The following is a 72,089-nucleotide window of genomic DNA, read 5'->3' as shown; positions in this document are numbered from 1 at the left end:
GGGCATCCTTATTCACTGGATGTAAGGTCCTTGCAGACTGAATACATGGGTCCCAAGAAACTCATAAGGAAGCAGAAACTGAGACTGCATCCTCTATTTTCCAATACATTCCCTACTCAAATGGCCAGCAATTACAGGGAGCAGAAGTGGTGTGTTTCCTCAAAGTATGTCTTTACCAAAAGCCTCTTTAATGTGCTCTGCCCTTGGCAGTGCCGTGGCTTTGTCTGGCCTCTCTTAACTGTACCAAAGAAGTTACTGCTACTTCTGAAGTCAGTTTCTTTCTAAGTCTTCTTGATGTATCCATCTTAGATGTGAGATAGGACCACATGTTGAAGGGAAAGCTGAGGTCTGCTTTCCTCCATTAATCTCACAAAATAAATAAATAACTAAAAGTAATAGGGGCAGTTATATGGCTTTTATCAGTAGCTATTTTTCCTGTACTTCCATGACAAAAGTAGCAGAGAATATGGATGTATACAAGTGAAAAAAGAAACTACTGGTGAATGCTGGAAGCTCTACTGAAAATCCGACAGCACATCAAAGAGTTTAAAATGCAGTGCCTTCTACATTTTTTACACTTGTCCTTAAATTCTACCTAATTTGTACTTTATTTTGTCTCTCAATGAGGAAAAGAAAGACTATTAAGTAAGTTAAGTTCAGCATCTTTTCACATCTGAATTGATTGAAGTTAATTAATGTGAATAGAGAACATACAGTATTTTCTACTGACAGCATACCCTGTAATATATAAAATCAGAAATAAGGGGTGTTTTGTTGGGAGACACTCTAGTGGCTGTTTATTTCAAATTCTTGAGTAAAATGTTAAAAGTATAGACACTTTAACAGAACCTTGATGATTTGTATGTAACAAGAGGTACTGAAATTAAAGAGGTGCTAAAAAAGCAAAATAAAAGTTACTTTTAAACAATTGTATAGCAACTCTATTTCATTGTGACACCTCTTTTTCTTGACTCTTGTGCAGTCGTGGTTTCTTTATGGAGAAAAGGATCTCTCCATTCTGAATTCCTAATTTTAGATAAGATGGAAATTAAAAATGAAGCAGCCTTAATGCATAGCTTTTCTCCAGACCTGGAGAGCATCTCAAATATAGGTAAAGGATGATGCAGAACAGCAGAAGAATATTTCCTGTAACTTAAATCCAGCGTCCCTTTTTACATTCAACAGTTCTCAAATGTGAAACTTCAGGTTTTTCCAAAACATTACATAGTTCACACAGCTTTGCTTTTGGTGATAATGTCAAAACAACAACATGTTTACTTATGTCATGTTGAGTAAAGGAAATGTTCTGAATCAAGTTTCTGTATGCTCGATGACTACTAAGCTATCAATGAATCAATTAGAAAGATATTTTCATACCATATGTGACAAATTACTACAGATACTACAAGGAAAACAGGCTTGGGAGGGGGCTCCCGTTTTGTGATTCATCCTATTTCCAGCTTCCCTTCTGTTTTGTGTGCATCCTACTGCAAGTAGCTGCTATCGTGTTGTTACTGATGCATTTTTCATACAGGCTGTAATCCTAGTCTTTACTTGAAGCAGTGAACACTGTATTTCCATATTTTCTGCATTGTTTCAGAGATTGGGAAACTTTGCAGATCTACATGCCTTGTTCTGTTACACCAAGCACGCGTACTCACTAGGAAAATAAAAGTCTATAAAAAAAGAAGAAACCATCTTGTAACTCCCATGCAGATAAAAGGAGCTGAATTCTTCTATGTTAATTACACCAGTATTCAAGGATCAGAAGTCTCCATGGCAACCTTATTGTCATATGGCACACATAAAGCTCTATCCTATGAAGCTACTATTTACCCTTTTAAAATTCTGAAGGACAAGGAAAAAAAAAACAAAAACTTAAGGTGTGCTTCAATAGACATCAATATAAAGCTATATCAATAAATAACAAGACAAATTTGAAGCCTTTAAATCAGTTTTTAAATGCGAAAAATTCATGAGAGTACTGTATAAGATCTGCATGAAGGCTCTGAGGTCACCCATGTCCTTACATGAGGAGCTTCTTCAGTCTTCTTAATTGCATCTCTCATTGTCTTAGTAAAGGGCTAATAGCTACAGTAGGACTCTTACCCTGTATAGAAACTGGGGATAGATATGCTGGAAGAGACCACACCAAGGATGAGGCAGAGCAGAAAAACAGAAACAAAACAAAACAAAAACAAGCAAACCAAACAAACAGAAAAGCACGGCCAGTTCTTTTCTCTAACTGCTTTTAGCAGCATCATTTCTGTTGTTTTCTCTTTGTATACTGACAAATGAAGACCTGTAGGCCTGTTGTCAGCATAGGGACAAGTGACAGAGGTTGTGCTAAAGAGTCAAATCCATAAACACACAGTCAGATACGACACTAGGGAAGATCTCATTATTTTTATGCAAAGAGAAGTCATGTCTCACAAATCCAAGAGTCCTCTGATGTGGATTGAGGAGACTGAACACACAGACAATCTCATGCCCATGGTCTACCTCCTCTTCAGAAGGATATCAGCAAGATTTCCTCCTCCTCCCCAAGCAGAAAGCTCCTCTACAGCCTCAGCTGCTGATGTGTAAAAGGAGATAGTCTTCTCATGGTTTTGTAACATATTAAAAGGCCTGAAACAATAGGTAGGAACAAATAGTATTTCTGCAGACAGAGAGAGGTTGGTGCTAGGACCTATGCCAAAAAACATAACCCTAAATGATCTAAAAAATGAGCAGGGATTACAGTGACTATTTGCAGATACCAATCTACTCATGACATGGGTCATAAGAAAAGAAAAAAACTGTGATAGCCTACAAAAGGGTCTTAGAAGAATGATGGGTGAATAAAACAGCATATGAATTTCACTTTTTGTGAGGTGATTCACAAGAAGAAAAACAACCCTCACTTTGCATACAAAATGAGGGGCTCTGAACTAGCAATTACTGTTCAGAAAAGAGATCTTGGAATTATAATAAATAGTTCTGTGAAAGCATCAGCTTAAAGCTTGACAGTGGTCCAAAAGGCAAATAGAAGAGAGAACAAAAGAACAAATGTCACCAGGCTGATTTATAGATCTAGATGGTAGCTGTATCCTCAGTGGGACGTGTAGCCCTTACTTTCCCTATCCGAAGAGAATACTGTACTAGTAGAAAAGGTTCATCAATGTGTAACAAAGCTGGTTAAGGTTTGGGGCTTCCATACATGAAGAGAGTATGTAGACTAGAACCTGTCAGCCTAGAAGATAAATGACCTTTGTGAGATTTATAAAGTTGTGATAATACAGACATTAATAAAGGTTGATTAATCACTCTTTCCAGTATAAAGACAAAGGGACAGTAAATGAATCATGACAGTAACAGGCTGAAGGCAAACAAGTTACCACCATATACCATGTGTTGCTCAGGAGTGAAATCCCATACCACTGAAGGCTGTGCGTGCCATAAGCATTCTCAGGGATTCAAAAAGAAATTGAGACAATTTCGGACAAAGAAAAAAGCCCTTCAAGCATTATCAAAGAAAATAAGCCTGAATCTCAGAATGACGGAGTATTAAAGTGTTTTTTTCTAGTCCTTAGGCTCAATCTGATGCATCTTTTGTTAGACACCATGGATGCCTTTAGCCATCTACTCTCAGTATTATATGTCATTCCATAGCAAACTCTTGGGGAAAAAAAGTCAAAAACCAGCCACATATAAATTCCTTTTATTGTTTAAATGTATATTAGACTTGGCACCATCTAGATTTGAACTAGTAAATGGATTAAAACCATCTTGGTGCTTGCATTCCTGATGATGATGGAGAGCCATTTTCATCTCCCTGAGCTTCTATGCAGGAAATCACTAGATCATTTAGAATTGTAGTTTTTCATCAGAGAAATTACATGTGTCCAAGGACATACAGTTACACAGAGAAATGTACAGAATGCACATGGAGAACTGTGATGATGGTGAAGGGCCTCAAGGGCAAGGCATACAAGGAGTGGATGAGCTTCCTTGGTTTGTTCAGCCCAGAGAAGAGGAGAAATTAATCTCTCTGTTGATAGCAACAGGACCTCATGGATCATGGAGCTGCGTCAGTGGAGAGTCATGTTGGATATTAGGATAAAGCTCTTCATCAGGGGGCGTGGAACAGGAGTTGGACTCAAAAATCTTCACTGGTCCCATCTAACTCAGAGTACTCTATGATTCTATAATTCTAAGATTTGAAGAGAAAGATCTGGAGGTGCTGGTAGCAGACAGGTTGACTATGAGCAGCAATGCAACCTTGCAGCAGTGTTTCATACTGGGACAAGTTAGTAAAAGTGTAACCAGAAGCTCAAAAGAAGCGATGCTTTCTCTACATGCAGCAATTCTGAGACCCCAGATGGAGGACTGACAAGAGAAATACCAAGACTGTCTGGAGATAGACCACTAGGACACAAAGGAGCTGGAGCACGTTGTACAGAGAGATGCCAAGGAAACTTGTTTTTCTCAGCCTGGAGAAGAGATGGTTTCCAGGGGACCAATTTTGCTTACCTCAGTTGACTCCATATTTTATAGAAGAGTCAGAGTCAGAATGGTTGGAGGTACCCAGCAAAAGAATAGAAGGCAATGTTCACAAGTCAGAAGAAGGACATAGCCACAAGCTAAGAAGGTCACAGTAAGGGTGTTCACGCTTTGGCACAGGTTGCCCTATGAGTTATCGTACCTTCATCATTGGAAATATTCAAAACTTGACTGTGCAATGCCTGATCGACTTGATCTGACTTTGAAATTAGCCCCTCTTGGAGCAGGCAGTTGAATTACACTCACAGTACCTAGCTGTCTGGAGATTCAGAGGTAGTTTACTCAAAGACAGTTTGGGTGTATCTCCTATATCTGGCACAGGTCAGTGTGGAACTGCTTATGGAGCTGCTCAGTTCATCTGAAAGGACTGTCTCCTCAAGGCACTTCTTGATGTTTACCCAAGACTTGGAGAAATAAGTATGTCCCAGCTGGCAAATCCATCTCTTCTCTGCAGTACAAATTGTCCTGTGAGGAAGGACATTATTTTCTGGCTTTTGCCATGGAAGGATAATTTCTTTCTCATCTGTGGATAGTTATAGCTGGAAGACTGTATCTGGGGAGAGCCCGGAAAAGTGTTGTCTTAATCCTTTATTGTCTGTGAAATCTTTTTATTATGTTTATTTTATGTAGCTATTTTAGCAGGTAAAAATATTTTATTTCATGCTCTTTTCTGTACTTTTTAAAATTTATTATTATTATTATTATTACTCTTTCATGTTTAAGTAGAAAGCAACCACTCTTATCCTTCATTCAAGAGACTAGCAATGCTCCATCTTGGATAAATACATATTTATTCATACCTAATAGAGCAAAATTATTCCCAGTGGAGCTATTAGTCTATCAGCTAAGTATGTAATTATGCTTTTTTAAAGCATATTATGTACTCATCAGACCAGAATGACAATACAGAAGTTACTCTAGCCTATCTGGTAAATAGGCAATTATACCTTTTATTCAAATTTTTATTTACCATTTTAAAAAGTCATTCAAGTCCATTAAGTTTCCTACAGATAGTATTCTTGTACATCTTTGTATGCAACAGGATACCTCATCTAATCAACTGAAGCATGCATTTTGTTAGTGAATTGTGCATGAATAAATATATGTTATCCAACATGTCATGGAAGTCTTAGTGATATACAGAGGCTGTGTCTACGGTGCATCAGTTCATTTCTTACTGTTGATGCCTTTCCTGAGGTTTCTCCAAGCTTCCCAAATCGCTTCTGAGAATATCTGTATTTTAAGAGTTAAAGAAAAAATGACACAAAAACAATCTGCCTTAATGTGAGAAAGAAGTATAAACCTAGGGTATACTTTTCCTGACTAATGATAGGATAAATATAAAATGCCTAACAGCTAATAGGAGCTGGACATGGATGCTGTACAGTACAGAGAAAGGAATATGCCAGATTTCCCTCTAAGTTTTTCCACTTGTTTTCAAGATCATTTGATAAAACTTTTTATGAATGTCTTCAACACATTATTTTTCCCTTGAAGTCAGCCAATATTCAACGTGAATTTACTTAATATAATTTATATAATAATTTCTTCTGTAATTAATTGACAAGACTGGTAGATGAAGGGAGGGCAGTGGATACTGTCTACCTGGACTTCATTAAGGCCTTATAAACAAGCTGTTAATTTAAAGGCCAAATGGTCAGATGGTGAAGTACGCTGAAATCTGTCTGAACAGCTGGGTCCAGAAAATGGCCACCATTAGAATGACAACCAGTTGGAGACCAGTAAGCAGCCATGTACCCTAAGGGTCATTACTGTATGTAGTTCTGTATAACATCTTAGTTAATGATCTAGATAATGTGACAAAGTGTACCCTCAGTAATTTTGCACATGAAACAGAACTGCAAGGAGTGGCTGATGCACCAGAGGATCATGCTGCCAACCAGTGAGATATTGACAAGGTGGTGAAACAGGCAGACAGGAACCTTATGAAGCTCAATAAATGTGAAGTTCTGCACCTACAGAGGAGCAACTCCAGGCACCAGTAACATCTAGAAAGCAGCTCTGTGACTTGCAGAAAAGGATCAGGAGGTCCTGGTGGATACTAAGATGAACATGAGCCAGCAACATGCCCTTGCAGAAAAGAAAGCTTATGTTAGCCCGAGCTCCATTTGTAGAAGTGTTGTCAGCAGGTCAAGACAAGTGATTCTTCCTCTTTACTCAGCAATCTTGAGGCCACACCCAGAGCACTTTGCCCAGTTCTAAGCTTTTCAGTGCAAGAGAGACATGGGCATACTGGATAGAGTCCAATGAAGGGCCACCAATAAAATGGTGATGGATTCATAGCACTTCTTGTATGAGGAAAGTCTCAAAGAGCTGGGAATCTTCAGACTAGAATAAGCACAGGAAGTATTTTAATGTCTATGAATATCTGAAGGAAGGGTGCAAAGAGGATGGAGCCAGGCTCTTTTCAGTGGTGAGCAGCACCAGGACAAAAAAACAGCGGGCACAAATAGAAGCTGCTGTGGCCCACAGCAGCATCTGTGGCCCACAGAAGCTATGGCCCAGTACAATTAATAAATGTACAGTCAGATGAATTGCGTGGTTAGGATGGTATTTTACAGGTTTATAGTTAGAAAAATTATTGTGGTGGAAAAAGACCACAGTGGGGGTCCAAACAGAACTCTGGCATTGCCACTGGCCCCACCCAAAGTCATCCTGAGTTATATGAACATCCAAGTCAGCTGGGAGGGTAGAATCAAATATACCCAATGTCTGGGCTTGTTTAACTTCCAGTTTTGCCTGTTGGAAAGCATCCTGTTCTGTTCTGACCCTGTCTCATAGCTTCCCCTTCTTCATGAATCTGTACAGTGGCCTCAGCAGTTGCACTGAATGAGATATGAAGGAGTGCCACTACTCCAATATACCTAAAAACTCCTGCAGCTGCTTGGGAGTTGCAGGGATTCAGAATGCCTAAACCTTATCTATTACAGCACTGGGTAGTACCTAAGTCTTTCCTTACCAAACTATATCCAGGAATTTTAAGGACAGGCCTGAGGCCCACAGAAGCTACTGTGGCCCACAGAAGCTACTATTTTGCTAACTAGGGAGGATGGTGGTGATGGTATTTGTTGTAGAGTTCGAAGAAGAAACTGAACAAGAATACTTGGGCTCAAAGTATCATGCTGTGTTGTGATTTTCTTTCTTTGCTTAACAGAAAGAATAGCAATAATCATACTAATAAAAAAAGCCTTTTCCAGAGAGAGATCTCTAAAATCAAAGCCTATTAAAATCTGTGAAATAACCTCTGTTCTGTTCTGGAAAATAATGATGACGCTGATTCTCTTTCTTCCTCCAAATAACAAATAGCTTTGGACATATCCAGCTGCATTCCAACCTTCAGGCACAGATGCTACCACAAGCATACATTCACTTGCACTTCTATTATCCAAGTATAATAATGCAATAAACAATAAGAGAATTCTTAGATGCCTTGTTTTTACATTCTCTATTGGCAGGTTATCAAGACATTTCTTCCCTGGATTTTGGTTATGATGTTTATTGTTACAGCTTAAGCTAATCTGCAAACTTGTTATGAAAAATCCTTCTTTCTCCTACTGTGATGCTGACAATGCTAAAAGCCTTATGCATTTAAATGTATTACTTATTGATTTAATATACCTGTAGAATTTCAGCCATTATATTTAACTTACTTTCTATTGTATATTCTATTGATGGTTTTCAATGTATCTTACAAAACAATAGAGAACTAAGCACTCTATGGGTAGCTACTACTGGACAATTTAATTTACTGCTTGATAAACAAGGAATACAAACATTGGGAAGCTCATGAAAGAAATCCTTCTCAGAAGAGCTCTCATTTTTTGCTGACTTTCATCCCTCTGTTTCTATTATCCTTTTAGTTCCTCATTGTGGCTTCCAAAAAGTAATTGAGATTTGACCTGTTGGTTCAATATCTTCTCAGGTTATGAGTTCACACTTATGTACTACTGCAGTTTGTGCCTTCTGCAGGCTTTGTGTATAAACATCATGAGCCAGATCATTTTTTGCTGTAGACGGGTGTAACTGCACAGACGTCAGTGGGTCTACAGCTGTTTACATCAGCAGAGGTTCTAGACGCAAATTCCAAACATGCGTGGCATATCTCAAGCATCTTTCAGGAATTCAAAGGAATTTTTATCTGAATGCTAAATAAGGATTTACCTAACCCTCAAGAACACTACTTTTTAGTGGATATTTTCAGTTTATTTATTCTGGGTTTGTTTATTTGTTTGTTTGTTTTTCTATTCCCACATGCCAAGACTATCTCTGTAAAGATATCTCTGTAAAACAGGAGTTAGAAGAATACCACTATTTCCTGAGGAGGTCACTCCTTGACTGCTTGGCCTAAGGAAACAGATATTGTTGACCAGGAAGCCAAAATGGTATTACTTTCAAGAGTTCTGGTTATGAACGCATATGCGCTACATGCGCCAGCTTCCTTCTTGCATGTTTTAATAAAACTGCATTTAGCCAGCTAGTAAAACACAGTGGTTATAATTAAGATGCCAACTGTTTTTTACAGGTAAAATATTTTCTGCTATGAATAAAGAAAACATCAAACATTGTGTTATAACTGTCTCCTAATTTTTATTGACAATCAGTATATTTTGACTAATGAGATGTCAACTTATACATAGGCTGTGAAACGTCTTTGAGATTATTTCTATTCATTGCTACTTTCTTTTTTTTTAATCCATGTTGCATTGCCAGCTGAATATACTATCGAAAGTAAGAGACCTTTGGAGGAGATTTTCAGAAGAAAAATTGATTAAAATGACCTTACATAGCTTCTGCTTTCTGTCTGATTTCTCTAAAGTGACCCTCACTGGTTATCAACCAGTTACAATAATTACCTCTGATCACCACAAAAAAAGTGAATAGAATTTCAAACTCTTGCTTCATCACAGGAATGTCTGACAGGAAAAGAAATAATGCATACAGTACAGAGCGCTGGTATCTTAGGCGCACAGAGACTCCAGATAGAGCAAAGGAAATGGCTCTGGATATGGTTGTTATATACGCTGTGCCTTGCATAGTCACCGGGCCTTATTTTGCTCTCAGAAGATCACCCAACCAGAAAAGTTAAAAAGATAATTTTAACAAAACGAAGCAATAGTTAACTCTGAGCTGTTTCCCCAGCTCTGTTCACTACACAATACAATCCATTTCCAAGTGAGAACAAAAGAAGTAAATACAAGGAGCAGAGTAGCAGCATGAGTGGATAAAGAAGTGGCTTCTTTTGGAGGCAATTACATTGTTAGGTATTGACAAGACTGAGCTCAGTTACAGAAGTCTGTGTTTACATAATTTTGTTGTTTTTCACTGGAATTGTCCTGAGCTGGTATGGAGTTTAGCCATCTCTCATGTAAGTGGATTACATAACTGCATTGGTGCAATCTCAGGGGAAAAAAACATACCTTCCAACATTTGGCACATGGATAAGATGCATGCCTAAACTAATACTTGCAGAGACACCATTTTCAACACAAGGATATAGTTTCACTTCATCCTGTGGCACTTACTTTCCTGGGACCCTTAGTGTGCTCAGACTGTTGCTTTCACAATATCATGAGGACAAAGTTCTGTACAGGTGTATTTTTCCTATGTTGATCTGTTCAGATATAGAAATAGGAGCTTCAGAAGGAACATCTCTAAGGGGTGAGGGCTGAAGTACTTCACATAATGTTTCCACTACAGTATCCAGCGCATGTGGATTGCAACATGAAGAGAAAGGTTGGTTTTGTACCTTTTAGAAAAATTAAAAATGAAAATTGTACACTGAGTAATCCATTGTGTGATCTATTATAACAAGATCACTCTGGATAGATATAATTATATATAAATGAGCACAAAGATGCCTTCTCTTCTGATTTAGTTAGTAATCTCTTGGCGTAACTCCGTATATCTATATTACTAAGTTTTTCATCACTTTGGAAAAATGATTTTTCAGTTTTAAAACAGAATGTATTTGGCTTGATTATAAGTGCCCCCCTTATGATTATACTCCTGTGTTGTTCCAACCCTTTGTTTTCTAGTTCAGAATCTTCCGTCATCACATGATGAACTCTGAAGCATACAATCAACAGCTGTTGTGCTGCTGGCAAGGAGCACATTGCATGCAAGCTGCCTTTCAATTCAAAAGGAAGACCCTAAAAAAAACCCCAAAACATTAAGAGATTGAATCCCTTCCCAAAGTTAAAATATAGCATGAAAAGTGGATCACTGCTTAAAAATGGACCACTTGATTTAATGGCAGGTGGCCATTAAGTCTCTAGGAAATGTTCTCCACCTCTAATTCTGTTCTTTAAACAAAAGTCTGCAAGGTTTGAATGCTACAGGAGAGAACTGGACCTTTGAAGATCAAGGTGTTTGGGAAGAATAAATAAAGTACATTTGTTTACCATTTGGTTTTTTAATTGTGCTAACAGTTCTTTGATACCAGCAAGTCATTATTGCAAGAAGTCACTATGAAAGGACTATGGGATGTTTCTTGGAAGGGTGAGCTTTAATCTTCCAGTACTTCCCATGGATGTAGCCATTTTGTCTCAGTAGAAGCACTGGGTCTCCACAACAAGCATCATGCTGTGCTCTTGTACCCAAAGACCATACAGCCAAAAAACAGCCCAACTAGTCCTAATTTTCCCTGATATCTGGTACGGAAGAGCTTATCCCAATTCACTCTTCCAGATTCTTGATATAAGACTTTGTGAGGCTTGCAAGTACAAGAGTAAGGACTGGGATTACCTACCATCTAGATAACAGAAAAATAACATAGAACCATAGAGTCTCTGAGTCAGAAGGGACCCTTAAAGTTCACCTAGTCCAATGCCTCTACAATGAACAGAGATACATGCAGCTAGATCAGGTTGTTCAGAACCCTGTCCAGCCTGACTTTGAATGTCTCATCCACCCCCTCTCTGGGCAACCTGTTCCAGAGCCTCACCACTCTTATTGTAAAAAACTTCTTCCTTAAATCCAATTGAAATCTCTCTCCTTTAGTTTGAAACCATTTTCCTTTTTTTTTTTTTGTTTTTTTTTTTGTTTTTGTCACAGCAGACCCTGAAAAAGAATCTGTCCCCTTTTTTCTTGTTGCCCCCTTTTTAGATACTGAAAGGTCACTCTTAGGTCTCCCTGGAGCCTTCTCCAGACCAAACGGCCCCAGCACTCTCAGCCTGTCCTCAAAGGAGAGGTGTTCCATCCCTTGGATCACTTCTGTGGCCCTCCTCTGGACATACTCCCACAGGTCCATGTCTCTTCTGTTCTGAGGACTCCACATCTGGATGCAGTACTCCAGATGAGGTCTCACCAGTGCAGAGTAGAGGGACAGGATTACCTCCCTTGACCTGGGTATGATCTTGTAGCCAGTTTCTCATTCATCAAACAGTCCACCCATCAAATCTGTATCATTCCAGTCTGGAGAGAAGGATGTTATGGGGAGCCATGTTAAAGGCCTTACTGAAGTCCAGGTAGATGATACCACTGGCTTTTTCCTTGTTCATTGGTAGTCCATTGACCATCATAAAAATCAACAAGGTAGGACCTGCTCTTGATGAAGCCATGATGTTTATCCCCTGTCATCTCCCTCTCTTCCATGTGCCTTAGCATAACACCCTGTAGGATCTGCTGCATGATCTACATATCATCAACCAAACAGCATTAGGCTGCCACTTCACATTCTTTCTGGAACATCAATCTGTCTTTCAGTTAATAAATGGGTGATATGCACTGAACTTTGGTTTCCTTCTTCCAGCTTCATTAAGCTTCCAAATTCTTGCGTAAGCTTGTTTATCAAAACACGGATTCATCACCTAGTGATACAGATGTATTTGTGTGTGTGTATTTGTATGAATGTAAAAATGTTTTCACGTATATATTCACATATATAGGTACATATGAAAGTATATGTGCATTTAGTGTACCAGAAAAAAAAAACCCAAAAACACCTATAGCTTTTATAAGGCATTAGAAATCCCTGCATTTGGAACCATAACAGAGTAATAGTTCTGGAAGTGCCTTTTTAATTTATTTGTGTAGCCAATGCATTGCCAGTTTTACCTTAAGTTTCTCACCAGAATCTGTTGATGAAGCTGGCATACTAGATATTCCGAATGCTCTTAGCAGGGTATCATTTATGATCGCTCCTGAAGAAGGGGCTCGGGATCATTTAGGTTCAAATCTTAATTCTGTTACTGGATACTCTGGTTGAGTTCCAAATGTTATGCAGCCTCTCTACCTTGGTTTCTTTCTGATCAGGGAGCAGAAACACCACTGCCAAAGTATGAACAGCATTTTTATTCTAATGTACTGCATGTTATGGAGATCAATATAAAGATGCTTTTATACAGCATGGAAAATTGAAGGTTATTCAGCTAAGCTTTTTTGGGACACTGAAAAACATCTAGCAATTTTGAGGATGTTTTCTTCCTGCAGCTTATTAATACCAAGCACTTGTTTCTATTTGCCAGTTCTAGTGAACTAGCAGGCTGCCAAGGTGCTAATGAGTGTGCAGTCTGAATAGTAATTCCAATGCTATTGGAGATGATGATTAGGAACACTCCTGAATATAGATGGTGCTGTCTTGACCCCTGTCTCTGCCCTCAATTTGAATCAATTCTACTCTACTCCAAAAGATTTTTCATCTCCTTTAACAGAAAAGTTAGAACGTTTTGTTTTGTTTTTCAATAAAGTGTGCTGTCACTTCTGAAAGCACCCTTATGTAAGAGAGAAATGGATTTGCTTCCATATCCTAAAGTTGCTCAACTAGATTAAACCAAGCACTGAAGCAAATGAAAGTAGCTGCTGTCAGACACAATCTGGAGCCCTTCCATAGTTCCAGAATTGTGATTATGGTAGTAGGGTTTCCTTCTCTTGCCCATCCCACCATCTTTCACTTCTGTTCTACTTAACAATTTATGTAAGAGTGTGAAGTGTAGTTGTACAGGATAAAATAATTTTGAAAGGCAAGGCACTGAGTCCAGCTAACAGGCACCAAGTTTTTCTTGTGAAAGAGCTTTAAAAAATGTTACTAGCTACTATTCTCCAGTAGAAGTAATCTCCATTTCACTTTGTGAAATACAATTCTGAAGGGAATGTCATAGGGTTCACGAGTACTGAACGTCTGCTGGGCTAAATGTATTCCTCTACAAGCAGCATATCAGAGCATTCTCCTTTCAGGCTGGCAATGTTAATAGTGCTCTAGGCTTCAAGCAGAACAGTTGAGCTTTCTCAAGTGTAATGGTTCCCATCAAGTTGAAGTAACATGGACAACAGCAAGAGAGCCATGCACATTTTGTTGTAACCATGAGGAACACAATGATGATATACAAAGGACAGCATGTTAAAAAATTAAAAATAGTTATCTTTGCCTAAGAAAATGTGTAAGAAAATAGCACTAGGGAATACAGTATGTTTCAGTCCTTATAGCTGTACGACAGGGCCTAAAGGATCAGCAGAATAACTACTTCCCCTTTCTGAATAAAACAAGTTACAATACCTACCCAGTGTTCTTCTCTTTATTTGCTGCTCATCTTTGCTGGTTTCTGCTATTTGTTTATTCAAGCAAATAAGTGTAGTAATTTATAATCCAGTTTACCTACAGGCTGAGATGTTTAAATCATAGTATGGCATTTGTTGGCCTTTGGTTTTTACAGAGTATGTTTCCCTTTGTAGTTATGTTTATCAAGAAAAGTAAATTTAGGGACACTTTTCACAAAGCCAAAGTTCTTTAAAGGTCACAACTACCAGCCAAGCATCAATAATTACAGTAGACACCGATACAAGAACTTAAAGCTACTCACCCTGAGTGCTGGATGATGCTAGAAAATATTACTTTTGGCTGCTTACACTGTACATTCCTTAGGAAAAATCATTTCAGTATGTTCGTTATATGAATAGGAGAAAAAAAAAGACACCTTCCTATCAAGCCTTCAATTCTGCTCTTATCATAGGCGCTAAATAAAGACAAACTGAGATAAAACAAGATATGTTTGGTAAATACCAGAGTGGACTTTGTAAGACAAAGTGTACAATAGCAGACAGAGCTCTTCCTTAGATACTAATTCATCTTTCACCAGTAACTGATGGTGAAGGACGAAACTGATGAAACTTCCATCTATCCATCCCCAGCACAAGCTTTTAAAATCTCACTCAGCACTGAAAGGTAGAAGCATCATACCTGTGCTCAAAATGGTTCTTAAAACTAAGAAAGCATTCTGTTTGGAGCAAAAAAAAAAATGAAGTTTACAGAGCTCATTATTTCTTTATACGGGATATTCATCATCTGCTGTTTGAAAATAGTTCTTTAATTTCAAACTTTGCCATGTCTTCAGGTTTTGCTTTGTTTGCAGTGAACATGGGAGAGGCCAGAACTTCCTATGATGGTTACAGCATAGAACTGTATGCTTGTAAACAGCCAACTTCATTAAAGAAGAAATAATATTTAGTATTTTCTAAATATTTTCTACAATGTTTCTACCCAAAATAAATAAATAAAATAAAATAAAATAAAATAAAATAAAATAAAATAAAATAAAATAAAATAAAATAAAATAAAATAAAATAAAGGGGGAAAAAAAGGATCATTTGAGCAGGAGGGCATTTGGAATTGAGAAAACATCAGCAGTAACACTTAAACTCAAGACTTCTGTGACTACAAGTTTTTCCCAGATGTTGTTGCTGTTTGCTAAGCTTTACCAAGCTCTACCAATTAGTTTATTAAATAAAAGTTTAATTAAGGAAAGAAATAAAGCACACAAATGCCTGTATTTCTAAATAGACACTGTTTCACTAGTTCAAGTCTGAATGAAAGCTAGCCTTGCAGCAGATGCATAAAGCACTTCCTGATGCTCAACCAGAAGGGTGAGACACACCTTGTTCCTGGTAGAAACAACGTCAAAGGTGTTCCATTAGTTCCCTTCCAGCAGGCAAAAGCTTGAACTGTCTTAAGAGATGACATGAACAGGGAAATGTCTAACTTGCAAATAGTTAAAAAACAAACAAAAAAAACCCCCACCTATTTCCTCTGCTGTCTTGAGCTTTTCAGTATCCAAAATGTAGGCAAAGATTTTTCTGTCTTTTATGCGTGATTTCAAGAATAAAGAATGCATTTCTACCTGTTGTATCATTCTATTCCATAGACTGTGACCACTAACAAGTGGAGTTTGCATCCACCTTCATATGGCAGATGTAACTGGGGTGGCTCTACGATACGTTACTTGCTGCACAGGATTATTTCCTGCAATGTGCTCTCTGAGTTTCACACAGCAACATGGAGGAGTGTTTGGCACATCCATCACATGACAGAGACTGGAAGTCTGTGGAGAAGAAAAATCAGTCCAGTAGCGTTCCAGGAGCGTTGTGATAAATTCTCCAATGTCAAAGCTAGTGGCAGAAATGTGAAACCCTGAAAGAGATAATAAAGCAGCTTATGTGGAGATAAGCAATGTAATCACAGACAACAACTCTGAAAAAGAATGCAAGCATGTACATTTGTGTTACAGTCATCAATAGTGTGAAACTAACTATATGCCAAAGCTGCAATAGAGTTAATGCATGCTAATGGAGTATTCAGGAAAATACATGGCACTTTGTCAGAGAAGGACAGAAAATGACATTGAAAATCAATTTCAAATAGCGTGTTTAGTATTTAGGCCATTCTCAGAAAAAAAAGATGGTTGGACTGGTCTTAAATGCCTTTTCTAGCCGTAATGATTTTAAGATTCTATGTCAGTATGGGATAACATGGGGCAGAGCTTAACAGAAGTATCTGTGGGCTCCCCTCCTTCCAGAATGAGGAGTTTGCCCAAATCAGCTGCTCCGCTGCTGCTACACAGTATGTTTAGGCTTCTGTGAAGGTGCTGAGATGCTCAGCTGGTTTCATGCTGTAAAACATCTACAGGACTTATTCTACCCACACATCCAGCCAGCAGCCTGAGTTCAACAAGAAATTCTTTAGCACGTGTAAAAATTATGCTGGTAATTGTTTTAAAGTGATTTCTCTAGAGGTAGCATAGAGGTAAAAGAAGTCTAAATGCTCGCCTTAAGCATATGCCTTTTTCTCTATTAAGTTTCCTCTAGTGCTCTTCGTGTGATAATTACTGTTTCTAAACTGCTAATTAAGCTTCTGAAGACAGAAATGCTTGATTGTAGTGAGTTTCAAAACACTGGTGCACTGGGAGACGGATTTTATCCTTGAACTCCACCTGAAGATCAGCACTTCAGAACTGTTACACAGCATCATCTCATCAATCCTACATGTTTTTCAAAATCATCTTTCAAAGCCCATTTCTGACCAGAAATTATTTTGTATCATGCGAGGCTGCAATTTGTAAGGAGAAATTGACACGGGTAGGGCCTTAGTTCTCATCTTTTCATAGAAAGGCTTGGGTTGGAAGGGACCTACCTCAAAGACCATCCAGTTCCAACCCCCTGCTGCTGTTGTTGGGATTTAGCCTCCAGATCTGAAACTCCTTTATAAAGGATAAATCTTTTACTACTGTCTGCTGCTGTCTGATGGCAAAAGCTGGTTTATTCTTTCAAGGAGTTACACACGAACAAACCACAGCCTGTGACCAGGCAGGATACAGGGAGCTGATGCCATCACTTTGACATGAAGCTGTGCACCTGGCCTGAGTTTCAGTTTCACAGCTAACACATAAATGATAAACCCTTTTATTCAGGTTGTTACATAAACTAAGGGATACACACTGCAGGGTAGTTAAAAACATAAAGAACTAGTTTTCTTTGCCGATGATTAGATTCAGGCATGTATTTCTGAGATGTTTGTGCATTGATAAACACAATTGGCTTCCAGCTCATCTGATGCAGTGCTTGGGGGGGTTGGGTTGTCAATAGAGTACAATAGCTGAACCTTTAGAAAAAAAACATGGTATTTTTATGTCAGCCTTCCCGTCCAAGCTGCCAACAGCAGGAAGCCCTTTATGAGCAGAAACACCTGTGGATTTTTCTCATTTTTGTGTGCATACCTCAGTGTCCCAAAGTGCATTCCTTGACTCGTGACTCCTTGCACAAGGTCAGCCTCGGTCCTATTGTTCTGCAAGACCACGGGGCAAACATTTGGCCTCCAGGCCCCGTCGATGGGAATTCTTGCATGGGGTTAATTACAGCAGCATTTTAAATGGTTATCAAAAATCAGTCTTGAAAAACACTTTGGCGATTACAGTTCAGGCCTTATCACAGAGCAACTTCAATAGTGAGCAGCAGGGTGGGGTTGGCCTGAGGCTTGCTGTACTCTCAGTTCAGGGCTCTGTTGTTGGGAGCAGGGCGGGCACAGGTCAGCCACACCTGGAGAGGTCCCATTTTGGTGTCACTACAGCAGACGATATCTCACATGCATGTCACATTCCGCGCATTGACGCTGCCTTTGTGGTTCCAAGCAAGGTGTAACTATCGATCCCAGCAGCGGAAAACAAAAGAAAAACTGGGGGCTAAGTGCTGGGAGCTTTCACTTACAACGTAGGAGAGCTCCACTAAGCTTGCCAGGTGCCCTGCGGGCGAGGGCGCCCAGCTTCCCACCGCTTCACCCCCCCGACGGCCACAGCGGAGCGGCCCTGCCCTGAGGCGGACAAAGGCGGGGAGGCGGGGAAGCGCCGGGGGCCGGGCCGCGACGGGGCGGCCCCGCCGCCACCACCCACGGCGCCGCGGGCCCAGCCCGGGGGCGGCCCTCGCTCGGCGGGGGGCAGCGGGCCCGGCCCGACGACGCCTCCTGCCCGCCGCCCCCGGCCCGCCTCCGCGCCGCTCCGCGACGGGGCGGGCGGCGGCTTCGTGCCCGCCGCCGGCATGGAGGCAGCGGGGTGGCGCGGACGGGAGCGGGGGGTTTCGCTGCCCACCCTCCTCCTTCTCCTTCTTCTCGCAGGTCAGCGGGACCGGGGCGGCGGGGCTGGGGGCGATGCGGGACCCCGCCAGAGGGCCGCCAGGTGCCCGTCCGAGCTTCGGGGGGGAGCTGCCGAGCCGGGAGGGGCTGGGGGCTCTCGTGGCTGGACTGGCTGCAGTGTGCGGTTTGGGAGGGTCGGCCCGTGTAAGCCGGTGAGCACGGGGGCTGCTGCGGCACCCCGAGTGCTGCCCAACTTCAGCACTTGGAGTAACTTCCCGGGAAGGAGGGCTCCTCCTTGCTGATAGGAGCGCGGGCTGTTTGAATTAGGAGAGGTGTTTCATCATCCCTCTCTCGTGCAGTGCTTAAAGCCCTCCTGGATCGCAGAGGCGTTAGGTCGTTGTCCTGTCGTGCCGCGTTGTGGTGTGTAGCCCTTCTCTGCCCTCACTTTGGTGTCTGTCCCCACAATTGCACAGGTGGTGGGAACTGACCTGTTGAAATCAATTGAGTGAAATTGGGATGATGAGTGTTGGGATGGATCAGCAGCACAGGCAGCTTGATGTGCAGCCACAAGCAGAGAAGCCTTGCTGCAAGGTGGGAGCTTGTAGGCAGGAGGTGGCCACAGTGGTTGCTATGATGAGGTTGGGTTGACCAGACCCCAGTGCACTGAAAACTGGGCCAAAATGGATGACAGGCAAGAACACATCTTGTAAGGAGTCACTGAGGGAGCTGAGGTTGTTCACACTGGAGGAGGCTCAGGGAGACCTCATCAATCTTTACAACCATCTGAAAGGAGGTTGTGCCAAGGTGGGGGGTCAGCCTCTTTTCCCAGGTGGCAGTGATGGGACAAAAGACCTTAAGTTGTGCCAGCAGGGGTTCAGGTTTGATATGAAGAACAATTTCTTCTCAGCAAGAGCCGTGAGGCAGTGGCACAGGCTGCCCACGGAGGTGGTGCAGTGTGGTGTTCAAGGTGTGGCACTGAGGTGGGCATAGTGGTTGAACAAGATGATCTTGATGGTCATTTCCAACTTTAATGATTTTGTGATTCAACAAATGGGATTGAGAGTGAAACCCATTGGGACAGTGGGATCCCTAGTTGTGATCTGCTGCCCAGGGAATAAGAGTTGCAGCCTGTTGGGAGTGTGACAGCAAAGCCTGATGACTTCACGTGTATGCTCTCCTGTGACAGCAACTGTGTGACCAAAGAGGTCCAGAAGAGTGACAGTGTGTGACTCCAAGGCTCTGCTTGGGGTCATCAGAGAGAGTGAGCTCCTGATGGTCAGGAAGGAGAGTGTGGGTTGAGACAGAGGAAATATGTCATTTACCTGGGGGAACTTGGCCTAGGGCTTTGCAACACCACAAAGTGGTTAGCAAACAGGAGGTTGAGTTTTAAAATAAAAGAATATGTCCTTCCACATCCTTTAATTATAAAGAACTTGCTTACTGCTATTTCACATTTGGAGCTGTTTATCAGAAGGCTTTTGGTGTGGTGGGCAGAGCTGGCTGCAGTGGGGTTGTGCTGGGCTGGCAGGGCCCCACTGAGATGGAGCTGGCACTCAAGCTGGTGTAGAGCTAGGACAGTGCTGGCCGTTGGCTGGGGAATCTCAAGCAGCCCTAAGTGTCACTCTGGACCCCTCCAGCAGGAGCATGGGGCAGAAGCCAGTCCACAGACAGCTTCATTCCCCTCTCCTCCAACCCAGCAGTGCAGTGAGGGAGACAGCTTGGCCTTAGGTACTTCTCTGGAGTCTTCATTGAAATACAGAAAGATAATCCGTGGTGTCTTGACATTTTGAAATGCTCTTTTTTTATTTAAATGATTTAGTATGAGAAGGGATTGATAGAGCCAGCTACGAAATATGCGTACACAAAGCATCTAAATGTGAACTTCGCACTGAAATTTGGAATGAGAGGGAATTGGCTGCCATTTGGATTATGGGGTCAGGCCAAGCCTCAAGTGAAGTCCTGTGATTGTATAAAACTGTTAGATTGCATTTTCTTTAGAGCTGTATTCTATGGCTTTTTGTTGTTGCTGCTGTTTGACTGCGTGAATGTTATTTTTATTCAGCAGAAGATTGTCTGGCTCAGTGTGATAATGACTGCAAGGCTTACTGCTGTGATGGGACCGCTCCCTACTGCTGTTCATATTATGCTTACATTGGGAATGTCCTTTCGTAAGTATATTTGCTCTTCAGAACAACTGATGCTCACTGTTCATGGACTTGATGTAAATTCAGTTTGCTGGAAACTATGTTTGGCAATAAACGCTGACAGGGCTTGGTTTGGGGATTTTAGTTGTTTCTTCCCTTGCTGCTAACAAACGTTGTTAATCCTTTAAGGTGTCACATTGCATGCATTTTTGAGGCATGCTTATAGCAAAAAGCTTGATGAAATTAAAGGTTATGTCCTTAACTTGTGTACACTACTGGAGCCTTTGGAAGCAAGCTGTTCAGGTGCCGAGAATGTTGCTTCAAGCTCTTCAAACAAAGAGGACTGCATGTAGAAAACTTGTTTTTGTTTGTGTTTTTTTGTTGAAATATTTTGTTACAATACCTGAATTGAGCTGCTATTCAAATATCTTTAGATTCTTTTTGCTTTGATTAGTATTTTTCTTTCTTTTTATTGACTTGTTTGTTTTCACTAAATAGTGCTTTGGCTTTTGACAGCGTTTATTGAATAGATTCAAAGTGAAGGTAATCTGATCCTTTAACACTGGTGTGAGTAGCATGTTTCACAGTGCTTAGAAGAACCAACACAGGTGAAATGGAGAGGGTATGAATATTTCCCAGCTAGAAGAATGTATAGGTGTAACTATTGATAAAAATCATAGTTTCCAGTGCAGGTTTTAGCTCTGCATTGATGAGGAAGAAGAGAAAAGCCTGTGTGCTAGTGGACCTGACTCCAGGCTCTGGGTTTAACTTAAAACCCGTAAGTATTCTATTTGTATGTGAGGGCAAACCTAAACAAAACATAAAATGTTCTTCAAGACAGGGCATTTAAACTTAGGTTTTGTTAACCTCATCAGTAGTTTCTTTGCCCTTTAGCATGCAGTCTGTGAAGAGGATAAATGTGGCACTGAGGGACGTGGTCAGTGGGCATGGTAGATAATAGATATCATGGTAGGTATCTGAGGTGTGGGGGGCAAAGTGGCAAGGCTCTTTTCAGCAGTGTGTGGAGACAGGACAAGGGGAAACGGCCAGAAACTGGAGCATAGGAAGTTCCGCACGAATGTGTGCAAGAACTTCTTTACGGTGAGGTGACAGAGCATTGGAACAGGCTGCCCAGGGGGGTTGTAGAGTCTACTTCTCTGGAGATACTCAAGATCCGCCTCGACGCTGAGCTGTGCAACCTGGTATAGGGAGCCTGCTTTGGCAAGGGGGTTGGACTCGATGATCTCTGGAGGTCCTTTCCAACCCCTGTGATTCTGTGATTCTGTGATGGTGATGATGGGTTGGCAATTGGACTGGGTGATCTTAGTGGTCTTTTCCAATCTTAGTGGTTCTATGACTGTGTATTTTTGGTTTGTATTCTTAGCCAAAACCAGAGGAGGAAGATGTGGTATGTCAGGTGGACTGCTCAGTGCTTGGGGAGGAGTGAATGCAAAAGAAGTAGTGTTTTCTAGAAGGATACCTCCGTTGCAGGCTTTGTACCTGGGGAATGTATCACTGTTGCCTTCAGCTTATTATGTAGCACTTTGAAGGAGTAGGCATAGTGATGGCATTTTAATGCAGAATTGATCCACAGCATTTAAAGTGGATCAGACAGTTTCTGGGCTAAAGTAAATAAAATGATGATGGAGCATCAGAATCCTTCATTCCCTTGGAAATAAGGAAGCGTGCATTGAAGATTGATTACTTTTGGAGAATAACAAGTGATTTTATTTTCCTCTCCTCTAGGGAATATCTCCTTTACTTTTTTTTTCCTTTTCTTTTCTCCATCCAAAATCGCTGTCCTGTTTAGATGCACGGAAAGATATGCTGCATTTGAATAACTCATTCCTGTTTGTACATGGTTAGGAATGATGGATACAGTAGGACAGTATATCGCATTGTAAGTAGAAAGGTTCCAATAGAGCAGTGGGTTTCCTCTCCCACTTGCCTGTGAACACCATTGGCATTTTCCTAGTCTGATGTCAGAGCTCTGCTGTGGAAAGGATTGACCAAATGATTATTTGGAGTGACTGATGAGATATTCAAACCATGCTTAACACCAGGTTCACACCTACTTTTCTGTGCACCTACTTAACCAACACAAATAGCTGTTGAATTAGAACTGAAATGCAAGTGACACTGGCATGTTAGAAAGGTTTGTGTGTATCTGTATGCATGCTTAAGTGGCTTTTAGAAATGCTGTTTGACAAAGTGTGACCTGAAGGAGGTATTTCATTCTTCTCATTTTTTTTATGGGTAAGTACTTCAATTCATAAACTGGAAGACAAGTCAGAAGTCATTATTACTCCTCTGACCTGACATTTTGAGTGATTGAGCCATAGCTTTTGTGGTTTTGTGGGTTGTTGGTTTTTTTATTGTTGTGTTTTTTTTCACTAAAAGCTGTATAGGATGTGCCTTCTGTAAACATGCATAATCTCATTTTGAAAACTACAGGCATTAATGAATTGACTGCCTGCCCTAGTAAATTCTTCTGTAGTTAATTTGCTAACTTTGCTGGGAAATTTTGCAGGGAAATGGAGGCTAAAATTCTTGATGTCAGCTCTTAACTTATATGAGTCTGAAATGTGACCCTAAATAGTCATTGTGACAGCTCTCAACCTTATCAATAAGCTGATTGAACTCTGTCAGCCTCACATATAAAATTTGCTTTGTTTTCCTTTGCCTTGCCCAGGGGTCAATTCTTCGGCCTGCCTTTGAGTTCACTCCATTATTTTCACTTCCTTCTGGAAATGTGGCAGTCCGAGCTGAGTGCGGGGTTTTGATAGAAGTCTTACTGGGATTTTTTTTTTCCTGTATTTGAGCATCGAGGTTTCAGTATCAGTTTTGAAGCTAATGATCATCATTGAAGACATAAGTGAACTTACTTGGTTCTTCCATGTCTAAGTTCTTAAGTCATTGTCCTCAAAACATGTCTGCTACATTAAGCCTGCTGATTGTTCTTTGCTAGAGTTGCCAGCTTTGCATCTAGTGGTATGGCAGAACAAACAACCTTAGTCTGTGACTTTGACTATGCTCCTTAACAATAACCGTCTGTTTTAGCACGTGTTTGTCTTTATTTTATGTGACACGTTTTCCTGAAGAAGTTTCATGTCATCTCACCCCTAAATGACAAACCTATGAATTAACATTGTAGGACACAATCCCTGGAATCTGGAAATTGCTGTTAGCGACCCATCTTTTGGTGCCTTATTGCAAACAACTGAGTGTAGAAATCTTTTGGAGTTTTAATCCAACAAGCTACGTGTCCTGACAGTTCCACATCATTATGTTCTTTCAATATCTTTGTTTTCCCGTATCATCATTTTTGATCTCGCTGCCTACACCAAAGAGTGGACTTTATCTGTATGGCTATTTTTAGAGTGCCTTTTTATTGACTAAAACACTGTTAGTAGTCCTTAGTGTTTTATTGGCCCATCTGCTTCTTCAGAGATTCTCAGTGCTTCTTCATTTGTTTATCACTAACATTTCTCCTCTGCATGTCTTTCTGAGGTTTCTGTTCTTTATTTTCTCCAGGATGTTTCTTCTTCATAAGAGCAGCTTTCCCTTGCAGTTTTGGAAGAGCCTTTCAACACGTAGTAGGTTCTTTTTTAAAACAATTCCATGTTTTATTTTATGCCTTTCACCTTTCTTTTTCTAGACTCGTGCCTATGCTTGTGCAAACAGAATAGAAACACCTGTCGATAACGTGTATCCTAATTTTAAAACAGTCACCGTGACTAGATCATGTTCACTGATACTTAGGCAGCTTTTAGGTGATTAATTCTCTCATTAAAATGAGATTCAACATTGAGATACTCCATGTAGGGTTCTGAAGTTTCCTATTTGAGGAAATCATCATCTTTTTAGGGCACTGGGGATTTTTTTTCTTTAGTCAGATGAGGTTTTCAGCAAACATCCTCCAGGCTGTGTGCATCTGTGATTAGCCTGTTTTTCTTTCTGCACATGAAGAACAGATGCAGAGTTATCAGCTCACTCCACTATTAGGATTCTAAGGACAGCAAAAAGTCCCATAACACCACCATTAACTGGACTATGGGTATAATCTGTAAGCTTTCAAGATCTGTGATCTGTAAATTCATGAGCATCTCTAATGTAAAATGACATTCACTTCCTCTTCCTTCTCCCCCTGCTTTTCATAATACCCTTTCAGAGCAAGTTGTTACAGCCTTAGTTTTCCAGCTATATTTCCCTTCCCATTAGTTTTCATTAGTTATAAACGGACATTATTTCATCTGATGTATACGCATTTCCTCCTGTTTATTCTCTAGCCATCTAGTGCTCAATAGTTAGTCCTCCTAAAAATGCTGTATTTCTTGGACAAATTACAGATATCTGTTTGGACATGGGCAATGTAATAGAATAGTAATCAATAAATGAAAAGATGTGCGGAGCACTTGGATGGTCAGACTGTTCCTCCTGCCTAGCTTTTCACTTCTCATCAAAAGGTAGCACTGGGATGCCCTTTCCAGCCTTTGGTATCATCCCAGCTCTTGAAAGTCAAGAAACACAAATTCCCCTCCTCCTCAGAAGCTAGTTTCAGTGCTTATTGAACCATGGGTGACTGACCTTTTATCAGTTTCCCCATGTTGCATCTGCTTCTGCAGCTTGCTGCCAGGCAAGGGACTGAGAGGACTGCAGTGTGTTTTTTCTCAAACCTGCTCCAGATTTGCCTCCAGCAAAAGTATCTTCATAACTAACCAACCAGCAGTGTTTCACCTTCTGTCACTCAGAGGAGTTGGAGACATCTGGTTACTGCCTTCAGCTCCAGCCACAAAACCCAGCACTCCTTTAAAGCTCTGAAATCCAGAGGCTGCACAGCGTAGCCAGGAAGGAAGGAAGGCAGACAGAAAGAATGGGAGGAAAGGAGGCAGAAAATGCACTTAGCGTAAAAATCACGTGTAGGCCTCAGCCTGCAAAGCTGAAGAAAAAACTGTGTATGGTTAGTGTATCTAGGTGTGGCATTTGATGTGAAGTACTTCACATCCAGTAGTACTGTCAGAAATGCGGATGAACTCAAGAGAATGACAGTTTTTTTCATGCAAGAAAGACTGTTCCTTAAGCTGATTCACCTGATGCGGCAGTATGGAATGGAGGGTGGGAATGGAGGAGGAGCACGCTGAAGGATGGAATCAACATTCTAAGAGTTAAGAATACAGCGGCATAGCCTCTAAACTTTATAGTGAATTTAAATAAATAAATAAATAAAATCAGGAAGCTTAGTATTCACTCTGTATTCCAAATAATTAAAATTAGATACTTTCAGGCATCCCACAATAAATATGTGAAGCAACATATGGGTCGGGGACGGTTCTGTGTCTGCACTTGAGTTGTCTGATATTCTGCTTAAAATAAAAATGGGTTCCTCTTCATCAGTGCAGTGTTCAAAATTTGCCATGATTGGAGTGCTTCTTGACAATATGGAAAACTGCACTTTGCCCAACAGTTGACATTTCACGCCTCTGACTCTGTAATTTCTGATACAGTGCCAGCAGGTAAGATAAAAGCCTGTTTCAGTAATTATTTGGCTTGTGTTGAGGATTCTGGTCAGGAGGGTCTCCTCGAAAAAGCATGCAGTGCAGGCTGAACTGGTAGGTGACAGAACCAGGGCCTGAGGATGGTTTTTTAGCACTATGCTGGCTGTAAACATGTCACTGGGGAGGGCAAGATGCCAATAACTGGACTAAAACAATTTCCCCTTCATTCTGGGTGAGAGAGGGATAGCAGCTGGGACTTTTAATCCTTGCTCTTTAACATGTGCCTTGCCTGTGGAAGTGTGCTATTCATGCTTCAGCCTGGGAAAAACTGCAAGAGGGGGCATCCTGCTTGCTCTGTGCAGGGGGTTGATTAACTAACTACAGCTTAAAGAAAGGCCTAGGATCAGGTTTACAGTGGTAAGATCTGCTGGAGAAAGAGCTGATAGTCAAAATGTGACCTTTGCAAAGCAATTGAACTTCCATTGTTTTTTGTTCCATGCCTATTGTTCCAGCCCATATCCTTCAGTAGAGAATGTGCAATCAGATTTACGACCAGAGCAGCGTCTGCTCTTATGACGGATGCAGAGGAAACCCTTGTCAGCACCAGATTTAAAACACAGGGCGTCTCTTCTTTAGCCCATTGTGCTTTTCATTCTGACTCCATGTTGTGACAAGCAGCTTAAAACGGAAAAAAAGCTTGTTTTGTTTGCCAAACATAAAGTATCAAAAGATAGCTCCCGTTTCACATTTTCCGCCTCTTCTTTTTTTTTGCACAGGGCATCTGAGTAACTCTTCTATAGATGTTTGGGACTAAAAAAAAATTGAGTTCTTTTGGCTGTTTTTAGAAGTTTAGTGTTGCTGGTTTTTTATTAAGTAGTCATCAGAACTAGAATATTATTTTAATGAAAACTGGAAGTTCTTGTAAACATGCGTGTTCTGTTATTAGTGAGAAAAAAGGCTAGTATGGCTCTGAGCTCTTGACACCTCTGTGGATCATCTGTTTTACAACGTTTGGAAGGCTGCTAGCGTTTGAACTGAAAATGGATGCATAAATGGTATATATCACTGAAATGCTTTCTGTGACTTATGGAATACTTGCTGGAGTGTGGGAAATAAACATTCTTACATTTGGTAAGAAACTGTTATTTTGTTCAGTCATATGTACATCCAAAGCTTTCAGGTAAGTTCTAATTGTCTGCTAGGCACCACTTCAACAAAGTAGTTAAATGTATGTATAACTTCAAGGCAGAGAGGGGATGCAATGGATCATTCATCTTGTTGAAGTCAATAGCTAATTAGTATGTATGTCACTGGGGATTCCATGCACTGCTTCTAACGGGGTATGTTGTAAACTCAGGTATCTTGTTGAATCCATCTGTAAGAAGGAAAAAAAAAAACAACAAAAACCCGACTTTTTTTCCCCTTCACCACAGTATCCTCAATGTTCTCTGCCACTCCATGCTCCCTTGTTCCCACTTCAGATGCCACTTACCAAGGTGCATCACTTGTGGTGGGGTCAGGAGGTACACAGGACAAATCCCACCTCAGCTGACTAATCCATTCCCTGCTCTAGCTCCCTGCATTTCTCAGATGCATACATGTCTTCTCTACCCTCAGCTGAACGATTTCTGTTTTATTAGCTAATTCTAAGATTTCACAGTGTCTGGAGGTTTCTCAGGGGATTAGTCTGTTCCATTTTGTACTGGTTTCCCTGTAGTAATATCAATCTGACTGAGAGCACGATACTTCTGGGTCAAAAACTGGGCAGGAGGGCCGTATGATGCAGTGCATAGTATAATTGCAACTAGTTCACAAGAAAGCTGTAGCACTCGTGCAGTGTTTGAACAATATTGTCCTAGAAAGATAAACTCTCATTCTGATTTTAAGTGTACTGCTTTAAGAGAAAGAAACAAACTTTGGAGTGTGTGAGCAATTAAAAATTAAAGGAAATGAGCTACTAATTCACAGGGCAGTCACAAGTTCCTTGGAGATTTATAACCACAACTAGATGGAAATTCCATAGTTAATATAATCTTCAGAAATTTGGTGGAGTTTTCTTAATGATTTTTCTCCATTAAGAAAAAAAAAAAAAGTCATGACATTTCCATTTGGTATAACTTACGCTGTCATAAAGCTCTTTTTTTCTTGTTTTAATGATTTTTTTTGTAAAACTCAAGATATTTCTGCATTCTTACTGTATGTGTGTTTAGTGTGGGATGGCACGGCATTAATATCACAGACAGCAGGCATGCTACATCATCTTACCTCCCTCTTTCGGCTCGTCCACACAGATAAAATGTTTTTACTACTATCATTAAATGAAATTATTCCTTTTGCACACAAGGGAGGCTTGTTTTAATGCTGAATGTTCTAAGTTCTCTCTTTATTGAGGACTGTGGTACAGTTTGTAACAAACACCAGAGGTACTAAGGATCTGCTGGTGTTAAAACATCGTCTGTTCATCAGCCAAGATGCAGTGAACCTTATTTTGGGGTGCTTCGTAGTCTTCCTACAGTGCTGCTGAAGCAAAAAGAGACTGTTTAAGCTATTGCCACCCCGGTTCTTCATACAGTCCTTAGTCAAGGTGATCCAAGGAAAGCATAACTAGGGTACTGTTGCCCTGTAGCTATTTCCAACTGCTGAGCAGCCCATAAGGCACCAATGTTTGCGGGCTTGGAATAATGTATAAAATTCTGTCCCAAATGTATGCGCTGATGCTCTGCCATTTACTGCTGTTTTGATCAGCGGTTCTCCAGTACTGTTTGCTCCTGTGCTGTCTGTGCATTTGTTTTTTAGCTTCCAGCAGCCGGGTAAGACAGAACCTGGAGGTGAGCAATGTTCCTTCCTTTCACAGTGCCTCTGCAACAAATCCCTGAGCATGGAGAATAGAAGAAACAGGAACATTCTGATAACATACTGAGGAGAATGCAGGGACAGAAGGCAAGCATTGGAAAGACCCAAAATTAATTACTCACTTACAAGTAGTGCTTATAAAATGATGGTGTTTAAATGTTACATGATAGCGGCTTTTAATTCTTTTGTTTGGATCAAATCCTTCAGCAAGTCCCTGAGCTTTAAGGCCTCTCCTCATCTGCTGCTTTGGAAATGTAAACCTACAGGAAAAGAAATAAGCAGCCAGCACAGATTTCTCACTTACTTATTATTGTTGGAACTAAAGCAGTGCTAATCGTATTTTGTGCAAGGCCTTGGTGAAATGTATCTCTTGGAATGTTTGAGATTTTCCTGGAAGAGTAGCAAGGATTTTGCTATTATGTTATTTTGTATTAAAAAAAAAATGCAACTTTTTTGTTGTAATCATCTTTGCTTTCCACTTGCGTAGTGTATTATCATCCAAAGGTTTCAATATATACACATCCTGTCAGGCAAAGAAACAACATTTGGGCATTGCACGCCTGCTGTCCACATAGGATGGACTAGTCAGTTCTAAAAGCAGTATGAAATGATCTCAAACAAAGGCAAATTATTTGGGCTACAGGTAGAATTTGGATTAATTGGAACCGAAGCTTAATGTCTGAATTTGGATGCTGAATATGTCATAGGTGAGCATATTCCAATGAAAACCTCCTGGGGCAGAGAGGGACTTTGCATGTGAGGGTTCTTTCAGTGCTCTCACAGTTGTGAATGAGGTGCGTAGTGTTAATCTAACCTGAGGATTTAGCAACCTTCCCTTAAAACTATTCCATCAGAGCATCTCATGTGCAAATGTTGCACATTTCGACAACAATAGTTAGTTTTGTCTGCCTTGCTGCTTGCTGACAGCTCTGCAGTGTGCTGACCACTTGCTATTCTGCACGGTCCTTGTCCCCGGATTCCTCAGTGAGGCTGTGTCCGATGATAGCTAATATATTTACTTGGCTGTAAGCTAATATTGTTTGCTCAGCCCACTGTGGTAACTCTGTGTTTGGCTTGGCAGTGGATGGCCTATTTACATAAATTGAAATTATGAAAATGGATGACAGAATCGCCTGTCTGCTTACCTCGCATTGCTTTCCTCATGTGGCTCCTTGCAGAGATAATGTGATATTAAATTCCAGAGGAGAGCAAAAGAACAGAGCTTCAAGGGGACAGGGGCTGGCTGAGAAGTTATGGCTTTATTCTCCATTTAAAATTGTTTTGAGTAAAGCACAGTTCATCTTCTTTTATTTTTGAGCCATCACACTGCTAAATGAAACTCATGATCAAATTAGCATATATCTTGAAATGTAATAAAATGTCAGCTTGACAGTAACACTTTCAAAATTGCTTTATTACAGAGGTGCTGTGTGTTTTGTGTGTTTCTGATACTATGTTGCATCAGGAAAATAAGATAATATGCTGAAACTGAAAGGGAAGCTATGGTATTTAACATCTGTATTTGGTAAACTTACATTGTCACTACCTTCTAACTTATTTCAAATTAAAATCCTATATCAGGAAAGGAGATTTTTCCTGCACAATCCCCAGTGAACTTTTCTTCCTAGACTGTGTGGGGACAGTGAACAGCCAGCTCAGGAAATGGCTGATACTGCCTAGCTGCCTGGTGCTGTAGAGAAAGTCTCTGATGACCTAGGAAGGTCCTTTTGCATTAGCAATAGAAGTAAGAATTTTGGGTTTGAGCTGTTCACACCTTCTGACACTATGGGCCCACTGGTAAATACGGGGACTCTATCCTGTGTTCCTGTGAAGTTGCAGGCTGACAGCAGCTATTTACAAGCTGACCTCCAGGTTGGTGTTTGCACAGCAGACGGTGGTTGGCATTGTTTATCTGGCAGGCAGAGTCACCTCTGAGTGTGAGCTGGCCTGCGTGCAGCTAGATAAGCAGCTCTGCTTTGCATCACTCCAATTTAGCAAGTCATAAAGCAACTTTATCACTGTGGTTTGGTTTTTGAGCCCTGCATCCTTGTTTAGAGGAGAGTTTTGTTACTTCCTACAAGAGACGATTTGTTCTGCATTTCCATGAATAATTACCCAGATGGATTTTCACATCTGAAGAGCCCTGTGGTCCGCTTTGATGCCATCCCAGGTGACCCTGCTTGAGAAGGGGGTAGTGGGAAGCTGCCGGGAGGCTGCTGCCCTTGGGTGCCAAGAAGTACTGAGTATTCATTAAATTGTCAGGTATTTTAATGAGCTCAGGAAAGTAACACCTGTAGTTTGTGTAATTGGAAATCTGTCTAAGGTTACTGTGAAATATTTTTGAGATGGCATCGATTAAGTTTATGTATTCTTCTGTTTCATTTTCCTTCCAGAGAGGAGCTGTTATTGCAGAGCTGCCAGCAATCCCAAATTATCCCAGAGACTGACTCGTCTTTTCTATGAGGAAGTTGTGTTACATGGAAGTTCTTGGTGCTTAAAATGTGAGGAGGTGACTCCTCCATGGAGACACCTGGTGTCTGATCCAGAAAGTCACTGGGGCTGTGTTGATCTAGCCCAGTGCTAGGGGTAGGAATGGGGCCCTCCAGAGAGGCTGGCACTGTGTGGGTAGTAACAGCAAGCTTGCTTCATGGGTGCCTTCTCACACCTTCCCAGTTGTCTCTCAGAGCCACTCCATCAGGACACACACTTGGCACTGAGGGAAGATGCAGTCCCTCTTTTAGGCAACATAAAAGCAATAACTGCTTTATGAGACCAGTACCTAAAAAGCCAGTTAGCAGCCATAGTTTAAATCTGGAAGAGCTGTGCCTGGGGGAACGGTTTTCACTTCGGCCTTGTTATACGTTGATAATTTCATCTATGTTTCAGGTGCTGATGGGACTTTGTAATGAGATGTCATTGTTTTCCTAGGCTGAACACTTGCGGTGCTCACAGAAAACCCGGGGTGTGTGGATTTGTGAAACAAGTCAGATGATATATTACTATTATCTGTCACTTGAAGAAGGGTTTTAATAACTGGCAGAACTAACAGCTCCTTCATAACCGCCAGTAGCACCGCTATGGCTGCTGCTCTGTTTTTCCTCACTGCCCTATTCTTTTTTCAACTTGTATCGGGAGGTGTAATCTGTAAATTAAGTGAGCAGAATTGTCAAGCCACTTGATTTGTGCTGATGTACACTGACTGAAAATACAGTCCGCTGTGAGAGGTGCTACAAGATTGTCCTCCATAACTGGCCAGCAACATCATTTGGACCATCTCTGGCCTGTCTGGGAGAGATCTGCACCAGCTCCATGGCCATAAAGGTTCTTGGTGCTCCCCTGCCCGTGCTCAGTCTTGAGAAGCACTTTTTCTTTCTTGGTAGCGCCAGCAAGGTCCTTAGACTGGTTTCCCAAGAGCAACACAAGCCCATCTGACCAGGGGCCCAAGCCATAATACAGGGATTGGAGGTTCTCTCCCTGTCAATTTAAGCCTTGTGCTTTGGATTTTATGGTCTAACCTACTTAGGAAGTTGCTTGAGGCTGAACTTCAAGCTGACCCTCATTCGGGAGCCAAGTATTTTCAGTCCTGTTCTATTATAAAGTTTTTAGCTGCTGCTTCCTCATAAAATAGCCAGCTTATTTTACTTTTTGTGTCTGTCCACCTGCCTGGCCTGCCAGAGGGCTTGGAAGGCCCTCATGATGTCTGCAGCAACACAAAAGCCTTGGCAGCGAGCACCTTGCTTGGAAGAGCTTCCTCACCAGGCTCGTGCTCTTCTGTTCTAGCTGCCCAAAACAGACACAGAAGCCAAAATAAAAACAGTTTGACCTGGAAAGTGCAGCTGTTCCCCAGGGGAGACCACACTGTGCCTCTAGTGCTATAGTGATGTGCATGGCCATCCCTGCAAAGATCTGAGGAGGAAATTCTAGCATTCCTGTAGTATTTCTCTGCTCAGAATGCATGCTGCTGCTTCTCTCAGCCTGAGAGACTCATCCTTACAGAACATGTTTGCACCATAGTTGCCCATCCCTATGAGCAGGATCCCATACAGTTCCTCCCTGCCATGTGTCAGGGATGTGCTCTCAGGGGAGAGATCTGTGACCTTCCATGGGATGATGTCATTGTGTAACTACTCCTTCATTAGAAAGTTAAAAGGATTAAGAACTGGCTGACATGCCAGAAATTAGAGGCAGCAAACTCTTACCGCATAATGAGGATTGTTTGCGGCAAAGTTCTTTGGGGATTAGTGCTTGCACTGAATGTTTTCCAATGCCAGTCAGGGCCTAAGAATCAAATGCAAAATCCCTGTCTGAAAATGTGTGTGTGTGTGTGTGTGTGTGTGTGTGTGTGTGTGTGTGAGTATGTGTGTGTCTGTGTGTGACGAAGATACATTTTAAATGAATGCACTTCTGATGATCTCAGATGACATATGTAAAGGGGGTTCTGTAGCCTGAATTATTTCCTTTTTGGTGTACTTCGTAGTACAGGTTGCAATTACATGTTTTTCACAGAGCAGTGGGGTTACAACATTTGTATGTCTTTGACGGAGATCTTTTCAATGTGTAAGGGCGTGTACACTTCTATGCAGATTTAAACTTGGCTCTTAACACATATTGCTTGTAGAAGTGCAAAAGAGCCCTTCTCTGATCTTGGTATGAGACATTTCAGAGCTGTAAGTGACTCAGGCTATGGATGGTAAAAATTCTTCACCAGCTCTCCATGCTGGCAGCTAGCTCATGTGAAATATTTTGCTGGCCTCATTCCAGCTGTTGCTGATTACAACCAAAATGTCACAGCTGGTGCCAGATGAAATATTATTTGGATTGCTCAAAATAGAAGCTGAAGGGTCATAGAGTAGCTTGTGCCCTTTGCTTACAGAAGAAGTACCTCCGTGCCAGGGCAAACAACACCTAGCGAGACATTACAGGGATGCTTTTTTCATTTTCCCTGTGGCATAACTTTTCTGAACACAAACGAGAGTCCTTTTCATGTGATGCTAGCGCATTTAAAAAACGGCAATAAAAATTTCAGCATTCTAATTAAATGTCTTTCTTTTGTGGTATTTCAGGAATTCAGTGACAATATAGAGATGATCTATGCGACTTAATTAAAAACATAACAAACATCTTTACAGCTTTCTGCTCCAAAGTGCTTAGGAATCTCAGATCCCATTTTCATGCATCTGGCAAGAGCCTCATTTCCACAGAAGAGTCACTGGGAAGTTGCAAAAGACTGAAGACATTCTGCAGGTGGCCTCCTGTGGCTGAGGGCATCCAGAGTCACCCCTGGCTTTTGTAGTGCTTGCTTTCCATACTCCCATACTCCCCAGTGTTGGAAAACTGAATAGACATTCAGTTTTGTGTACGTTGACTTTGGTGTTCTTACTTCTTGACTTTTTAGTCTGAGCAGCATGGCTCTTTCTTGTTCCTTTCAAAAAAAAAATAGTATGTATACATGCACACACAAAATTCTGAAGTCTGGAGAAAACATAGGGATGGCCTTGTTGCTCTCTATAGGTACCTGAAAGGAGGTTGTAGAAGTGTGGATCAGCATCTTCTCCTAGGTCACAGTGGTAGGATGAGAAGTAATGATGTTAAGTTGCACCAGAGGAGGTTCAGGTTGGATATTAGGAAAAATTCCTTCTCAGAAAGATCCCCTTTAGATACTGAAAGGTTGCTCACACAGCTTCCCTGAGCATTCTCTTCTCCAGGTCGAACAGCCCCAGCTCTCAGCCTGTCCTTGTAGGAGAAATGTTCCATCCCTTGGGTCATTTTTGTGGCCCTCTTCCAACAGGTCACTGTACTGTGGACTCCACATCTGGATGCAGTACTCTGTGTGAGGTCACCCCAGCATGGAGTAGAGAGGCAGAATCACTTACCTTCTGGTCATCCTTCATTTGATGCAGCTCAGGGTATTGTTGAATTCCAAGAGGAAGAAGGTTTCATCAACAGGCTCCACTTGATCAGGTAGCCTGTAGTAGACACCAACCACAAGGCTCCTATTGTTGTGTCTATCTCTAACTCTCACCCGTCTTCTCAAATAAAGGTCGAAATGAGAGTGAAAATAAGCTCTATCCTGTTTGAAATAGATTTCAGTAACAATATATTCATTCTCTTAAGCTACTTAGCATATTTTTCGTAGCGGTGTTATATTTAAGCTATGAAATAGGATTTTTTTTTTTTAGTTGTATTTTTAGCAAGTTATTTTCAAGACTGTCTTTGAAAAAGTGAATGCCTTTATATGTCTGTCTCAGTCTTAATTTCTACAGTCTGAAAACAGATTTGCAAAGGTCCTGAAAATGCCAACTTGATTTATCCTGAAGTCAGTAGGAATCTCACTGAGGGTATAGAACTAGATTGCTAATAAATGCTTCTGGTCCACGTGCACAGCAGTGGTTGATGCATTCTTCACGTGTGGCATTTTAATCTCAGAAGTACATAGTCAGAAGTGATGGTTGGAGCCCATTCAGTGCAGTGTCTTTGTGGCATACGTGAAGCAGGATGTTGTAACTTCCAACTTCATACAGTAAATATGCTGTAGAGATTTGTCCACAGGCTGCTGTCTGAAGGGGGCTGCCTTTCCCATTGTTTGCTCCACAGATCTGGCACCTTTGAGAAGATATTGCCTTCCCACCGAAAGTCAGGGTAATCTTGCTGTTATGCTTCTTTATAAATTCTCAAAGCATTTAATTATTCTATGGCAAGCTGTTTTTTTCCTGCTCGTTGCCACTTAATAGCTTTGTCAAATGGTATGTTTGGTTTCTTCTGTGTTATTTGTGTTACACCATGGTAACAGCTGGTCCCTAGATGCTTGCAGATGAGGTGGCTGGGCTCCACAGGCAGGTACAAGAAATGTAGGGTGATGGTGGAGCACATCTGCCACCTCTGGAGGTGCTTTGTGTTCAAAGAGAGGCAGGAAAGGAGTGCCAGTTGTTGTCTTTCTCCAAGGATAAGGGCCCACTCCCAGGGATGTTTCCTTTGTGGTCTGAAGTGTGGGAACAGAAAGGGGTGGTGGAGGAATCTTAGCCACCTAATGCTTCTCCAGGAAGCCAGAGTCTGATTTGGTTTGGGGAAATAAGAAACTGTCCAGAGCTGTTTTATAAATCAGCTCCTCTTTCTGCCAGACTCCTGGCTCACCACCTATGTGAGCAGTGTGTGTGGAAAGGCAGCTCGTTTCTCTGCATGCCTGACTTGCCAGTGCCCTCACAAAGATGAGCACCCAAGTGCACAGCTTCCCACCAGCACCTCACCCAACCTGTGAGGAAAAAGAGGAGGAGGAAGCATTTTGCTCTAGATAGGTCAGCACAGTAGGAGGGGAAGGCCTGTTGTGATTCTCACAAGGAACGGGGCATAAGGAGGAAGCATCTACTGGTAAAGATATAGCATTTCTTGAATTGTCTGACAAGGCACAAAGTGTTTTTTACATTAATGTTTATTTCATAAGTACAAGTGGTTATGCTGAGGGTGTATGGCCTTGCTGTAAACCATGTGGACTAGTTCTTTTTTCTTTTTGTTTACAATGAAATTCTCTTGAAAACTGCTTGTTTTGTAACCTGGGTCCCTGTCCAGCTCCTAGCGAATTCAGCAGAAAGTTTCATGCTGTATTTCATGGGATGTGGCAGTGATTAGACGACTATCACCTCTTTAGTGGTAATGCTACGCTCTCCTCCTCTACCTGAACAGAAATGGCATTTGCTTTTTCAGCCTTACTGCTGAGTTGGCTGGTCAGCGTCATGACTGGAGCGCGTTTGGATGGCTTAATGGCCAGTTATGGCTGTTGGGAGCTGGATCCCTTTCAATTCTGAAGTGGACTGAAGCCATCAAATCATTTCTGCTGGAAGACCAGCAGCAATTTCTGAACTAATCACATGGAGGTATATTTTATTACAGCTCCCTTGGATGTCTCAAGCCTCCCTTAAGCAGCACATTTGAAAATCAGCGTAATCTCCATTCAGAACCTGAAGCAAAGTCATATACAGAAAGCAAGACTGCCGTTTGGCTCTGAGAGAGGTGCTTTGATGTAGAGCTGTTACATTTTGAATTTATTAACTTAATGTCAGGAAACAGGACAGTGAATATTGCAAAGTATAGTCCATGTCTAGAAGTTTCCAGTGAATTAGTTATAGTGCCATGAAGAAGGCAATGTGTAATAAGACAACGCTTGCAAAAATAGCTAATGTGCTGTCAGCTTTAGGGCTCCATTTAAAAGGCAGGGTGATAATGGAAGCACATAATGTTGCTCAGACATGATCATCTACTGCTGAGATCTGTAGGTCATACTGTAGCTACTCTCTAAATTTAAATAGGTACTTACTGTGTGCCTCTGCACCAGATGGTGTAGGTTTAGCACAGCCTGTGCAGCACTGAGTGAAATGGAGCCTTTTGTGTTGTTGGTAAGGCTACATCCAGTAAGATAGAAATACATTAGGAATAGACTTTTATTCCCCACATAATGCCTCTCCCTGCAGTATCTGTCAGTCAAGCAGACAATACTCAGAAGGAATGAGTGACCAGAGGGGAGTAATGACTGCAGATGGGGAAAATGGTTTCAACTGGAGCAAATGTGTGATTTCCTGAAAAATTCAATTCTGCTGAGATATGTGGTTGTAACCAGACCAGCCACCTTTAATAAAGCATAATCTTTTTAGCAACTCACTGTAGTGGTGTCCCATTATCTTCTCGTTAGAGGGATGCAAATGTGCTCTCTGTGGTGCATTTCTCCTGATGCTTAAACAGACAAGCTACCAAGCCTGGAATTTGTAATTCCACAGGTAGTGCATGTAAGAAATGTTTAGAATTCTCAGTGGAATTGAGTTTTGGGTTGGTTTTTTCCTTTTTTCTTTTTCTTCTTTTTTCTTGGTTTTGGTAATCTGCTTAAACCTGGACATTTAGGAGTCGTGCATGACCTCAGAAAGCTGTTCCTTTAGCTGGCAAAGGCTTTGCAGCACTCTCCATCGCTCAGCTCAGCTCCGTGAACATCTCTTGACCCCCTGGGCTGGAGTCACAGTGGTTCTGGCATTTAGAAGTATCTGCACACACAGTACCTCCGTAGAAGTCTATTTATAATGCAGGCTAGAAGGAAATATAAATTAAGGCATACGCTAGGTAGTGACAAAAACAGGATATGTTTTGGGGCTGAATGGGAGTCAGCAGACCTTTTGTTTTGCTGAATAATAAATAAATAAATAAATAGATCGCACCCTATTTAGTGAAAATGAAAGTAGCTAGTTATTCCCTAAAAAGATGACCTGAGAAATTCTACGTAGTAACAACCTCTGTTTTCCTACTTGCAAGATGCCAGATAACCAGCATTAGATTCCTGATGTTTCAAAGGAAGCAGAATTGGGCTTGTTCTCCAGAGAGTCAATTAGTTGTGTACTGGTAAATATTCTAAATCTGCAGGTAAAAAAGAGTAAAGCTTTGTTTGCACTATGGAGAGCAGGTCAGTTGTGTAACTGTTTCTGCAGAATTCATTAGTGAATTACGTGTCAGACAGAAGGTTAATTTGCAGAGATTTGTGGTCTTCAGCCCCGGGTCCTCCAAGCTGTGAGGCTGCTGCCCTTGCTCAGAACCCCAGTCCCCCAGGGGACCCATTTACCTTCTGCTGTTTTGTTCTGGTTTCCAGCTAAAACAGGAGTTAGATTTTGCGGGTGTAATCTGGTAAAGCAAGGGGATCTACCTGTCAGTGACTCCTTCCATACTGCTTTGTGTTATGGGCTTACTGGCTTGGCCTTTCAGTGGTCACATCCTCCTCCTTCAGTCCCCTGGGGGCTTCCAGGGTCCAGCTTTGTGACAGCATGACGCTGTAGACTGCGACCACCATTTTAATTGCAGTATACAAACTGCTGCCGGGGGAGAGGTAATTACAGTACTGCAGTACTGTGTTGGTTTTTCTGCAAAAAGATTTGCATGTGTACTATGCAGAGCTAATGTTTAAATAAAATATATTAAAAAAAAAAAAAGCAAAATTAGCTATATATAAAAATATATCTGCTGTTTCCAGGTTCTATTTTTAAAGACAAATCAGTAGCGAGGTGAAATCTTGGCTCCTTTTGTATGGGTGAGTGGTGACTGGTCTGTTAAGCCCGGGATGTCAAACAAGTTGCAGATTCTTACAAGTTACTCTCATACATTTAAAAAAAAAAACAAAAAAAACCATTATACTTTTTGAAGATGAAGTCTGCCCCTTTTCTCCTGTTTATAAATATTTCATGGTGAAATAATGCATGAGGTAGCAGAGCGCACACCACGCTGCAGGGCTGGCATCGCTCTTTTCAGATTCTGATTGAAGTGGATCACTGGGGAACTGAGCTTATGCTGAACAGCGGACCCAAATCTGCCTCAGTAGGGTTTGTTTCTCAGCAAAGCGTATTAGGAAAACAATTTGGCTAACGAGGACTGAGCGTGTGTGTTACTTTCTAGGTTGGTACAGAAGCGGAGCTTTAGGAAAACGGGAAAGAAAGAAGTTGTGTCCGACATGATTCTGTAATGCGATATCAAATGTGTTGCCCTTTTTACCAGGTAGTGAGTAAATGAAATCAGTACATGAATCATTAAGGAAAAAGCTGTCTTTTTTCATCTTTTATTTTTCTTTTCTGGCCTGGAGGCTCAGATTTTGAGCTGCTGGTTAACTGGGGTATTTAGAAAAGCAAGCTCAGGAGGAAGATATGGGAAAGAAGGAGAAAACCTCCTTTCTTTTGTGTAGCTCTGAGAAGTAGAAGTAAACATCAAGTCAAGAGTGCTTTATGGAACTGAATCTTCATGGGAGCCAAGGGTGGGTGAGCACTATGGTAGTGAGGAACCTGGCACTGCCTCGGCAGAGCTGTCCTTGGACACTGGGAAATGGGGGCTGCCTGCCTCTGCACAGAATGTGGGGAGAGGCAGAATGAGTTCTGGGGATGCAGTGCAGTGAATGCATGAATGCCTGTTACAGCTCATTACTTGCCATGGAAATTAGGTGTACAGGGCACACTATATACTGCAATCTAATACTGTTTGTATTTCCAGAGTCAGCTCATTTTATCTATGTAAAACACTTAATTTCCTGTGCTCCATCTCTCCCGATACTCTGTATTGTCATGAGCCCCACAGATTATGGGTATTCCTGGAGATCATCTGTTTCTAGTTATCTGTGAGGGAAAATCTCACTGAGAAAGAGCTGGAGCTGAAATAAACACCCCATCAATTAAAATATAATATGCTGCCTTTTTTGAATCACTAGCAATTTGCATGATCTGGTGAAAACTGCAGGGAAAAAGTCCTTGGAGAAATATTACAAAATGCCCAGATGATTTGCATATTTAAACAATTTATTCAGCAATCTGTTGAATCTTAAACGGTCTATTGAAATGGAAAATATAAATCACCCGATATTTTAGCACAAATGAGGTTTCTTCATCAGAAGATAAAACTTAATTGTACGTTTTGCTGCTCTGTTAGTAGGATTTTTATCCTGTTAAACCTTTATAAGGTCAGTAATTAATTGTTTTACCAAGCCAGTAGTTTGTTGGGGATTTTCTGCATCATCCCTGTTTCTGATGCGTGGGAGAGAAACACATGTTCCAGCCATGCTGTAGTTTATGTGATTCATCAGAATTATCTCAGCTAATACAGGGATTTCCTTTTGGTTCATTTTGTGAAAGTCCCAAGGACAGAATTTGGATTGAATTATTGGGCAACCAACTAGTGAAAGCCGTAGGTAAATTCTTGGCTCTGACACTGGTGTCCTGGGCAGCCTTGGGCAGTCTGTTGTCAGTTTGGCCTGCAAATGCCTTAAAGGAATCAAGTGTTCCCAATTCTATGAGCATGTGTGTGTGTTCTTCTTTTTTTCATACTGGCTCAGTGAGTTCATAGCCTCAGTTGAAACCCTGTGGTACTGTTAGTCATAATAAAGCATACTGTTTACTGGATGCATGTTGACAGAATTTAGGAGTGAAATTAAATCAGAATTACCTCCACATTTCATGCCGCTCACTATCCCAAAGCTGCTGGGAACCAGATACTGCTTTATAGCTCCTTTTGGAGGTAACAGAAAATCATTTTTCCCCCTGTGTTTGCAGTGAGGCACCATGAGATGAAGTGAGTTGTCTAAATATTTCAACTGAACAAAGGGTGGAATTATATCACTACACATAATCCAGTTCTCTTGATATCCGGTCCCTTGCTGCAATAACTGCATCTCTGTGCAAATCTTTACCAGATGCAAATTGCCAGGGTCTGACACAGTAAATGTACTCAGTCCCTGATCTTACCCTCCAGATAGCTGGCCCTAACGCTGGAATTTGATTTCTTTAAAAGTCACTTACATTGTTTGAAAAGAAACAGACCTTGTAGCTGCTGACCAAGGAGACTTTGAAACCAATGGGCTCTTTCCCATACATGCTTTTTATCTGTTCCAACACGGCTTCTCTCCACAGGCCACAGTCCCTTCACAGCACATCCAGCCTGGCCTCATCTCACACAGCAGCCCTGCAGCTCCTCACTACAAACACCTACGGGCAGTGCATTTTCAAAATCTGAATCTTTATGATCTAAATGAGTTTGGGTCCTCAAAATAATCCCTGCAGAGGTAATGTACTGTAGCAGCTCAGTCTTGGTAGTGCTGAGGCGTTGGGTATTACTGAAGTCCCAGGTCCTCATCTCTTGGATAGCAGTAAACTTGAAGGTAGTATCATTAGTCAAGCACAGACCTTTCTGGCATGAGGGTGTGCCTGTGCAGGGCAGTGCTTTGAAAACTGTTGTTTTGGGGTGTCCTGATACAAATAGAGGTAGGTGCAGAAGGGTCCATCAGAGTCAGAACTTTGGGGGAGCTATCATGGGGTTTGTCAGAATGGAGAAAGCTATGCTCTGCACACAGCTGTCCTGAACGGCAGTTTGATCACCCACCAGATGCTTTCTATCCCTGGTAGCTGCCATCCCCAAGGTCAGCCAACTGAGCTGGGATCAGAGGACACAGCTGGGTGCGTAAGAGGAGACAGCCTCCCATCGATCTCTGTGAGGCTAAAAGTGCCTCTGTTTCTTAGGCTTTAGTGGACATGGTGATGAGCAAACAGTTACTGAGACTAAAGTGAAGGACCTGTCTGTCATTAATGTTTCTTCATCAGTATCCACCGGGCTGGAAGCCATGGTCTTGGTTTCCCATCTCCATAGTAGGTACGTGAGGCTCTTGCAGACATCCTCATTCAATGGCAGGGCCTCCTCACTATTCCAGTGGTTGGTGATGGTGAGGATATGGCAAAGTTCAAAATCTGGGGAGCCTGATTTTTAATCATATTAAAATTATCTTAATTGGACTTACCACACAAAAATCTTCAAAAACCTTATAAGTGAAAAATTAAATTTCCAAATCCTTCCATGCCTTTACAACACAAATCCTGCCAGTAAATCCTAAATATGCTTTCAAATATAAATCCTTTATTTGCCATTGGGATGGAAATGGCTGATTTATAAATCAGAACAGTAAAATTCATGGGCTTGTGTAGTGTCTGCAAATCCTGATGTATTTCCTAATGAAAAATTCTGGTTTTGAATTTCTGGTTTTTGTGTCGCTTTATCCGTGGAAAAACAGTGCATGGTTTGTGTCTGCTTCTACATTTTCCTGTTCTGGCATAGGTCCTGAAGTTCTATTCCACCTGGGTCACTAATAAGAAATGTTGTAGTGAATGTGGACTTTTAATGATTACAGCTCCCATATGAGAAGCAATTCAGATACTTCTTGCAGTGGCATGGTTCCCTTTGGTTGGCGCATGTTGTGGTCTCCTCCTCCCACAGCTAACATAGTCCAGGTTACTTTGTTGCTTCTGAACCTCAGCTGAGAGGCAGGACTGATTAAGCTGCTCTGAGGATGGGAGGGAGAAAGATTTCAGCAGCAGCCCTCAGCAGGAATTCAGCCCATCCAAATGTGGAAATCAGCAGGACTATAATAATTCTGAAAGGCAGCTTAGAGGGAAAAGGCAATTTTGACAGAATGGTAAGGGAGACTGTCACATATTTAAAGAGATTTCTGATGTAAGACTAAATTTACTCCTGCATAAAACTAAAAGTAACTAATGCATGCAAGAATTTATTGTCTTCTGTCAGTCATATTTGTGTCTTCACACATACTGCTCTGCTGTCCATCTTCTCTGCTGATTTTCTTTTTGCTCCACAAAGCTGGCTGTTGAGACCTGGACTAAATGAGAAGCAAACACAGCTGTGCCAGGTAGTTAGAGCTGTGTGTTCACTCTGCACTTACACAAGCTGCTGCTTAGGGTTCTGTGGATGACCTTCACGAGTCCATTGCATTTAACTGTTTTCCTTCAAAAAGTTCACAGCTCCCAGCCAAGGACACAACCACAGCTCTGATAATGTTATTGGGGGTATCAGCTCCACAGCAGCAGCTCATTCTGTTGTTTCACCCGTTGAAAAACTGCAACTTTGTGGAACAGTTCCAGGAGCTGTGTTCTCACAGATGCTGGAGAGGTGCCAGGTTCCTCAGTCAGCAGTGGCTTTTGTTGCAGCCCATCCTTATGAGGGAATAGGTGCTTTCAGGTGCTGGTTGTCCTCCTGTCTTGTTTAACCCCACCATCCCACATCCCTCACAAAGCTGAGCACAAGGGCTTCTGGGGGAAGCAGCACTTGCCTGTGAACTCACCTTGCATGGTAGTACTCAACTGCAGATAAGGCCTGCCATGGCTATGCAAACCTAAGACTACCCTCACCAAGAAGCTCCCATGAAATAATCATATCATCTTTTCATGTTAGGATTTAACCTAATAAACATCTACACGTAGGAATATAAATCAGGAAGAAGGAGTTGTAGTGAAGTAAAGGAGAACTTAAAGCAATGGGATCTTTGAGCTCTGTCATTTGGGATTCTGAGGTGGAAGTAGACTGGATTTGGACAACAACACTGTTTAAAAAATCAGTGGTAGTATGGAGTAACTAAATAACTCCATCAGCAGATGTATTGCCCAGTGAAGGCCAAGCTAAAAAACTCCTAGCTCAATTTCCTCATTCTGAAGCTGCCAAGAAATTTTCACATTATATTTTGCATAATTTGCTACTATGAATATTGTCATTAATTCCTTTATGTAGCTATCATGTCATTCCGTGCAAATATTTAAAGACATACTGACTCAAATGTGATTAATAATGGGGTTAGGGCCCAGTACACTTGGATTAGAGGCTTGATGTTTGGTAGGTCCATGTCAGCAGCTGTTGCCAGCTTGACTTCTGCTCTACTGTTTAACTCTGCATATTTAGCAGGCCATTATCTAGTACAAAGCCAAGAGTTTAAATCATACTGAATTCCTGAAAAACACCTTCTTGGAAACACCTTAAAAATAATTTTGATCGGGTGAATAGTTGCACTCCCAAGTAGTCAGTGAGATGACTTTGATAAAAATGCTTACAAGTAGTCTTTAAAACCCAAAAGGCTGAATTTCTTTCAGATTTGACCCATTCTGTCCTCTAGAAATAACTTGAAGACTGTTGTCTATCAAACCATTCTTCTGTCGTGGTCATGGAGGGGAGAGAAATAGGAAGGGGCTGTCATGGTGCAGACCTAATGCATGAGATGTTGCATAACCAGGAGGATTTCCACCATGAACACTGCACTGGTCAACCTCTGATCATCTTTGGTTGGAGCTAAGAGTTGCACACATCAAAACCAAAAACTCCAAACTTAATGTGTTAGCACTATAGCACAGAGGCAGTTAGTCTCACATGGTTTAAAGTCATTTTGCCTGGAGCCCAGTTGTGTCGAGGATGCACTGCACTTCCAGTGTGTGACAGTGTGTACACACTAATTTCTTCGTGGAAGCAAATACTTATTTTCAAGATGGCTAATGAGAAACTTAGGATCAGCAAGACAATAAAGCAAAGCTCAAGTGTGATTCGGTGTTGCCTTATAAAAGTGTGAAGATATTAGGGAATTAAACCCTTTCAGAGGAACTAACTGGCTAACCTCAGAGTTGCTTCACTTTATACTTTACTACAGCTAGAACTACCCTGAAGAATGACCGATATGCACTTTCTTTATAACACATGCTGTTACTTGTAATGTGGTTGTGCTTGCTGTAAAGCGTGCTCTGCCTTAACATCATTTCAAAGGCAGTTCATGAACAAGGCAAACAAAGTTAAAACTTTAAAGGAAAAACAAGAGCAATTCTTGCATTGATGCCAACCCTTGAGCTGTTGATCAGCAATAGCATATACAAAAATAGTTGAGGGCTCTTTCTTTATGCAAGATGTAAGAGTTTTTTTTCTGTTCACCAGCAGTTCAGAGCTTCCGTGACAAAGGAAACAGTGAGTAATATAACGTGAGTAATCTCGTGTCCAATTCCAAGATATGTTTTATGCATGAAAAGTTTTGCCTGGCAGGCAGTGGATTTCAAAAAAGGACTGGATTTACACCACACAGATAACAGAAAGAATTATGTTGCCAACACCATCGTGGCTTCCAAAGCATTTTAATGTTCATGAAGACTCAATGCTGAGGGACAATAACTGTTTCCAATCACCAGTTTTTGAGCCAAGAGCCTGCCTGGCTCATGAAAGGAAAGCAAATGCAGTAATATTTTCTGCTTTATTTGAAACCCTAGAAATTGACACAAAGATTAAAAGAACTGAAATGTTGAAGGGGGAGAAAAGACATTGTTGGGGGTTTTGATGGGACTTGTTCTACAAAAGCTCACTCATATTTTATTACATACCTTATTGACTTTTTTTGCCTGGTTCAAAAGTGCACGTTGGTGCCATTAAGACTCCCAGGGGAATGGATGCTGTCTGCTTATATTACATTTTCACCATCATTTCACGCCTGGTTTTTAAGGTCAGAGCATGTAATCATGATCTGTGAAGTATATATGTGCTTGTCAGGTAACTCATCCTCTGCTACAATACTAGTTCTGTGAAAGAAGGAGCATCACAGCAATTGACTGGGACATGCAGAGCCTGTAGGGCAGGATGGGGCAAACTCCCACCTTTCTTATTTGCAGACTTTTTACTGTCATTTCACGTGAATGTAAATGATCACGCTGAAATGCAAAGCACTGTGAAGCTATCGGATATGCTGTCAGATTTTCTTCCTGATTATTAGCAGATGGATAAGAAGATGTTTGTCTTTTCTCCCCATTCTTCCTTATCAGGAAGAGGAGAATGACTTCAGTCCACTCAGTCGCTTGCCCTATGACTGACTGCGAAATAAAAACAGTAACATGTTTACCTCAACTACAGGAAAGCAGGAGGCCTTTCCCTCACTACTACACAACAAGCAAATCTACAGCATAACTTTACCTTGGAATTACTCCATTCATCCTTCTGTCAGAAGGGGAGAAAAAGTCTAAAGGGTCACCATACAAACCAGAGGGAATGTGTCTGAAGTTCACTACTTCAATTAGCTGTGCACAATTTGTCTGCAGCCCACAGTGGTTGTGTATTGAGCGCAACCAGGTTTCATTAAGTGTTCTGTTGGCCACCGTGCCTGAAGCAGGAGGAACACCCAAGAAACCCAAAGTCTGGTTTTGAGTAGAGATGCCTGAAAGAGATTGAAACTGCCTATAGTATGTTCTGCACATGCACTTCATCGTTATTGCTAGCCTTGCCTGTACATCAGTGTGCCCTGACCTGTAACTTCTCCAGCTTTGGTTTGTATTTAGCTCAGATCCAAACTAACACATCACAGAAACTTGCTGGTAGGCACAAATGGCTGTACTTTTATTTTTGACCACTGGCCTTCTTGGTTGAGAACTACTTTAAAATAGTAAAGGAAATGCAAGCCTACAATCTGATTGAATCACTGAAGGGCTCTTTGGCTCATCACCAATATCTGGAGCACATTCTTTAAGTTTTAGATCCTTTGAACTCATATGTGAAGAGAAAGTAAAGGCTTCTACAGGCTGCACCAGACTGCATTCCTCTGCAGACCTTTGTGCTCTAACTGTTGAACACAGCTTTTCAGTATTCACAGTATCTCTACTTCATGTGCTGTAAAACACTTGGAAGTTATAAAGTTTTATTTTGCAACTTTGCAGTGTGAAGCAGCTTATACAGATGAAGACTGGAAATCCTGGATTCTTTTTCGACTAATGCAGTTCAATCTCTTGTGTCTCCTTTCATAAAATAGGGGTGTGTTTTGGTTGTTATCTCACAGGAGTGCTTTTGTAAAGCTAATTTGCTGTCCTAGACAAGCTTTGTAAAACCCCATTAGGGACAACAGCGTCATCTTCCACAGCTTAAAAAAATGTGACTTCTAGTTGTTTACCTTGGCAAAGAAAGTTGCTTCATAGGAGTGAATGTATAAAGAATCCATTTGTCTTTTCAGATAGCAAAGAGAAGACATGCACTGAAAATGAAATTCAGTCTGTAACCTCTAGTTTGTCCAGGCGTGCTACGCTTTCCACCATGATGTCTCCATTTCATTTGATTGCTTCAGCCAAGTTTACTGAGATCCTGTTCCCGGGAGAGGAGATTGGTAGGGCAGGAAGGGTCTTAGATATTATTCGCTTCTTCCTGTTAGCCCTGGACAGCAGCAAATCTTTCTGCCACTGCAGAAGTTTCTAGGCTGTGATTTTCTTGGCCGCATTTCCCAGCTTTGCGCTTCTGGCACTGACTAATTTCTTTACAGTTCCGCTTAGTGGGAGAGTTGCACACATCCTAAAATAAAAGCCTGGGGTTTTGCTGTGGGAGCTTAATAAGGTGGGCACGGGTACTTATGAAAAGTGTGATTTAACTATATCTTCATAAATGTATGATGATAACAATGCAAAGGTTTTCCAAGTTTAGTCTTAGAAATGTGTTTCCTTTAGTTTTGTACTATTGGGACAGTGTTTATTTTTCTCCTTCCACATTAAACCATGGAGATTTTGGGTTTTCTGGAAATGATGGTCAACCAGCTCCTATCAAGTCTTTTAAAGGTTATTCAACTGCCAAATGATTTTTTTTTCTCCCTCATTCTACTTTTTCTTTCTGTTCAGACTATTGTCACTTACCTGCAGTTTTTCAGTGTGACATTTTAATGAATGGCCTGTTCCCTCAGCTTAGTTCAAAAAAGCTTTTCTACCTCTGATTTTATGTCATGTCAGCTATAGACCAGAATAGGTGAGCTTAACCTCGGAGCACCTGTGTTACATTTTTAAATATAATGTGTTTTTGGATGGGCTGTGCAAGCACTGCTATCTCTGTAATGGACTGCTTTGTGTTTGCTGTCAGCGAGCAGGACTATTTGGAAGGGGCAGAACTTTGTATTGCTGTGATTCTGAGGTCATATTAAGGTTACCAAAAACAAAGAAACAAACGTTCTGTGAAAAACTAGGCCTTACCACTGCACCCTGCCTCAAAATGTCAATCAAGTTCTGCTGTTAAGGTAAACCGGCTCCAGTTTCATGCTTTGATAGTGTATGAGGCTGTTATTTGTGGCAGGTGAATAAGTGATTGGCAGAAATAGTCCCTGCAGCAAGGATGGCAATCTCTAAGGAGGTGGAACAAGCCAGTGCTGAGTGTTCTTCAGATAGATTCTCTCTTCTAATGAGGTCAAAATCTGGTTTCTCCAGGCATTGTGACTGGAGCACATAGATATCCTAGGCCATCTGTGTCTGAGAGCCTGAGTCACTGATGAAAATTAGGTCTACAGCTTTCTATTATTTATCTGTTTGCAGTGGATTGACCTTGGCTGGCAATCAGCTGCCCACTCAGCCATTCTCACACCCCCTCTTCAACAGGACAGAGGAATTAAATAAAATGGCAAGGCTCATGGTCAAGATAAAGGCAAGCAGATCACTTTACCAGTCACTTCCCTGGACATAACAGACTTTACTTGGGGAAAATAAGTTTGTTGCCAGTTTAAAAGATACAAACTCCAACGCCATTTCCAACTCTGCATACCTCATCACAGCAAGGCCTTCAGGAATTGAAGAATGGAGACCATAGTTAGTTCGTAACTGCTTATCTGCTGCTCCTTCCTTCCCACACTTTTCCACTGCTCCACCACATTCTCTCCACAGGGAAATCTCTTCTCAATGCCTGCAGCTCCTCCTGCCCCCTTCTGCTCTCCCCTGGGTGCTGCAGGGCCGTTCCTCACTCCACTTCCCTCATCTCTCCCTGTGGTGTGTTGTGTGCCCTCACTTCCTCACAGTTACATTGCTATGGGCATTAGAGGAACTGTTTCTTCTCTCATTGACCATCATTTTATAAGGAGAAAGTAAGGAGAGGGTCATTTGGATGCTACTGAGGAAAAAGGTATTTCAAAACCTTCTGAGACAGATCCTTAACTGGTGAATATCTGCAGCAATATTTGTTAACCTTCAAAGACCAATATCCTCAGCTGGTGCCCAGGGATCTGAACTTCTTTTATCCTCTGGAAAGAAGAAAGGAAAAGCTATTTTCCATATTGTGAATATCTTCAAATATATAATAGAATAGTTGGAATGGACCTTCAAATATCAAGTCCAACTTGATTAATTATTAACTACATTAATGAGGGTGTTATCCAAATGTCTCTTGAAAACTGGCAGCCATGGAGCATCAACCACCTTTCTAGGAAACCTGTTCCAGTGTGTGACCACACTCTTAGTAAAGAAAGACCCTGAGCCTCCCCGCCACAGGCTTGCATCACTCCGTCATATTCTGTCATTGGGGTATATGGATACAGTAAGAATTGTGTCATTTAGTTAAAAGTAGGTGAGGTTTCTTAGAAAGCTGAGAAAGGGATTTTCTCTTTGTCTCTTGCTTTCCCTCACCCTGAGGTATCTTGCTTGCCTGAAGCTGGAAGTTGAATAGTTGAACCAGGACTGTGGTGCAAAATGTCAGGGAAGTGAAGTAAAAATAACTAACTAACTAAATAAATAAATATCTTGGTCATCACCTCTGGAAACACAGCATGGTTGTAAGGCTAGGAAAAGAAGGGTATTTGGTCTCAACTTTTGTACTGGATATGCCTTTAACTTCTCCCCTTACGTCATGTCAGACCTACCTGCTGGTTTTCTGGACTGTCGTTACTTGAGCTTGATTTACCTTTTGGTTTTGTAGAGTTTTAATTCTGTAAGGTACTCTAAATAAGCTAAATGAAATAGCTTTCTGTGCAATTGGTAAGTGAGGAAAAGCCAGAAGTAAAACATGACTGTTCCCTTTGACAATTAAATAGGAACAAATGAACACAGTAGTTTAAATCATAAGAGCTTTCAGCTGAGCTGCTCATTAGTGGTGAAAACCTTTTCCTCTAAAATCTCCTGAAACCTATTTTTGAGGGGAAAAATAGGAAAAAGCACTTTGCCAAATTGATGTTTTCAAATGGAAGGATCTAATTTATTTGTTTCTCTGCTTCCCAAGAATTAGTCTTTACAACAGAGTCTCCAGACCACCCGTAATCTGGTAATGGGTCTAGCACAACCTTGAGTCTCCAAAACAGATGTTTATCTGAGCATTATCTGATTCCCTAGTGATGGGAGAGTCTGTTCATAATCCCCAAACCCATTAAAGAAATGAGGAGGTTGTAAAAACATTTTGAAATAGATGAAACACCTTTCAAGAGAAGTTGCTGGAAAAGCAAAGCAAAAGCACTGAGGAACTGAAATGATTCCTTGGATGCTTCATGCTACTTCTTTGGCAGCTGCCATGTTTATCTCTTACTGTGATGATTGCACTGCGTGGCATGTGCTGAACAGTAGTTCCGAAATAAATAGCTGTTAGAATTCCTAAGCAAAGCAACCTACAGAATCATTACAACTAAGTAACTAGAAGTTCCCATACTTCATTACTCATAAATTGACAGGGGATAAGAAATGTACAAGTACATTTTTATGGCAGGAAATACTTCCTTTAAATTGCACCATTAAGTCATTTATACCAGTCACTGTATTCTCTTGCTTTATGGGTTTCATATCGACTTCACCTTCTACTCAGCGCTGTGGACAAGAGGGTAGCATTAAAGACAGACAGATAAAAATGCATTTACCTGGTTGCTAAGTCATGGTTTTTGTTCAGGCAAACATGCATAAAAGAAGTATGAAATAGTGGAACTGGGTAAACAAACACTCTCAAGAGTGTAAGCAATCAGCTGCCCATTGCAAAAGCCTGAATATGAGTGCTGCATCATAAAACGTATTTTCCCTCATTTTTTTCTATTTGCTTCACTACAGTCAGTAATGTTTTGCTTTCCTTTTTGTCCAGACTTTGAAAAATCTCTTTAGTGTTCCTGGTGGTTGCTTGCTTTTGTGCAGTGATTAAAGTTGTTCAAATAGGAAAATGGCTAATTTGCTGGTTAATGCAGCTGGCACCTTATTCATGCTGTTCCCATTTTCCAAGGCCCTTCCCACAGTTTGTGGCTAAATGTACTTACACTGTGTGGCCAAAAAGTAGCAGTTTCCTATGAGGGGATCTCATTGTGCATTGGGAGCATATATGCATCGGATGGTAGAACCACAGGTTTCTGGTGCATTTCTCCTTCTCAATGGTCTCGTGTCAGACAACCAGAATCCAGACTCCCATCACTCCCACGCCGAGTGTTCCCCTGATTTGTGTGTGCAGTTGCTGTCACGTCCCTAAGGTGTGCCTGTGCAAAACTTCAGTCCAGTTGAAGTGCTGATTATGTACATAAAGGGTAAGAAGTGACAAGGTTTCTGTTTGAAAAGCAAGGTGCAAACCAAAGTAAGCACCACTGCTCATAAAACTCAGCTCTCTTTTGGAGAAATCATTGTGCCTCATGAGTTTCCCTTACCATCAGGTTAGCCCTTCCAGGCCATTATGTCATTTAGGCCACTGGTACTTAAAAGCCTGTTAATTCTTAACTCTATTCTTAGCCTTCTTCCGTTACAGTTAATGTCACGTATTAGATGCAGTGCATTCTGCTGCTACTGCCAAGTCCAACATTCTGCCACTTATTTTTCTGTTCCTGCTTTCCTCATTCCATTTAAGTGCTGGAGCCCCAGTGCAATAAAGCATTTAAACATATGTTCAGCTTGAAGCGATGAAGTGTTTTGTTGAGTCAGGACCTTTGCATTCAGCTCTGCCTGTTTCAGTGCAAGTATCCTTTGAAGTTTAAAAGGCACATGGAGGGATTCTTAGTGGCACAGAGAGGACCAATTAATATTTCCTTTTATTAGTCTCTTTGGCTTTTTAATATAGTTGCTCTCAGATTCCCATTTTTTGCTTTCTCTGCCATATTGTGTTGTCTGCCTTTTTGTTTTTAGTTACTCTGCTTTTATTTACCACTCCTCCAGAGCTGGGAAACGTAATTCTGTTTTGAGCTTCAGACAATTAAATGTACAATTAATTTGAGTGGACAGGTCATGTTGGCAGGTCCATACCATGCTTCTGGTACATCCAGCAGCTGAAAATGTGAATGCCACTCCCATGCCACAGTGAAATCAATCTGAGAGTACCATCATTTGACCTGACAGGGTGAAAACCTACATGTTTGCTTGATACTAAAGTGTTCCTATGTTTTGTATGTTATCAGTTGATTCATGCAGATGCATCAGAAAGAGGAGTACTGAAAATTTGGCCAAGTGTAAAATGGGGCTGCTAATTAGATCCTTCTCTCAGACTCTGAGCCCAGAGCTTTCCCCTAGCTTTGGTGACTTAGCACTGACTCAGAGATGAGTTCTTTTGATGTCTTTGCTATTTTTTCTTCTTCTTTTTTTAAAAACCTGCTGCAGCTTAGCTTTGAATTCAGAACTTTTGCTTGCTCTGCACTCGCAGGTCGCTGTGACCAGGCTCCTGCCATCTCAGGCAATGCATCACATGGTTGCTATTATAAATGTGCCAAGCTCAATATTCACACCTCATAAGTAGCTAACCCCAGCTGCATCTACCAAAACACTGTTCCAGAGCCATGCTCTTCTGACTGTTGGAAATCTATTTTGCAAACTTCCTCTACAAATGTATTAATTCTGGTGATACATTTCTAAACTGACCCTGAGTATCCTACTTCAATATGCAGTTGTTGAAATTGTTTCTTTCATCCCTTGTTGAGTGAAGATATTTCTAGACTGTGATAGTTTTGGGGAGTTGTTGTGTGTACATCCTTGCATGCATCACAGCCTTCTTGTTAAATATGTAAGTAAATGATGCAAGCTAATATGTATTTACTCATTATGGGGTATAATTCCTGTTTAATCAATGGGATGCATGGTTTGCCTGTGGCAAGGGACATTATTGAATCTGTTTTTCTGGGAAAATAATTCTCTGTTACCTCACCAAGCAAGCTACTCTTTCCAACAAACACATATGTCTGAAATAACTGTAACAGGCTGTGGCACTTGTAAAAAAAAGAAAAAAAATTGACCACATGAACACATATCTTAATAAAAACTGTATTAATATATGGTTTAGAGGCTGCAGATGCTTTTGATTCTGACTGCTTTGTAAGCCATATAATGGTATTCAGTTGCGTCTTTCACACTGCTGCAAAATTGAGTAGAGTTTAGATTAGTAACAGGTCGTGACATAACAGCAGTGCTTAAAGCCTCGAGGAAAGCTTCAAAAAATGTTATGTTCACAGATTGTCCTGTCAAAATAGCTCAGATTGTCGCTACATCTCTGTTTTGGCTGCCAGAGATATTTGCACGGAGAAGAGCTCCTCTGGCTCATGGATGCTGTTGTTGTTTCTCAGAGAGATGCTGAGCACCCAGGTCTGTTTGAGAGCACAAACCTACTAGAGTGTGCTGTATGGCAAAGGACACCTGAATGTTGGCTGCCTTTGGTGTTCCTGCGTGTGTTTAAATGCTGTCAAATGCGGTAATGACAACATGGGAAAGCCCTGTGCCAGGCTGCCTTAACTTGCAGAGATGGGGAGCAGAGCATTTCTTTTGAATAGTCAAAGCTGTTACCTTAGGCAAAACGAAAATGGAAGGATAATATTTTAATTGTTTGACAGACAACAGATTTAAGCTTCTGTTCAGCAAAGTACGCGGAGTCTGTTGACTTCCTTGGGAGAGTTATATTTAAACCTAAGCATATGTTTAAGTTCATTCCTGAGGTTGCCAAGTGGGGCCTTCAGGGAGAGTGCTTCTCACCTTCCTGCATGGGAGGAAGAAGGCACTGGGATATATGCCTGAAGGCATCAGGACACTTTGCTGCATCTCGTTAGCATAAAAAGCAAGGTGAAGTGATGCTGAGGTCTGGGCAGAAGGGACTAAAGAGGCAACAGGGTGTCTGCTGAATGGCTCTACAAGAATAAATGATACCTCCTGGGTTGGGAGAGGAAGGGTTCTCAGTCTGCTGTGCCTCACTGCTTGGGGGCTTTCCCTGTCCTTCACCCAGTCGGTGCAGGCGTGTAAGGATCTCCTGAGCTTGTAAGGGAAGATATGGCTGAGACATCAGAACTGGCTCTTCTCCAGCCTCCAAAGAGCTGAGGTGGAAGAGGTCAAGTCTAGCTCAGTATTACTTAATGTAGCATGTGCATATGTTTTTATCTCATAGTGACTTCTGCATTCTCAGCATAGCAGCCTTCAATTATAGCAGCTTTTATCATTTTGTGGAACCTGCAAAAGCTACAGAACACTTTCATAATTAAAGTTTATTTTTCAGGCTTTTTTAGTTTTCTGACTCATAGCCATTTTCTAAAGAAATATAAAATGATTCATATACCAAAGCACTTAACTCGCTTTAAATTTGTAAATGGCACTTCATGCATACTTAACAAGGGTATTCCAAACCATAATTTGCTTATACTACATAATAACGCTTGAATCCTGCAAAGTCTTATGTAAATAAGTTCATTGTAGGTTTTCACGAATGGTGACCTATTTCAGCCATCCTGATATTTCTTGGATAAGCAACATGGCCAAGCACACAAGGTCTGGGCAGTTCCTCTAGTGCCTTGATGATAACTTTCCAATGCAGGTGGTAAAGGAGCCAACAAGGGAGATGTGCCACTTGACCTTGTTTCTGCTAACAAGGAAGGGCTGGTCAGGGATGTGATGACTGGGGGAAGCTTGAGATACAGCAATCACAATATGGTGGAGTTCAAGATCTTGTGTGGAAGAAGCAGAGTAATAAGTAGAAGTGCTACCTTAGACTTCAGGGGAGCCATCTTTGGCTTCTTCAAAGACCTACTTGGGGGAATCCCATGGGCTAGAGCAGTAGAAGGTAAGGGGGACCATGAGAGCTGGTTGTCACTTAAACACCACTTCTTCCAAGCTCAAGATCAGAGTAAGAAGTTGGGAAAAGTTGGCAAGAGGCCTGCAAGGAACTCATGGATAACGTGAAAGTAAAGAAGAAGGTCCATGAAATGTGGGAAAAGGGCCTATCCACCTACGAAGAATATGGGAGTGTTGTCAGGTCTTGTAGGGATGCAATAAGGAAGGCTACAGCCCTCTTGGAATTAAACCTTGCAAAGGAGGTAAAGAATAACAAGAAAGGTTGTTATTAAGTGCATCAACAGTAAAAGGAAGACTAGGGAAAATGTGGGTTCCATACTAAATGAAGTTACCTCCTCGGTAACAGGGAACATTGATTCAGAGATCCTCAGTGCTTCTTTGCTTCAGTCTTTAGTGCTAAGACTAGTCCTCAGGAATCCCAGACCGTGGAGTGTAAGAGAGAGAGAGAGTCTGGGTAAAGGAAGAGTTTCCATTGGTCAAAAAGTATCTGGTCAGAGAGTATCTAGCTAAAACCAACTCACACAAATCTGTGGGCCCCAATGGGATGCCCCCGCATATGCCGAGAGAACTGGCAGAAGTGATTGCTGAACCTCGCTCTATCATCTTTGACAAGTCTTGGAAAATGGGAGAGGTGCCTGAAGACTGGAGCATAGACAGTGTCATTCCACTCTTCAAAAAAGGGCAAGAAGAAGGATCTGGCAAACTACAGGCCAGTCAGCATCACCTCCATTCCTGGAAAGATGATGGAACAACTTGTTCTGGATGCCGTCTCCAAGCAAGTGAATGAGAAGAATATCAGGACTAGTCAGTGTATACCTTCAGCATGTTTCATGTTTTACAGTGTATGTTTATACCTTCAGCAAGGCATTTGACATCTCCTACAACATCCTTGTTATGAAACTTAGGAAGTGTGGGATAGATGAATAGACAGTGAGGAGGACTGAGAACCAGCTGACTGGTAGAGCCCCGCAGTTCTGTGATTCTGTGATACATCCATAGTGTCCATTGGCCTGTGTCTCTGTGGTCTTCATGGGCTCCAGCACAGCACCTGTTAAGAAAGAATGAGCAAGAAAAATGCAATTGGTGCTATAAATCTGATGCAGAAAATAATGCAGAAGTGGCTCTTTTATTGCTTTCACAGGAGTAAGAGAGCTGAGTATTAAAGTGCATTAGAAAAAGGAGATGGAAAGAGAAGATGAAAAACATTTTTTTTCTTTGTCTGCTCCAGAATTGCTAAAATTAAACTCTCAGTGTCTTATTATTTTTATTGGAAGATATGAGGGAAAAATCCCCCTATGCTGGATAATTCAAAGCCCAGATAGATTTATTTAGACTCAAAAAGCACGGTATTAGCTAGCACTGCCTTTCTTAAAGCTGTTTCACTGTTACACAGGCAATGCACATAAATTACGATTTTCTTTTTAAAATTGAATCAAGTAATATGTGAAGCTGAATAATCTCTTAATCCAGACTTTTCCTGCCAGATCTTCTGGGAGCTTCTTCAGATTACTCACTTCCAAAAATAAAAAATAAAATAAAATCCTACATGCTTTTCATTTGTCTACCAGGCAGAATTCTATATGTAGTAAATTGTTCTGAGTTGCAGTTTAGTAAATCATAAATGCATTTTGGGGGTGCAGTTTATGTTCTGAGTCACTTTTTTTCCGATCCATAAAGTCGCACTCTTTAGAATCATCTGTTCATTTTCTAATACTTTGTTGCTTTGTTTTATGTTATTTTCACTTGGTTGTTGTTGTCCCACATGAAGCTGCAGGAAGCAGCACCCAAAGGGCAGAGGAGGATGAAACAGCCACTGCAAGAGGGACATCCCTAAAGCATCCTAAAATCTTCAAGGCAGAGCGTGGCAGGAGCTGTTGCTAGTAAGCAGAGAAGCAGAAGTAACAAAAATGGTGGAACTAGAGTTTAAAGTATGGTTTTGGTAAAAATCCAAGATCTTGCCAGTGAAAGAGAGTATTATCAAGTATTCAAGCCACCAGATGCTAAAATAACATTCTCAGCACTGTTGGACAGTACTTGTTTCAGAGGGAGGTGATTTGTGATGAAAAAATGCTTCCTTGCAAATAAATGTTCTGGCTGATTTGAGGTCCCATGCAATTTTTGAATCTATAAGGACACATCCTACAATGCCAGAACAAGGTCCGTGATCCTTCCTTAGGGAGAATGACAAGCTCCCCAACTGGGCTGAATGAGCAGGGAGAATTTCAGGGATAACAGTGTCTGTAATGCCCTTCCAGTTCAGTTGGCATAAAAAAGATCTGCAATTAGCTTTGTAATATCTGGTCTGTGGCTTCTCCATCTGCACACTGCGGTCTTCATTGCTCTGAAAGTTCATGTTTGGATTTTGCTGTCTCTCTTGGGAGCTGATAGTGCAGTTCTCTGCAGTGATTCGCCAAGTGTGTATTTAGGGGCTACACTGCATCTAAGCAGAAATCTTTCAATATTAAAATATGTCTTACGTAGCAATTTATGTGAACTACTACATTATTTTCTAGGATACTTTTGTCTGACCACAAAGAAGGAAAAAAATGTTTCAGTTGGCCTCAACTTTTCCATAATTGGGAAGATCTTGAGTCAGCAGCATGCATTTTTATATGAAGCATGGACTGAATGCAAGATACCAAGTTTGAGCTTTTCCCTCTTCTACAGTATTTTGAGATAGAATACATGAAGCACAGCCTGTGTAGAAGCCCCAGAAGGGAACCTAGAAACTTCAGGGTCACAGCATAGAAGAGGCACATATACATAATGCAAACAGGTTTCTCATCAGCAAACCAAATAATCACCCTCTCTTGGAGTTATATTTGGTGTCATTTTGCCTCTCAAAGACAGCTCTATCCTGAAAAGGATTTAGCTGGCAAAGAACAAAAGTGCAGTTACCTCACTTGACTGAGTCATTGAGTTTGGGCTAGTGACACGTGGCTATCAGAATTTATTGTGAATTTGTACTACCACTTGGAATAGAAAAGGGGAAGCTTTCCCAGCACTGCCCTCCTAAGCCACCTGATCCTGCTCTGCCGTGCCAGCATGTGTGTTTCTGGGAAAGCCTGAGTGGTGCCATGGCCAGGCATCATGTCCCAGCTCTCAGAAGCTTAGGAATGTCACTCTGATACCTGTCGTCTTTCACCCTGCAACCTAGCTGAAACATAGAGGAGAGCGCTGTTGATTTTGTTGTTGCTGTTTTTTCCAACAACCAGTTTAATTTCTTTCCTTATTTTCTCTTCAGAGGACAGCAGAGGACACTCAGAGCTGCCCTGGCTTGTGCCGCATGGTTCAGGACTAGTAGCTAGGTCACACTTGTTAAGAGAAAGCCTTCTGTGCCCTGAGTGACTTTTCACTTATTCCTCCAACCAACTGCTTAGCCCTGTGCTTGTTGTTCCTTGGCAGATCACTGGCTGCCTCCTGGGTTTGATGCAGGCTCAAAGCATGGAGCCATCAGTCATGATGTCTGGGCTTGCAGAATCTTAGTATGGCTTGGGTTGGAAGGGCCCTCCTGCCCCTTAGCAGCTCAGGGTGCCCAGGACCCCATCCAACCTGGCCTTGAGCACCTCCAGGGATGGGGCACCACAGCTTTTCTGGGCAGCCATGCAAACACCTCACTACCCTCTGAGTAATGAATTGCATCCCAATATCTAAATTAAGTCTCCCTTCTTTCAGTGAATTGGACTCTTAGAGCAAGAGCTTCCCAGGATGTTGATGTTATGATCTTCTTGGAAACCTACCACATCATCCCAACACTGCATTTTTGACTCTCAGGGAGCTGCAGGTTGGGCAGTGATTTCAACCTTTCCCACTGTTGTTGATTGAGAAGGTGTTCTAAAGATGGGTTCAGTCAGCAATGCAAACTTCTGGCATAAAAAGAATATAAATGCCTGAAATAAGGAAAGGTGCTTTAGATGCAGTTGTGCCATGATTTTCTATTTAAGACAACACTGGGCTGGACCTTCAATTGTAAGCACAGTGAGGAACGTTTTGAACAGTGGAAATTGCATTATGGCTTCTGCTTCCTTTCCAGGAAAACATGTGAAGCACATTACAGGGTGAGGGAAGGTCATGACTGCAGGGGACAGGAGAGGATGTCTGAACAGGGAAGGGTGGGACAAGAAGAACTGATGGAAGGCAAGGGGAGATGAAGGTGGAAAATTGTAACTGGAAACTTGGACAGCATCTTAATTAGAATTCCTTCAGATAAATTAAAAAAAATCTTTCTTCCTTCACCCTGCAATTCTTCTGTATTTCTAAATTTTAAAATATCTCAATTTAAGTGTGCATATATATATATATAAATATATATATGGTCATATATATATATATATACATATGGTGATCATATATATATATGTATGTATGAATGTTCTGAAATTTTTGAACTGCCAGCCAGACAAAAGCAGTCTGATGAAAATGCTGGACAGTCTGAGACTGATCAAAATGTGTTTACTTAACCACAACCAGTTAATAACACTACTGTATGTTAAGTACTGTGGTTGCTGTATGGCAGTATACACCTCCTGGCTGTGTTTCATGCATCATTCCCTCTGTATATTACATTGTTTCTGAGACAGCCCAGCTCCAGGCTATCTCTTAAGGTGGAGGGAGACAGTGATTCCTGCCTTCCATAGTATGAGCAGGGCAGGTGTCAGTCTCATGGAGTGCAGGCAGAGGAAGTAGTTCAGAAACAGTGACTTGGGTGCTACTGCTTGCTGTCTCTGCTCTCCCATTACTTTAGTGGCTGCCTTAGGCCATACACACCTTTACAGCATCACTAATTTTAAGCACTTTGCAGCCCTCCCGGTCAAGCAGCACCTCCAGCAGAAAAGCCTATGGTTTGGCATAAAGGAAGTAGGCATAAAATGTCTACATATTTCTCAAAAGGCAAATTGTCCAAAGAGCCTCTGCCCAAACCAGAACAAGCTGTAATTACAGGCCTTTTGTTTTGCAGTTTATACGACTTTCTCTGTGGTTTTACAAGTGCACCAGTTACACTTCATTGGCTTTGCAGCTTTTTAACAAGCTGTAGAAGGTATCCTATTGCTCTTACATTGGTAATACTAGAAGACAGAAAGTACTGGCCTTTAACCCTTTGCAAGATTATGTAGTTTAACAACATGGGAGAAGTGTCAAATGGTGACCTATTGTCAGCACCTGGAAGGAAGGAGGTCAGGATGTTTACCCACTACCTTTTCATTGTACACCTATGACTCAGGATATTTTGCTGCTTAAGTTAGTAATCTTGTGAAAATAATAAGGCAGAGAGAGATGGGCACAGAGGGAAAAAACATTAAAATAATTAAACATTGGCAGCACACCTTAGATCCAACTGGATAGGAACAAAAGAGGGAGATACCATCCAAATACAATTTGTACCCAGATTTAATAGACAAGATTTGTTTACAGATACAGTCAAATCACTATCTTCCTAATGCTGTAAAACATGCCTTTAAAGGAAGTTCTGGTAGGAATTTTGCCTACGTATGGTTTGCAAAGCTAAGCTTTATAGGCAAGATAGATGGTTCGAGCTGCTACTCTGCAAACTAATTTAATTTAAAACAGGAGGCAGCATCCAGCTGACTGTTTCACTGGTTTGATGATTTTTCAGTCTGTGTTATCCTAGTTTCTTCCTCCTGTGGCAGTAGAACTGTGGAGAGAAGGCTGCAGCCTCAGCCATAGGTACCTGGAATATAGCAGAAGTCACAGAATCATAGAATGGCATGAATTGGAAGGGACATCATAGATCATCTAGTACCAATCCCCATGCTGCGGGCAGTGTTTCTCACCACTAGATCAGATTGCCCAGGAACCCATGAAGCCATCTTCACCATCTTCATAGCTCTCCTTTGGACACTTTTTAATAGTTTTATGTCCTTATATTGAGACACCCAAAACTCAAGCTGAGGCTGTGCCAGCACAGAACAGTGGGGCAGTCCCTTCAACCAGATAGCAATGTTGTAAGCTTCAGTAAACTGGTTTTATCCTTTAAATGTGGCTGCAGTTTTTACTCGGTTTTTACTTCCAGCAGCCCAGTACAAAATCCACAAAATGCCTGTAATTCATTTTTAGCTGAGGGGCTCTTGAGGTGCCCTGGACATAAAGCCAAACTGCCCATGGCAGTAAAGCCACTTGGAGGAGCACTCACTACATGGTTCTGCACTTACTAGAAGAACAGAACAATTGTGAGGACGGGAAACAAGCCCAGAGCAGGACTGCTTGCTCCAGTGCACTCAAGAGAAGACTGCATATGAGACTGCTGCAACTTCTGCTGTCAGAGTAAACAGAGGTTTGCTGAGCGAATTAAATAAATAGCACCCTCTCTCTGCAAGTAACATTGACTCTGATTAAGAGTTCAAAATGTCGATTGCTGGATCAGAAGATCAAACATCATTGATTTCTTTATATTTTATCCAAGAAAATGATTTTAAAAGAACAACAACAACAAAAAAAAACCTTTATCCGCTTCTTTTTGAATGCTCAAAAAGAGGGGGGAGAGGGGGAGAAGAATAAATATTAGTATTAGCTGTAGTATTCCAAATTGTATTACATGCATTATTATTATTCTAGAGATGCAGTGCCAGCAGATCACAGAGGATTGGAAAGAAATTAATGGAGGTCTAAAAAAGTACTGGAAATTAGGAAAGATAATGAAGTGGAAGAGATCAGCTGATCAAAGGGAAGACTGAAAATGACACATCATTCTTGCAGTCAAAGGGTAATGAAATACGGTGGAGGCAAAGTGGGAATACTGATCTTCACATGCTTCTAAGAACTTCTTGCTATAGTCAGTCAAATTTCAGTAAGATTGCTAACATAAGCTATTACAGAATGAAAAGACCTTTATGCCAATAGAAATGCATCTTTGGTGCAGAGCTCTACCACTTCTGCAGTGATAGTTTCTAAATTGATAGAACACTATGGAATGAGCTGGATTTTTGAAAATCTAGAAGCATAAGTTCTCCTTCGCCAGGTTAGCCTGTGTCCTGCAGCAGAGGACATACATGTCTGGGTTAGAGAGTTGCTGAGCTGCAAACCATTAGTGGAGGTTGAGGGAAACAAAGGTTTTTGCATTTCTTTCAGTCTTCTGTAGGCATCTTTTTGGCTACTTGCTTCAATCGCATTTTCCAGCTTAAAGAAGCCTTTAAAGGTCTGCCAGGGAGGAAGAGGGCTGAAGGAAACAGAAATCAAGAGAAAACACCTGCTTCTGAAAAACAACACATGCGCATGCACAACTAGAAGACAGAGAGATAGGGATGGTCAGCAGTGCACCAGATAGCACCCAGTCCCTGGGAGACACCCATGGGTGCTGCCTTGCAAGGATAGTGATAGATGCACAAACCTGCCCCCCATCATCATCTTTGGAGGACAGCATTATCGTCTGTGGGCTTTCTGAAAAAGGTGTTGGAAAGGTTTTTCCTCATCTTTGAAGTTTTGTACTAATAAGCCAGGCTTCTGGGCAAGATGTTATGCTCCAGGCAATACCACATGTAAAGTCAGGGCAGAACCCAAGAAGGAAAAACTACGGCATTATAAGGATGACAACAAACCAGGAAGTCCATGCCACATAGCAGTGCAGGCTGTGGAGACTTGGCTCCCAAATTTTGGTCATACACTTACACTCTTAAAAATAGATGCCTGTGCTTCCTTTCAGAAGCACTAACCTGTTGAGCTATAAGATTTTTAGGCCCCAAGGTGGAGATGACCTTGGATGCAGTGCTTATCTGAGCAGACTTGTCATCCACTTTGCTTGCCTTCATCCCAAATCTCCAGCCTTCTGAAGGGGAAAATGGCACCAAATGAATTTCATTTTTGCTTGGTAAGACCTGAAGGAACAGGACTGCTCTTCGGCCTCTCTCCTATTCTATGGTCATCTCAGCTGTAACACTCCCAGGCTGGAGCAGCAGCTGGTGATGCCCTGTCAGCTGTGTAAAGCATCCAGGTCACCAGGCCCAGCAAGCAATGGCATGTCTGTCCCTGGGCACCATGGCCATGCTCTCTGCTTGTCTCCAGCCCTGCCATGGTTCTGGTCCCCTGCACAGGGTTCTGTGACCAGCAGCATTAAGCCATAACTGTGGTTTACATTCTTTTTAGATGTTGCTAGAAACACTCCCAAAGCTGCTTCTTTGTATGTGATTTTTACCCTCGCAATTTCTCTTGACATTTCCACACTTTAAAGCTGTTTTCCCCCTCTCCCTCTTTACTTTATTGTGCATTGTTCTTCTCTGGCACTTTTTCTCATCCTATGTTTTTGCTTCTGTAAATGACTTCGCATAATGTTTTCCTTCAAATTGTTCTATTTCAAAGTTTTCCCTCTATTTCAAACTTCCTAGTTGCTATGTGACTCTGCTGTGTGGTTTCTAGGTCTTCTTTTGCTCTACAGTGTCCTTTATCCCTTAGGCAGATTCCCTTGAAAAGCTTTGTGGTGGAAATAAAATGGAAGATACCATCACGGGGTTTTCCAGAGCTGTTGTGAGGAGCAGGTGCTGAGAATCCCTGCATCAGGGTGTGCATGTGGCTCAGTCATTGCCTTTGCTCCCTTGTCAGAGCACGTCTCCCCATTTCATCCCCACCAGTACCCCTTAAAGTAGAACACTCAGTTGCTGTGGCAGTTCAACCTGTGTGACTCTGGCTCTGATCAGGATCCCACCAAAGCCAGCAAATGCCTGTCTGCTGATGCTCAGTCAGGCTGCAGCCAGATTTAAAAAGTGACCTACATCTCTGTATCTCAGGCTCTCTCTGCGTAACTGCCCATGGCTGGTCTAAATTTACCACTGCGGTGTGAAAATGTGAATGCAGGAGCAGCGGTAGGCCTAGCTATTTAAACTACTTTCTGTCCTGGTTTCAGAGCCACAAACAAGACTTGCACTTAGCAGCTTTGTCAACAGAGCCAAGCAGATGAATATTTTCTTTGATGACCGTTTTTGGTTCCATTTCATAGCAGTACCAGCAGGATCCACACTGAAGAACAGCACAAGAATCCTGTAGCTGATACTCCTTAATTTGCTTACTGAACCAGGTTCCCTGACCTGGGAGAGGTTATGTTTAGACCTAGCTCTCTGTGAATTTCCGATGCGGGAAGACCTGGATGGGCCTCTGTGCAGGGGTAGAACAAGGCTGGTCAACCAGCTCTGCCCAAGGGAGACCAAGGGAACCTGCAGGGCTGCGAGGAAAGCCTCAGTTCTGACTTTTGTCATCCAAAGCAAGCTGACAAGTAGATAAGCATCTGTGTAACTTCCTGGGAGCAATGAAAACTTCTCTTGAAGGTAGTATCCAGTGTTTTCCTGTCTTTTTTCCTTTCCTTATGAACACTCTTATTTCTCATGTTGGTTATCATTTAATCTGCATTTGAATTAGTGGAGAGACACTGCTCTGGAGCAGTAACAGTTCATGCAGAAGGGGAAAGGAAGAATGCAAGCCAGGGTGTCTGATGAGCACTGGTGCATGAAGCATGTGTTCTGCGGTGCTAGTGCAACCCATGGCTTGGGGCAGGTAACCAAATGGCATCCATATAACTTTGCCTCTGGAGACAGCTGAGAAATTCTTATTTGAGCATTATTTAAATTGGACTTCATTAAGATAAAGCTTCTGATTCATCTCTTGGAAAGTAACTGCATTATATATTAGCCATAAGTGTGTACCATTTTGTGCTTCTGGGACACTGGCCTGGGAGGGCCTACCTGGATTGCAGGTATGCAACATGGGTTCTGAAGCCAGTGGTTGGTGGTAGCTGCTTCTGTTTCTTCTTCCTGAGTGAAGAGTGGTGTGCATGTAAGAACATTCCCTGTCACCACAGTGCTCCTGGTGAAGGTGAAGTTGAAGTGGAGATGCCTGTAAGCAGCTGTTCATGCTGGTGAATACCAAAATGCTTGGTCTCAGCAATACTCCAAAATGTCTTTTAAACTACTGGTTTTGTGGCCAAGTGCTTGCTGCCATGAGTTAGCATTTCATAAGTTCAACCTTTATGTGTTCCGCAAAATAGTAACAGGCTTACTGTCTCTGCACACCCCTCATTTATTGCTTTATAACAGCAGAGAGCGATTTAGCTCCCCGGTAGAGTATTTTAGTAAGATAGCAAACTGTGTTTGCTTGTGCTGTACAACCCTGTATTTGTACTACAAATCATATCCAAGTTCCTGAATAGCTGGTACCTATTGTTACCTAAAAACAAACTCTTAAATTCATACTTTGGTTCCTCAATAAAAGGATTTTTCAGTCCTGATTTTTCAGATATTGAGTGTACTCTGACTCTTGCTGGCTTTGTGGAAGCTAATAGGCTATCAGCATGTTGGAAGCCAGGCCTGCTGCTTACTGCCATGTTGGTATGGGGAAGCTAAACTGTGTTGAGACTCCTTTCATTATTTATCTTTGTGGTACTGCTGTACCTGTTTTTTTTCTCTGCACTACAGTAATTCCTAGTGGAGCTTATTTCTGTTGACCAAACTGTCAGTTTGGGTTGAATAAAATGCCCAGTGAAAAAGTTTCCAGCAAGGCTGCTATCTGAAATCTTTGCTGGTAGAAGGTATTCACAAAGAACATTTCTGTCAGGTCGCTGCTTTGTTTCATAAAAGGACAGGCTATAAATACTGTCATTCACATGTCGTTTCCCTTCCTGTGCCTAACAGCAAACCCCGGTGAACTGTATGTTCATGAGAAAGGCTCATTTTGCCCTCGGTATTGTTGGGAGCTCCTCAATGCCTCTCAGTGAGGCTTTTCTCCTGTATGTCTGTGCGATGAGGCTTCCTGTCCTTTCTCTGTATGATTTCAAGGAAAGTCTGATTCATTACTTCAGGGGCTGTGCTAAATTCCTTCCCTTGGACCATTTTAAAAGAAATCATTTAAGCCTCAAATACTTGTGCTGGCTGCAGCAGATGTGCAAAAGGATGGGCACTTGCTTTGCTTTTTGCTGCTCACCCTGGAGAAGAGCAGGCTCTCCTTAATCGCTGGGCTCAGAAGCAGAGCAAAGGGACTTTTTGACCCAAGATAAAATAAAGACAAAAACATTCTTGCGGAAGCACAGCATGCAGACGCTTTGGGATGCTTCTGGAATATATTACTGGGAGTAGCTTGCACTTTCTTTTGAAAAGAAATTCATACCAACGCCTTTAGGAAAAAGAAGCCTTGTGTGATGAGGAGAAAGGGAGGAAATTATTCTTGGTGGTATTTGGTTGTTTAAATGTGGAAGGTCCTGGAATGAGAAGATTTCACAAACGATAAGTAAGTCAAGAGAGTGATCTGGCACAATTACAAAGGTGCCTCCAAAACATAGATCTCAAAACCTTTCATTTCTGCTATCCAGAAATCCTCACGGGTCAAAAATTGTAGTATTTTCAGGAATCAATATGCACTTTGGTGGTTGGGTTTTTTTGCTCAAATGGAGGCCACTCCTGAGGAAAGAATCCTGTTTCTTTTTTAAACATTACTTGGCTGAGACTTACTGCATATTTCCATTCCCCTTGCAGAGGCACGGCAATAGCTGGAATTGTTTTCGGCATCGTATTCATCATGGGAGTGATTGCCGGGATTGCCATCTGTATCTGCATGTGCATGAAGAACAACCGTGGCACCCGAGTGGGGGTCATCCGGACAGCACACATCAACACCATCAGCACCTACCCGGGTAAGGAGACCAGGTGCAACTGGGGCCTGAGCTCCTGGTGCAGGTGTAGCTGTGGGTAATCCTGGCTTCACAGTGAAAACTCTTCCTGATCTGCAGGGAGCAGCATGGCTCCCTGCTGGAGAATCACAAGATAGCTCAGTGTGCACAGGGTTCATTAGGGCAGTGGGCTAATGAAGTCTGGCCAGATGTCACATCAGCACAGCTGTATGGCAGCAGCACACTCAAGCCCCACTCAGAGCAGCACTGTGTTGTGCTGGATGGGTTTTCTCTACATGCCAGAGGCTCTCTGGTGAGAAATCGATTGGTTTTCTTCCTTGTTCTGAACCAGTGGGAACTTGGAGCAAGCAGCAGAGATGTCTGTTGTGCTTGGTGAAAGATAGCAGGGGTCTGACAGTGCATGTCAGCTCCAGCTAAGTACTAGATGTGCTCAGCACAGATCAGTTGGTGTTATTACACAGTTTTGATATAGTATTTTTTCACATGCAGAGCTGCACCAGAGAAGGCACAAAGCCAGGCTCTGATGCACCCCAAAGGACAGTAGGGGCCCCTTATATGCCTTGTTCCAATGTAGCTGTGCCTTTGGTAAACAGGAGCTGGTACATATGGTTGTTTATGAAGTAGCTCTGTGCAGAGCTGCTCTCTGCACTATACCTATTAGCTCCCTGCTTGAGAAGAATTGGGTACAGGAGCACTAATTCCATAAGGTACTAGGGTCATTTTTCTGGGACCGTCACTGTGTGAATGTGGATACGTTGTTGAAGAGCAAAGCTGATCCTGGGAGCAGCATTGGTGTTTATGCTGCACAGCTATGTCTCTGCTTTGGTGACATGATTAATTACAAATCCAGGAGCAACTGCCTAGGGATAACTGAGAGTTCACTGTAATAAAAGGCAATGGTTTTTCACAGATGAAGTCCCCTCCTCCCACTCTTAGAGATCCCTTGATTTTATATTCCCTTCAGTTGCAAAGGTTGCTGCAAACCCCAGGTGCATTAAGTATACTTAAAGGCAACCTATGCAATATTTAGGATGTCTTCTTTCATCACATCCACTGCTCTTAGTGTCTGTTCTCTCCCCCATCCTCTCGCTTTTCCTTTAAACTAAAACCAGCTGTAATCATCCTTATCATGGCAACATTGTTTTGCATAGAGAGATGAGTAATGAAATAAAACTGCAATATTCCCTACCATGATTTGCTGAAGAACCACTTTATAATGTAGCAGTCACCACAAGCTGTAAAAATGACAGCAAAATGAAGGTTCTGGGGCTGTAGCCTTTCCCTCCCCCAAGTCTGCTCTGGCTATGACTCACCCCCATCTCTCCACCTCCAGGCAATTTGTCTTTGCATTCCCCTTCTTCCTTCGAGCAGTTCTTCATCTCAGCAGCAGCACTTTTTGGAGGATGGCCCAAGCTCCAAAATGCTGTTTTCCCCACTGTCATGAACACTCCTTTAGTAATGAGTAAACTGGATTTTCGGTAAGGTTTGTGTCCAGTGTTTCCCCCTTCCATTGCCAGAACAGAAAGTGAGAAAACGCTTTTCCTTTGGCCTCAGCCACAGTAGCAGACAGGTTTTCAGAGAGCAGGCAGTGCTCTTCCTGCCACACTGGGCCTTGTGTCTGTTCTCCACATTGCTAACATCTCAGGTTTCTGTTTTCTTTCTGTTTAAGTGACGTTTTGATTCCAGTCTGCTGGGAATGAAAAGCCTCCGTGGTGTCATGAACTGAGAAAGAGCAGATTCAAGCTTAAAATTCATACACTACTGTAATGGGGTTTTTATATGGGGCCTTCAGTTCCTACCACACTGCAATTCTGCAGCACTTACTGTCTTTTTGATCACTGAACTAATCCTCCTCTATGGTTAGTAAAAGTAATTGAAGAAAAGGTTTTCAGCTATTTCCAAGTATTTTTGTGGGTTTTTTTTCCTGACTGACTGATCTGGTTTACAAACACAGGGCTTTCCTCAGAAGTCTCCTTCAGAGAGAATAAAATGAAAGCTCTGTAATTCCTCAGCTTGAAACCTGGGAGCATCTTAGAAAGATGTCCAGATTTGCCCCAGAGGCTGTGATGCTGCTGTGCTGCAAGGAGCTTTCTGCTCTGTTTGACATGGCATGTCACGCATCTTCCGGGGATCCAAAGAGTGTTTCTGAGATTAGTGAAGGCCCTGCTTACATAATCATTTTTAGGCAACATAAATCTATAGTGCTGATGAAGAGGATGAGATGAAGAGATCTGATGAAAACCCAACCTTTCTCCTCTGAAAAACAGTAATTCTCTGCCACGTCATCCTGGTATCATTTGCCATATAGCCACTCAAACACCATTAACAGCACAAGTCTGCGGTCACAAGGATAAGCAGTAAAAAAAAGGCAATAAGCAAGAACTTGCCCTGACAAAGTGAAAGTATAGTGACAGTCTGAAGAAAGTAAATATGTTGCCAGTAGACTTTATCTATCTGTTCTATGGAAGTCTGGATGCCAGCTAGAAAATGTATGCATACGAAAAATACTGTTTTTTTAACTACTTCTTCTTCCTTCTCCCATTTTAGTGACTCCACCACCATACAGTTACGAACATGAAATGGAGTACCCAGTCGATCTACCTCCACCTTATACTCCAACTCCACAGACTTCAATACAGTATCCCCCACCCCCTCCTTACCCTGGTTATTCTGGGAAATAATGTCATGGCTTCACCCCAGTGTTAACTGGTTGTTGAAACAGCCAGCACCATTGGAACAAATATTTTTGGCTCAGGGACAAGTAGGATGGGTTCTGCATCAGTATATCTGGTCAAACATCAAAATAACCAAGTTTTCCTGTGGCTCAGGACAAAGAAAAATGCTGTCCGTTCTGGACCATCACAATCCATGGTTAAACAATGTGTGACAAAAGAAATAGTCCCTATAAGTCAGTGCCTGGTGAGTAGCAACCCCTCTGAGCGATTGGGTATTGGAGTCTTCCTGTTGAAGAATGTGCACGTTTCAGGTGATTCAACAAGGTCTGTTTCAAATTGCTCAGGAGACAGCTGCTGTGACTTATTCTGCATGAAAATTCCAGCTGTGGTCTTCAAACACATTACACCTTCCTGTGAAACAATGGGAATAAGAAAGAGCAAGGAAGACCGAAGCTTCACTTTCTACATTGGGATAATACCTAATGATCAGCTGTGCATATTGATCTCATAAGTGCTGCTGGAGTTATTCAGCAACAAAAAACTGATGGATGTTACTTATGGCCAAATGCAGGTTGTTTTAAGTGCCTACTTTTTAAGAAAGTTGAGGCCAGTTTATGGCCTAAAATATAAACATGAAGAGCATTTTTATGTGTGAATTACACTAATTTATCGCTGATAAACTTTTAGCTGGACTTAAATATTCTGCACACTGGACAAGGCTACAGTGCCTTTTTGAAACCAAATCATGTGTTGATTTTAAATAAAAAAGAATGTTGATTTGGGAGTACAAATGAGATAAGTAAAATAAATCACTTATTAAAGTATCATAGGTTTGTCTTTCAATTGGGTTGCATGAAGATGTTTTTAAAAATAGACAGTCATACTGTTTTCCAGTAGTAATGGTATCCACTCTAACCAAAGATAAGAGAAGATTTGGATTGGTTGCTGGGGGTACCTTGGAGCTTTCTCCAAGGAAGGGCAGTTACATTCTCATTTCTGTTTCACTGCTCAGACGTAACAAATTCTGAACGAGGTTGTCTTCACAATTGTTTCTGCTCTGGACTTCATCCTGTGACATCTCTGCTGCTAATGTGACCTCTCCTAAGATACAGATGTGCCTCAGTTGAAATCCTCCTGTGAAGTCTGACTTTCTGTGCACTGGATTTTGGCACTCCATACTCAGAACCATCTGTTGTAGTGTTGAGTGTGCCTTCCAACCTTCCCATCTGGGCTATTGGTCAGTGTGAAGAATAGAAGAATCATGTTTTATTTTCCTGCAGGAAAAAACCTACCACATCATTCTACACTACTACCTCAACACCAGATGGTCTTTCTGTGCCAAAAAGTTACCTGTAGGTAACCAACACTATCATTTCCCCCATATGTGTATTATGTAATTTCTTTGAACTGAGCATGCAGACACACCAATCAAAGAGTAGTTTGTATGTAAGGAATCCAGTCTCCTAAAAAAATAAAGAAAATCATCATAAATCTCCCTTTAAAGGAAGAATTTCTCCAGCTGTCACCTTTGTCAGGACAATTTACAAAGCAGATTCCTTGAATAAAAAGGTGTTTCTGGAAAACAACTCAAAGTCTTTGGTCACAGAGTCCTGTGTTTTTCTGCTTTGAGGCTGCGTATTGCCTCTGATGATACTACATAAAGGTCAAGGTCACCTATCTATACATCACTTGTTCCAGGGGAAAACTATGGAAATAACAATTTGAGAACTTCATAGTGACTGAGAGCTATTTGTTTGGTATGAAAACTCTAGTGAGGATGTTGATTTTTGTATGCTAATATGTGCTCTAGATCAATATATTTGGGGCCATATCAAACAGTGATCTTATTTCTCAATGGACATCGACTCTTGTCGATTCTAAGCGCATAAAACATACAGATGGCATCCTTAAAGCAAATTAGGTAAACGTAATGCCTCTTACAATAGCCTCTTTTGAAAAACAAATTATGATTGCGTTGAAAATGAGTAAGTAAACTGGGAGTCTGAAAGATTCCTGGAAGTGAAGGAAGAGAACTTAAACATAACTAGCATAAACAAATGGGAGCACTTGCTAATACTGAAGTTGAATTCTGTTGAAAAAGTTGAAGCGTTGTTATACCTTAGGTGTTACATTCTTTGTGAGGAAACATGTAATTTATTCAACACCTCCGTATTCAAAGTGCCTGCAGTTCAGATATTCCTGGCCAGTAGTCGTTTATTCTGTTTCACATGAACAGCTTGCGGGTGAGTGGTTTCGTACAAAGCATTTTTACCCAGTCTTATAGATTTATTTCAGTCTCATGCCCTACATCAGATTGTGAAGCAAGAAAAAATGCAAAAATATAACCTTTGGCTGACAGAGAACAAATGATATTTTGCTTTTCTTCCTTGGCAGTGGACAGTATCACTAATTTGGTCAGGGAACATAGCAGCGCCTTGGGCAGTTCATATACTTAGACTGCGTGCTACTGATTTGCTTGTGATCTCAGGTTGCTCTGCCTTTGGCTCATAGTTTCTAGGCTGAATTGGAAAGACAGAGGGAGGAGGTTACTGTGGCTGGAGCACAGGACTTGGTCCCATGAATCTTCTGGATTTCATAGCCTAGTGCATGAGGTGATTGCCTGATTGCATGGTTGTTGTTATGAACTGGAAGCAGCAGGAACTGCAAGTGCTTTCAAGAGCACATATGCTTGCATATGTTCTGATGTTCCTCTTGCAGGAGGAAAATTCTGTGTAGCACCTTATTTAATCCTGTTTCGAGGATATTTCAGGCCATGATTCATTTCACAAACTTAATTTTAATCTGGCATTTCTTTAAGTTTTTCTCCCCCGGAATA

At 41.6% G+C, this 72,089-nt stretch overlaps 1 protein-coding gene across 2 annotated transcripts; it reads left to right on the top strand.

Moving 5' to 3' along the window:
* Nucleotides 1-18,312: 18,312 nt before the first annotated feature.
* Nucleotides 18,313-70,845, top strand: CYYR1 (cysteine and tyrosine rich 1). 2 transcript variants are annotated; one of them, XM_015880865.3, is made up of 4 exons: nt 18,313-18,436; nt 20,460-20,562; nt 66,424-66,581; nt 69,126-70,845. In XM_015880865.3, exons 1-4 carry the CDS (start codon nt 18,361-18,363, stop codon nt 69,257-69,259), a joined length of 471 nt encoding a protein of 156 aa, XP_015736351.2. In that variant the 5' UTR covers nt 18,313-18,360; the 3' UTR covers nt 69,260-70,845. The 2 variants fall into 2 exon arrangements, with proteins under 2 accessions (XP_015736351.2, XP_015736343.2); XM_015880857.3 differs by having other exon boundaries at nt 20,457-20,562.
* The last annotated feature ends 1,244 nt before the right edge of the window (nt 70,846-72,089 follow it).

Source organism: Coturnix japonica, chromosome 1 (genome assembly GCF_054131305.1).
Source record: "Coturnix japonica strain WE chromosome 1, WE-NBRP24, whole genome shotgun sequence".
NCBI lineage: Eukaryota > Metazoa > Chordata > Aves > Galliformes > Phasianidae > Coturnix > Coturnix japonica.
Note: the sequence above shows the minus strand (reverse complement) of the source record. Positions and strands in the feature narration are given on the sequence as shown.

What these genes read in the sequence shown, in the direction of transcription:
- CYYR1 (XM_015880857.3), top strand. Translation starts at nt 18,361, where the DNA reads ATGGAGGCAGCGGGGTGGCGCGGACGGGAGCGGGGGGTTTCGCTGCCC. An exon ending in CCTTCTCCTTCTTCTCGCAG is followed by an intron (nt 18,437 to 20,456) that starts GTCAGCGGGACC and finishes ATTTTTATTCAG; the next exon opens with CAGAAGATTGTCTGGCTCAG. An exon ending in CACCATCAGCACCTACCCGG is followed by an intron (nt 66,582 to 69,125) that starts GTAAGGAGACCA and finishes CTCCCATTTTAG; the next exon opens with TGACTCCACCACCATACAGT.